The sequence below is a fragment of the Peromyscus eremicus genome, chromosome 2 (assembly GCF_949786415.1).
Source record: "Peromyscus eremicus chromosome 2, PerEre_H2_v1, whole genome shotgun sequence".
NCBI classification, from domain to species: Eukaryota; Metazoa; Chordata; class Mammalia; order Rodentia; family Cricetidae; genus Peromyscus; species Peromyscus eremicus.
In genome coordinates, this window is record NC_081417.1 from 62,289,523 (window position 1) to 62,349,775 (window position 60,253).

The following is a 60,253-nucleotide window of genomic DNA, read 5'->3' on the forward strand; positions in this document are numbered from 1 at the left end:
AACAAAAATAATTTTATGGTTGGGGTCATCCCAACATGAGGAACTGTGTTAAAGGGTCCCGGCATTAGGAAGGTTGAGAACCACTAGTGTAGGGTGTAGGGGGAACTAGAGACATTTCCCTAGAAAAACAAATACCTCTTCACCTTTCTGGAAGTAATTCATATTTGTCAGTTTCCAGATGTGAATCCCAGTGGTGACTCATACAGGGTCAGAACAGATTGAGCAGGATCCCTGTCCTTGCCGGGTCTCTCCACCCCAGTTTACCCACACAGAAGTACACTTTTAGACGTACAGCAGCACTCCAGAGCAAGGGACACCAGCTTATACTTTCCCTATTGTGTCCCTTTACCCATCCTTTCATCCACTAGGCACCTGAAAGGTTTAAAAGGACAGGCCAACCCACTATCTCCATCATCTATCATTTAGCCATCTAGCATTGACTAACTCCTACGCTATGCTTGTCATCAGAACTCTGCAAAGATAATTTCAACGGACTGAAAAGGTGGCTCAGTCGGTAAAATCCTCGATGCAGAAACCTGAGGATCCACAGAACTCACATAAAAGCCATGAAAGTCAAGGAGCTATGACATCTACTGTAATTCCCAGCACTCACTTGGAAAGCAGAGACAAGTGCATCCCTTGGGCAGGTTGGCTCACTAGACTAGCCAGAACCAGTACTAGATTTAATGAGAGATCTTGCCTTAATATATTAAATGGAAAACTTAATATATAAAGTGGAAATCTACCTGCTAAATACACAAATAATTGACAGGTTGCTGTTCTTTGCTCACTTTGACCTTCCTCTCTGGAATGTTGCACCCCGAGTTAGAGCTTCCTCAGCCTCCAAAGTTCAAATATCGTCCTGTCTTCTATTTAATCTGGAGACAAAATGCGGCTGGAAAGCAGACATGGTAATGTACACATGCTTTATGTACCTAGAGGAGTAATTCTTGATCAAAGCACTTGAAGATGGATAAGGATGCTCGAGGCTCTGGTTTGACCATTAAGCACCTGTCACACCATCATCACGCTGAGTTTGACTAGAGTTAATTCTTTATGATCTCATTTCTCCATTGATCATGAAATTTTAGAAAAAAAAATCACTAAATACAAGTCTGAATTCCTCACGTGCCTATTTCCAGCAGATATCTCTAACACATAGAAAGCAGTGAAGGCTTGGGATTGCATTTCTGGTTTGAATGTACTAGATATTAAAACTGAAGAGACATTTAGAGTTACTGTTTAGACAATTTATTTATAAACGTGGGTCCAGGATACATAGGGCCCTGTCTAAAAGAACAAAACCCAAAAATAAATGCAGAAAGTGAGACCTGACGAAGGGACACGGGTCCCGGAGTCTTAGAGGTTTTCTCATTTCCGAAAAGGATTCACGGCTAAGCCTTTGGGTGTGCCCTCGAGATTCAAGTCTCTAAGGTTCTGGCTTTGGCCGCGTCTCTCACTCTGAGTCTTACCCTCTCAGTGACCCCTCCTCTCTTCTTTCCCTTTGGGCCAGCAGGGTTGTCATTTCAGAATTAAAGCTCCAGGTTGCAGGAATCCTTCAGCTCTCCGAGAGGGATTTAGTTACGTCACTGTCGGCTCCTCCCATTGGTCCGGGCGGGTGGGGCGCAGCGCCATGATGTCAGACGCCTAAAGGGGCGGAGCTGCGGCGGGAAGGAGGAGGGAAGTAGGCCTTCAACATGGCGGCCGTGGTACTGGCGGTGGCTACGGTGACGGTCTGGCCCGGGGCGGATAGAGTTGGAAGAGGAGGTGTTCGCTCTCCCTAGGGGCAGCGGGAGCCAGGCAGGGACTGAGCCCGGGAGGCCGGGCGGAGCCAGCACCTTTCAGCTTTCTGGACGGCAGCGGCATTCAGGTGAGGGGGCCTGTCTCTGGGGGAGGGGGGAGAGGGGCGGAGTTGGGGGAAGGGGCCGGTACCCGGCGACTGTGGAGGAGGGAAGCTGGGGACCCGGTGCCTGGGGGTCCCGCGGGATGAAAGGGGCTGGAGTACCCGGGAGGGAAGGAGAAAGAGCCGGACGGCGCCCGACGTCTTGGGGCGGATTCTGGGCGAAGGGTCAGAGTGACGGGACCAGAGTTGAAGGGGCGGAGGGCAGATGGCAGACGGGATGCGGGCAAATGAGTTCGGATTAGGGGACTAATTCTCTCCTAGGAGACAGACTCAGTAGACCTCTCTCCCGCTTAAGTGAAAGCTCAGTGGGAGCTAGAGCAGGTCGAGGAGAGGAACCCGGGTTTAGTAAAGAAGGTAAAGTGCTGGGGAGTTGAGAGCGAGCTTGAAATGTGAGGATTTAGTTATTTGGGCGAGGAGATGAGGGAGAAAAAGAGATCAGAACGGGGTGAATGCTTTTGGGGGATGTCTTTGGCATTGTCTGCTCTTCTCTAGCTATATCTTCTCTAGATTTTCCTTTTTTTTTTTTTTTTTTTTTTTTTTTTGTTTTCTGGGTGGAAATTACCTGGGCTACCCACCTGGGTCTCAACCCCGTCTTCTTTTACTCTACCAGCGATCCCTGACCTTTGTATTGTTGCTTCATGTAATTGTTTTCTGACTTGAGACTTAGAAATATGATTGCTTAAAAAATTTTTGCGATGAACTAGAATAAGATTTTGATACTTTATAGACATCATAGAGTGTTGTAAACCAAAATTAGTCGTGTACTATATATTCTAATTTTCACTGTTAGTGCTTTATCTGTTTCCTCAGTTCTAATTGTTAGTATTTGGGAGTTTGAATAAATATGGTGGATGCTTCTCTGTTGAATTTTTCAGATTTGATGGTAAAACAAGGCATTTCCTTTTCATTCATAAATAGCTCTTAGGGGTTCGATAGATGGCTGAGCAATTAAGAGCACTTATTCTTTTTATTTTTATTTATTTATTTTTCCCTCAAGACAGGGTTTCTCTGTGTATTAGCCCTGGCTGTCCTGGAACTAACTTTGTGGACCAGGCTGATAGAGATCCACCTGCCTCTGCCTCCTGAGGGCTGGGATTAAAGACGGGGACCACCACCGCTCAGCTGAATTTTTACTTTTTAAACTTTTCTTTTTAGTATTTAAAATTCTTTACTTCATCGTGGCTTTCTTTTTTTCTTTTTTTTTTCTTTTTTCTTTTTTTCCCCGAGACAGGGTTTCTCTGTGAAACCGTCCTGGCTGGCCTGGAACTCACAGTCACAGAGATCAACCTGCCTCGAGTGCCGGGATTAAAGGTGTGCACCACTACTGCCCGGCTGGAGCTCATCACAACATTCTATATACTGTTTTTGTTCTCCTTTCCTTTTATTTTTATTGTTTTTTTTTAGCCAATTTTTTATATGTGTATGGGTGCCTTGCCTGTATATATGTCTGTACATAGAAGAGGGTGTCTTGGAACTGGAGTTTCACAGTTAGAAGCTGCTGTGTGGATGCTGGGACTTGAACTTGAGTCCTTGGAAGAGGAGATAGTGCTTTCTCTCCAGCACCCCCTTTTCCCTTTTCATTTTTATTTGAGACTGTTTCAGTATGTAACCCTGGCTGACCTGGAACCATGTAAACCAGACTGACCCCAGATTCAGATCTTCTTGCTTCTGCCGAAGAGAGTTAGAGGATTAAAGGCATTTATCACCACACTTGGCTGGTTTTATTTTTCGTTTTGATTTTGAGAAAACAGTATCTTAATAAGACACATTAGATAGGCATCATCAGTGGTTATCAGTGCACATTTCTTTGACAAATGTCACTTTGTGTGTCTTTAGCCTATTTTTAATTTTTAAAATTAAATGACTTCTGTGTGTAGGTCAGAACGATCTGCTGGAGTTGGTTCTTTCCTTCCTGAATGTGGGTTCCAGGGATCAAACTCAGGTTGTCAGGCTTGGATTCCTCTTTTGTCCTTTTGACTGTGGTATTTAAAATCTGTCCGGAGTGGTCCCATGTGCCTGACATCTCAGCACTTCTGAGGCTGAAGCAGGGGAATTGTAAGCACAGGACCCACTTGGACTACATAGTGACTTTACCTCTGTTACTGCCCCCAAAAGCTTAGGATACCTGAAATTTAATTGATGATAGAAGTTCTTTTGAATATTTTCAGCATTATAAATATATCATTATTTCTGAGTATAGATACTGATATATTTTTTCTGTTGTTGAATGTATTAAGATTTATTTATTTATGTATTTATTTATTTATGAGACAGGGTTTCTCTGTGTAGCCCTAGATGTCCTGGAACTCGCTCTGTAGACCAGGCTGGCCTCAAACTCACAGATACGCCTGTCTCTGCCTCCCGAGTGCTGGGATCAAAGGCACGCGCCACTAGGCAGTATTAAAGTTGTGATTAAGATTAAGCGGATCCTGGGAAGGAGGCTCAGACTGTGAACTGCTTGCCTTTTCGAGGTCCTGAGTTTGGATCTGTATGTTAAAAGGCTGGGTATCGCTGGGTGGTGGTGCACACCTTTTCATCCCAGGACTCAGGAACCAGAGGCAGATGGATCTCTGAGTTCGAGGCCAGCCTGGTCTACAGAGCAAGTTCCAGGACAGCCTAGGCTGTCCTACAGAGAAACTGTCTTGAAAAACAAAACAAAACAAAATGACCGAACAAAAAAGCTGGGTATTGCAGTGGTCTGACTTTATAGTTTTAGTTCTGGGGAGGTGGAGACAGTTTGATATCTGGGGCTCACTGGTCAGATAATGCAGCCAAATCTTTGAGCTCCGGGTTCCATGAGAGACCCTGTCTTAAGTGTAGTTCCCTTTAAATGCAAACTTTTTTCTTCAGTAAACAGAAAAAAAACAACAACAACAAAAAAACCACTTGTTTATCATTAATAAGGTGACTTTTTTTAGATAGCATTTCTTTAATTCTTTTTTTATTCCCCCTGGGTTTTTTTTTTTTTAAAAGATTTATTATTTATTATGTATACAGCATGTATGACTACAGGCCAGAAGAGGGCACCAGATCTCATTACAGATGGTTGTGAGCCACCATGTGGTTGCTGGGAATTGAACTCAGGACCTCTGGAAGAGCAGTCAGTGCTCTTAACCTCTGAGCCATCTCTCCAGCCCTCCCCCTGGGTTTTTGAGACAGGGTTTCTCTGTGTAGCTCTGGCTGTCCTGAAACTTACTCTATAGACTAGAGACCAGGCTAGACTTGAACTCACAGAGATCCGCCTGCCTTTGCCTCCCAGGTGCTGGGATTAAAGGCATGCACTGCCACCCCTCCCCCAGCTCTTGAATTAAAAAAAAATTATTACTAATTCGATTTTTCGAGACAGGGTTTCTCCGTGTAGCTCTGGTTGTCTTGGAACTCAGAGATCTGCTTGCCTCTCCTCCCAAATGCTGTGATTAAAGGTGTATGCCACCACTGCCCAGCTTTAATTCTTTTTTTACGTTTATTTGTTTACTCATTTAGTATGAACTGGGCATGTCTGTGGAGGTCAGGACAGCTTGCAGGAGTTGGCACCTTCCTTCAATGATGTGGTTTTGGGGAATTGTGCCTGGCTTGGCAGCCAGTGCCTTCACCAGCAAGTGCTATTGGTAGCACAGATGATGGTCTTTTTTTTTTCCCCCTAATTTTAATTTTAATTTTTTAATTCTATGTGTATGTGGGTGTGTGAGAGTGTGAATATGTACACATGAATGCAGTACCTGCAGAAGCCAGAGGTGTTGGATCTCTTAGAGCTGGAATCTGATAGTCTTTCTTTTTAAAAATTTATTTTGATTTTATATTTGTGGGTTTTTTGCCTGTGCACCATGGGTGTGCCTGGTACCTGTAAAAGGCTGAAGAGGGCATCAGGTCTTCTGGAGCAGACAGTTGTTAGCCTCCATATGAGTGCTGGGAACTGAGCCTGTGTTCCTATAAAAGCAGCCAGTATTTCAGCTGCCATTAGTTCAGGGCCCTGGTAGTCTTAGGAAATGTGTTTTTCTATTTCTCTGTCAAATGCTTTTTTTTTTTTTGAGGCAGGATTTCTCTTTGTAGTCCTGGCTGTCCTGGAATTTGCTCTGTAGACCAGGCTGGGATTGGAGGCATTGGCCACCACCACCTGGCCAGATTACAGTTTTAAATGGTGAATCTGAATCTGAATTCAAATTGGTTCAGTGTGACTGCTAATTCTGAATGTGAGTCCATTTTGCCCCTCTTAGGTAGTCACAGAGATGTTTCACGTACTATAAAGTTTAAGTACTAGTTTTAAAGTCATGCCATGTAAAACTATTTCTTCACATTGAAATAGGATAATGAGTGAAAATAGTTGTTTAGAATTTTAGTCATTTATGTTATCAGTATGCTAGGAGGAAATCAGTACTTGAATATTTATTATCACACATACAAACATACCTCAAAACAAAATAGGATACATTGGATAAAGACTGAAATTTTTCTTGTTTGTATTGCTTTGTTAAATTATACCTAAGGACCAGAATTTGTATTTGGAAGTAATTTGCACATATTCTTGTAATTGTATTGGTTATTATCAGTTTCTGTGTAACCCAGGCTGGCCTGGACTTCCTCTGTAGACCAGGCTGTCCTCACACCTTCAGCTCTTCTCCTGTCTCAGCTTCCGGGATTGAAGGCTTGTGCCACCATGCTTTGCGCATTATCAGTTTCTTGATGCTTACTAAACACTTCCAGGATCTGAGTCACTGCACTGGCTCATGGTAAAATCTTGTGATGACTGAGTCAAGAAGCTACCAGTGTGTGTTGTGGTTGCTTCATTTTCCTCTTCAGCACTTGATATTGTGCAACTTTAACTTTTTTTCTAATCTGGGGGGTTTAAATGGTCTCTGTTATGTGATTTTTGAGTTGGTATTTCCTAAAGTTGAGCTTGTTTTCATGTTTTGTTGGCAACTTGTGCTTCTGGGAGATTTGTATTTTTTATTTTTTGGCATTATTTTGAATTGTTTCTCATCTTGGTTGAGAAAGATTTCTTTATTTATTCTGGTTAACTTTTGAGACAGGGTCTTGATATAGCCCAGGCTGGCCTTGAACTCCTGATCCTTCTGCCTCCACTTCCCAGGTACTGGGATTACAGGTGTAAACCACCACATACATTCAGCTTAATTATTTTATTTATTTATTTTTTATGTTTTATAAAATCTTTATTGACAAATAATTCACATAGTATACAATTTGCCCGTTTGCACAATTTGATAGACTTTAGTCCAGCATCCTCATAAGCCCATGACACCATCACCACTTTCTATTTTAGAACGTCGCTGTCTTCAACCTCACTCACACATATAATGTATGGTGATTACATTCCACCTTATGTTTTTAAATGAACATAATATTTGCAGTTGTAACCATTTTTAAGTTCACAATTCAGTGGCATGAATTACATTCAAGATATTAATTACACTCATGATATTAATTACATTTGTGGTATTCATTGATTACATTTGCAGTATTCATTCAATAACTGTATTATGGATATGATTTATTACATTCATGATATTATGTTAGAGTTTCTGTTTTGTATGATGGAAAAGCCCCACAAATGACAGTTGTAGCCGCTTAATTATTGTTATTATTATTATTAGTTTTTTCGAATCAGGGTTTCTCTGTGTAGCTTTGGTGCCTGTCCTAGAGCTTACTCTTTAGACCAGGCTGGCCTCAAATTCACAGAGATCTGCCTGGCTCTGCCTTCCAAGTACTGGGTTAAAGGCATGCGCCACTGCCGTCCAGCTCAGGCATGCTATTTTAAATAATTTCTTCTTTTAATGTTGGTACTAGGGCTTGACTTAAGGCTTGTACATGCTAGGCAAGTGCCCTACCACGAAGCTGCATCCCAGCCTGCATGCCATTTCAGTAAATACAATAGCACATCAGTGTAGTTTGCAATTTGACATTTGAGGCCTACCTGCTCTATATGAACCCTTGACTCAAAGAAAAAAGAAAGAAGAACTTATAAGGAATTTTGGCATCACAAGACCTGAGAGTTGTTTTGTTTTTATTTTTATTTGTGGTTGTTGTTTGTTTGGTTTTAGGATTCATTTTCACTATTTTTATTTCTGTGTATGTGTCTATGTCTGTATGCTACATGTATGTAGGTGATATCAGATCCTGTCATGGTTAAATGCGAATGGCCTTCAGAGGCTCACATACTTGATTACTTGGTCCCCAGCTCGTGGAACTGTTTGGGAAGGATTAGAAGGTGTGGCGTTGTTGGAGTAGTCCGGTCACTGGGGGCAGGCTTTGAGATTTCAAAGACTCATGTCACCCTTATGCTTGTAGATCAAGATGTAAGCTCTCAGCCACTCTTTTAGTGCCACGTGCCTGCCTGCCCATTGGTATGCTGTGTGTCATGATGGTTATAGACTCTAATGCTCTGAAACTGTAAGCCCCAATAAACTCTTTAAATATAAGCCCTGTGGTAATGGTGTCTGATTACAGCACTAGGAAAATGACCATGACAGATCATCTGAAGCTGAAGTTACAGGCAGTTGTGAGCCGCCACTTGACATGGGTGCTGAAAACCAAACCCAGGGCCTCTGGAAGAGCAGCAAGTACTCTAAACTTCTGAGCCATCTCTCCAGCTTTTCTGTGTGTGTGTGTGTGTGTGTGTGTGCGTGTATGTGTATGTGTGAGTGCCCATGTATGATATGTGCACCATGTGCATGCCTGGTGCCCTCAGGAGTCCAGTAGACAAGTCAGATTCCCTGGAACTGGAATTAGACAGTTGTGATCTACCATGTGGGTGATGGGAACTGAATATGTGTCCTCTGGAAGAGCAGCAAGTGCTCCTAGTTGTTGAGTCATTTATCTAGTCCTTTCTTTTTGGGGGGGGGGGATTAAAAAATGATTATTTTATTTCATGAGTGTGTTTTGCCTGCAAGTCAGAGTCCCTGAACGGGAGTTACAGAAAGTTGAGAGCTGACATGTGGGTACTGGGACTTGAACCTAGGTCCTCTGGAAAAGCAGCCAGTGCTTTTAACCAATGAGCCATCTCTCCAGCCCCTGTTTGTTTTTTATACAGGATCTCATATATCCCAGGCTGGCCTGGAGCTCTCTGTATAGCAGAGAATGACCTTGATTTCCCATCCTCTTGCCTTCACCTGGGATTACAGGTATGAGCTGCCATGTCTGGTTTTATGAGGAGATGGGGTTAGAGTTGAGGGCTTCATACTTGCTTTGTAAGTACTCTGCAAATTGAGTTACACTCCTAGCCCAAACCAGACAGTTTTAAAAGCAGCTTAATCATGCCTTATCACACATATTCCAAGACTGAGACACCAATAAATTTATGAATGACATGTACATTTAAATGTTAATACGAGTTGACAGAGTTTTCTTTATGGATTACTCAGTATAAACTGTTAGTTCTTTTACTAAAAGAAGTCGGCTTTGCAGAGATCCTCTGCAAGCAGAGTCACAGAAGGTTGTGAGCCATTGTGTGGGTGCTGGGAACTGAACCCAGGTACTCTACAAGATCAACAAGTGCTCTCTCCAGCCGCAAGATTGCTCGTTTGGCAAATACTTGCTGTACAGTCTTGAGGACTTGAGCTTAAATGCCCAGTACTCAGGGAGAAGCTGGGCATAGCGGTTTGTACTCTGAGTGTGTGGTGGCACACACTTTAATCATAGAAGTGTTAAAGCCCTAGAAAGTTGAAGACAGGCGGATACTTAGGACTTGTTGGTTATTCAACCTAATTGGTGAACCCAAAGTCCCAATAAGAGACTTTGGCTCGAAAAACAAGGTGGATGTCTCCTAAGGAGTGATAATGGAAGTTGACCTCTGGTCTCCACAGGCACATGCTCCCTCCCCTGCACACATACAAATGCATATCTCCCACCTCCATCCCCAGATTTTGTTTTCTGTAATGCTAGCACTCAAGAGGCTGAGGCAGGCCTAGACTATAGAATATGTTCATGTCTCAGAAACAAACAAAAACCCCTAAAGTTCCCAAGAAACAAGGACCATTACTTTACTAGTCAGCTTCTCATCACTGACAGACATCTGACATAAAGCAAGAAAGATTTACTTTGGGATGTAGTCTCTCTTGTTGTAGAGCACTTCCAGCACGACAGGAAAAGCAGAGAGGGATTGAATGCCTAACTTGCCTTTTCCCTCCTTCTCCTTATTTATTCAGGCCTCTATCAATGGATGGCGTCATTGGAGTTTAGGGTGGGTCTTTCCTGTTAATCCTCTTTGGAACTGCCTTCACAGGCACACCCCTGGGTGCTCTGAAGATTAATCATCATAAGTACTTTGAAATTAGGAATTGTTCTTCTATTGAGTTGAATGTTTGATCTTGGTAAAGATCATTGTTTTTGTTCCTGCTTTGGGGAAAGGCAAGAACTAATGTCTTTTTCACCTTGTCAGCAACATACTAAAGAAATGATTCTACTCAAGTCTAAGACCCACATCCAGCTTAGTGCACAGGTGAGGGTGTGTGTGTGTGTGTGTGTGTGTGTGCGCGCGCGTGCGTGCATGTTTGCGTACGTGTGTGTTGTTGTTACAAGAGCATGGATGCCTAAAAGGCTAGCCTATCCTAGTTTGGGTGACAGCTCAGAAAGCTGCAACCCTGGTCCTCTGTTCACAATGTGCAGGGAGCCAGAGTCTCTTCTACCTAGCAGTTGCTCTTGGGAGGGGCCTTGGGCCTTGTAATTTCTGAATCTCTTGAAGTTTCGTGAGCTTCTGAGGCTTTTTGGTAGTGCTAGGGATTGAACCCAGGACCATATGGCTGGCCTCATGCTCGCCAGGCAAACACTCTACTAACTGGGCTACATCCTCATCCCAGCCTTTTGAATCTTCTGACTGTACCTTGGTTGGTAGAGTGCTTCTGTGGTACACACAGAGCCCTGGGTTTGATCCTTAGCATGGAGTAAGCTGGTGTGGTGGTGCATACCTGTAATCCCAGCACTTTGGAAGTGGAGGCAGGAGGACCAGAACATCATCTGTGGTTACATAGCTAGTCTGAGGCCAGACTGGACTTGTCTACAAAGATTGGGGCTGGGGAGTGGAGGAAGAAAGGGGCAAAAAAGATACTCAGAGGCAGAGAGGCAGGTGGATCTCTGAGCTCACTCTAATCTATAATATATCACCTTTCAGGCCAGCCAGGGATACATAGTGAGATCTTGTCTCAAAGGAAAAAGAAGAAAAAGAAACCAAGAAGAAAAAAAAATGGAGCCTAGTAGTAGAGACTGGGACATTAGAAGTGTTTTCCTTGGAATGAAATGCTTCCCATGGAATGCCAGTTAGAGCCTGAAAGAGTTTGTGATTATAAAAGAACAAGAAAAAAGGGCTAGGGAGAATGTCATGGACGAGAACTCTTGCTGCTCTTCCAAAGACCTGAGTTTGGTTTTCAGCACTCACATCAGGAGTCTCACAATTGTGTGTAACTGCAGCTCCTGGTGATCTATGTCTCGTCTTTGTGGGCAACTGCACCATGTGCACACACCCATGTGCAGGCACCTACTTACATAGAGTTAAGAAACAAAACAAAACAGCAAAACTGGCCTCCTGCTGCTTTGTTCTGCTGCTTTCCTGTCTTACTGTGCGATGCCCTTTTGTCGGGTGCTGTTATCACAGTGAGGTCCTCAACAAACCTGGGATGCTCTTGGGACTTTTCAGCCTCAAATTGAGCTGATTTTCACCTTTCTTACTTTTTAATAAATTGCTTTATCATGTTGCTTAGACTGGTCTTGAACCCATGGGCTCAAATGATTCTCCTGTCTCAGCATTCCTAGTAGCTGGGACTACAAGTGTTCATTACCATGTGAGCTCTCTTTCCTTTGTCACTCAGCTTCAGATTATAGTAATAAAAAGCAAACTAAGAAAATGGTTAAAGCTGGGTGTACCAATTACTTTCTGTTGCCGTGATAAAACTGACCAAAAGCAACTTTGGGAGGAAAGAGTTTATTTCATCTTACAACCCACAGGTCACAGTGCATTATTGAGGAGAACCAGGGCAGAAGCTCGAGGCAGGAAATGAAGCAGAGACCACGGAGGAATATTGCTTACTGGCTTGCCCTCCTTGTCTAGTTCAGCCTGCTTTCTTATGTCACCCAGGACCCCTGCCCAGGGGTGGTGCTGCCCTGTAGGCTCTACCATATCGAGAAAATGCTCCACAGACATGCCAACAGGCCCGTCTGATGGAGGAGGGTCCCTCCTCCCAAGTGACTCTAGTTTGTATTAAGGTGACAAACACTACCCAGCACCCTGGGTGAAGTGACAGAAGCCTACAGCGTGTGGGAGGCAGAGGGTTAGGAGAATAACTGCAAATTTCAACCTGTTGGATATAGCAAATTCCAAGCCAGTCAGGGTGAGACCCTCACTAAGGAGAGAAAGAACAGGGCCTGGAGAGGTGGCTTAGCAGTTAAGAACAAACACTGCTGTTCCAGAGGATCCAAGTTCAGTTCCCAACACCTACATCAGGTGGTTCGCAAGTGCCTATGACTTCAGCTCCCAGGAACCCAGCATGTACACATAAACACACATACACATAATTAAAACTAGTAAAAGTAAGTTCTGAAGAAGGAAAGCAGAAGGGGTAGGTAAGTAGGGGAGCAACAAAACCGAGCTGGTAATCTGGATGCTAATCTGAGTTTCAGCTACGTTTAACTCCTTACGCTGTTGTTTGTTCTTCTTCTTTGACCTGACCTCAGCCTCTCAACACGATGTTGGGGCACATTCACGATCTAGATGGCTTTACCTGTCTTGTAGGGCAACAGCATCTTTTTTTTTTTTTGAGGATTTCTCTGTGTCGTTTTGATGCCAGTCCTGGATCTCACTCTGTAGACCAGACTGGCCTCGAACTCACAGAGATCCACCTGGCTCTGCCTCTTGAGTGCTGGGATTAAAGGCCAGTGCCACCACCGCCCGGCGGACAGCAGCATCTTAATCACCCTAATCTTAATTTTTTTTTTTTTTGGATCTGATCTTGTTTATGTATATCCTGGCTAGCTTGTTACTTGATGTGTATGTAGCCCAGGCTGGTCTTGAACTCACCAGAGCCCTCCTGCCTCAGTCTTCTAAGTGCTGAGGTAGGAGTCTGCAATCACACCCATTTGTCTGCGGTGGGATAAACAAATAAATATATTTGTTTTTGTTCTTTTTAAGACAGGGTTTCTGGGGCTGGAGAGATGGTTCAGAGGTTAAGAGTACTGACTGCTCTTCCAGAGGTCCTGAGTTTAGTTCCCAGCACCCACGTGGTGGCTCACAACCATCTGTAACGAGATCTGGTGCCCTCTTCTGGCCTGCAGTTATACATGCTGTATACATAATAAATAAATAAATCTTTAAAAAAAAAAAAAGAGTATAAAAAAAAAAAAAAGACAGGGTTTCTCTGTGCAGCATTGGCTATCCTGGAACTTGCTCTGTAGACTTCCTGCCTCTGCTTCCAGGATTAAAGGCATGCTCCACCACTGCCAGCTCTCTGAATATTTTTCTATGATATGTTTTGTTTATTGATTCTTTTGCTTGATGAAGTCTTTGTTGAAGCTGTTTCTTCTTCATATCAGGTATTGGTTCTTTACCTCTAGATTTTTTTTTTAAGATTTACTTTAATTTTTAATTATATGTGCTCTGGGGCACTGACTGGGGGGTTGTGGGGTGGCAGACGATAATTAAAATATCAGTAGATTTATCTGCAGCAGTTAAGCCGACAGAAACATCACATACCTGGTTCTTACTTACTTTTGCTTAATTGTAAGCTTTAAAGGATGTATACTGGGCATAGTTTTGCAGGCCTTTAATCCCAGCACTTGGGAGACAGAGGTGGGCGGATCTCTGTGAGTTTGAGACCAACCAAAGCTTCATAGTGAGACTATGTTTTGGAAAAAAAGATGTTAAACCACCCACATATTATATTTTATTTATTGAGTGTGTGCATGATACACATGTGTGCGTGTGTGAGTATAGGTGTGCATATGCCATGGGGTATGTGTGGAAGTTAGAGAAAAACTTCTGAGAGTCTGTTCCCTTCTTTGACCATGAGTTCTGGAGATGGCACTCAGGTCTTTGAGAGGGGTTTCTATGTCGCTTCTTGTTTTCTTTTGTTCTTTAGCAGCTTGCTGCTGGGATTTGGTGGAACCAAAATGCTGTCTGCTTTGAGATTGAGTAGGGCTTCTGGCTGGGCTCTTGTCAGTGGGTCTCGGCTGGGCCCCATGTTCAGGAGATGCTACTGGATGAATTTGTGGTGGGGAGGACTGTAAACAGGCTCTGCAGTTTTCTTTGGGAAGATTGGGTTATGAGGTCTGTTTCATAACTGAGCAGGCTGTAAACTGGGCTCTGCAATCATGTGAGTTGCATGTTGTGCCCTATGGTTGGGTGGGGTCATTTGGCTGCAGTCTCTCTGGGTAGGGCTATTGGCAAACAGTGTTCCAAAGTTTGGTGGGGTTGTTGGAGTTTTGGTCTAGTGTATCTGAGCTTGGGCTTTGTGATTGGGTGGAATTGCAGAATGTACTGTGCAATCTGATTTTTGGATTGGGGTAATCAATCCCAGCATCCTGGTGGTTGAGGCAGGTGAATCTCCAAGTTCAAGTCTAGCCTGGTTTATAGAGTGAGTTCCCGAGCAGCCATAGCTACAAAGAGAAACCCTGTCTCACAAAATCAATCAATCAATAAATAAAAATAAAAAAAGGAAAAAGAAAAACACTTGAGGGAAAACTGTCAAGTTTTTCAGAGAATGGGCTTCACTTTTGGTGTGTCTATTTTTGGAAAAATATCTAGAGCTGAAGTAGGTGTTAGCTGTTAGGTGACCTCAGTATGTGTCCAAGTGCACTTACTTTACGCTTTAGGTTAAAAATTCTGTACTGCTTTCTGAGACTGTTTCAAATTGGCCATGGGGAATGCCGTTCAGATTATAATAGCCTTAATTAGCCATATCTCCAGATATCAGAGTCAGGACTTTTAAAGTGTTTCTTTATCAGGGCTGATATTGATGACTTTCTATTTTACTGGAACACTCCAGTTCTGGTAACTAGAGGGTGTGTGTGCGAGCTTGTGTATGTTCCTGTGGGAGTGCTATTATGGTTTGGAGATTGTAATTGGATTTGATAGATGTTCAGTTTGGTTTTTGTTGTTGTTGTTATTGTTTTTTAAAGATTTATTTAGTCATTATGTATACAGTGATCTGTCTGCATGTCAGAAGAGGGCATCAGATCTCATTATAGATGGTTGTGAGCCACCATGTTGGGTGCTGGGAATTGAACTCAGATCCTCTGGAAGAACAGCCAGTGCTCTTAACCTCTGAGCCATCTCTCCAGCCCCGATGTTCAGTTTGTTTACCTAATCTAGTACTATGAGTTTTTGACAGAATATGTAGTAGCTAAAAGAGCTAGGTTTGCAGTATACTTTGTATAACACAGGCATTTCATTTCAAGCACTTAAATTAACAGATGACACTTCTTGGACTCTTAGAGCATTAGTGTTCTGTTCATTCACCTTCTTTCCTATTCCATCCCTTTATTTCAGAGTTAACTGTCCTCTTGAAATTTGTCATTTCCTTTTCTTTATGAATTACATACTTAGATGTTTTTCTCTTCCCATTTTGTGTGTGTGTGTGTGTGTGTGTTTGTGAATGTGGTGTATTTGTGTGGGTGTACTCACTCCTGTGGTGTGTATAGGTCAGAGGAGGATGACATTGGATGTCTGTCCTCCATTTCTTTTTCTTTTTTTTTTCTTTTTTTTTTTTTTGACAAGGTCTCAAAAAACAAAAACAACAAAAAACCTCATTGTATTTCTGCTAGCAAGCCCTTGTCAGCAAGCCCTAGGGATCATCCTGTCTCTGTCCCCTGTGGACTTATAGGTGTGAGACACCATCCCTGTGCTTTTATTCCATTAATTTTTAAAAATAACATTATTTATGTGTATGAATATATCCATGTGTGTGTATGGGTGCCCGAAGAGGCTAGAAGAGTGTTTCAGGTATCCTGGAACTGGAGTTACAGGTAGTTATGTGCACTAGGAACCAAATTCTGGTTTTCTGGAAGAGCAGTAAGAGCTGTTAGCCATGTCTTCAGCTCCTCGTGTGGTTTTCTGCATGGGTGCTGGGCATCTGAACTTGGGTCCTCATGCTTGCACAGCATTTTAGCCATGGACCCTCTCACCTCTCTGTTGTGTTTGAGACAGAGTCTCACTATGTAGCCCAGGCTGGCCATTAACTTGGAGGTCTGCCTGTCTCTGCCTCCCTAGTGCTTGGATTAAAGGCATGTGTCTCTGTGCTTGATTCCTTCCTTTTATCCATCCATCTATCCTTCCTTCCTTCCTTCCTTTTTTTTTTTCTGTGTGTAAGATTTACTTGTCTCTGTGTGTATTTGTGCATTAATACAGGTAATGGAGTAAGGAAGACGATTGATTCCCTAGAGAGTTGGGAGTTATAGTATGGTTTTGAGACATTAATTCAGGGGTCCTCTGCAAGAACAGTAAGCTCTTAACCTCTGAGCCATATCTCCAGCCCTCCACTTCTGTTTTCTTAAAAAAAAAAAAATTGTAGACTTTTGTAAAACAATGGGAGAGAGACCTTAGTGGATTGAAGCCAAAGGGCCCTATGGTGGGTGAGAAAGAGACATGCCATGCAGACACAGGGGGGTGCAGTCACGGAAGGTGGGAGCTGTGGAGAAAGCCACACCATGCAGGCGTCACTCATGTGGAAAGTTTTATTAGGGAAGGGAAAGGGAGAGGGAGAAGAGAGAAAGTGGGTGGGGACTGAGGAAAGAAGAAGGACAAGAGAAAGAGAAAGGAAGAGAGGAAATGCAGAGTGACCTCGTGGAAAGAGAGAGGAAAGATGAGAAGGGAGAGGGAAAGAGAGCAAGAGCAAGCCGGGCGGTGGTGGCGCACGCCTTTAATCCCAGCACTCGGGAGGCAGAGCCAGGCGGATCTCTGTGAGTTCGAGGCCAGCCTGGGCTACCAAGTGAGTTCCAGGAAAGGCGCAAAACTACACAGAGAAACCCTGCCTCGAAAAACCGGGGAAAAAAAAAAAAAAAAAAAAAGAGAGAGAGAGAGCAAGAGCAAGATTGTGGGAATAGAGAGAGAAGGAGAGGGGTTTTCTCTTAAAGGGGACTTTATGTAGGATGAGGTTGTCAAGACGCTGGGCAGGTCAAGGTATTGCCCGCTTATTGGCCGGGTCCCTAAAGGGTGGGTCTGAATGTTAACATTCTTCCCTTTTGATTATTATAAAAAGATGAGTTATGGATAGCAAGTGTGTGGGGGGAATTAGGGCGCCAAAATCTTGAGACTGCTTCCTGCTGATTTGGGACAAATTGGGGAGGGGAAAGTTGGGATTCAGAGTTATGGGAGGTGTGAGTGAAGAAGCATTCAGTTAGCTGTCTTCCTGGAGACACCTTGAGGGAGCTGAGAAGGCAGGTTACTAGGGGAAGAAAAAAATAGATTGCTATCATTGGCCCCATGAGCAGGGCTAGCCATAGGAAAAGTGATAACTGCCAGAAAGAATGGAACAGAGAAGTGCCCTGGTAGTACAGAAGAGGCAAAGGTGAATGAGCAAGACACAAGAGCAGATATGCCCTTCCTTGGGACATCTTGGAAAACCAGGTTCAAGTTCCTGGGTAGGTACTCCTTGAGGAGTCTGGAGAGGTGGTACCAGCAGTGAAGTCCCTGGAGCTTGGCGAGATGGCACGCCAAATCGAGGGATGATGCGTTCTTCAGGAGTACCTGAGCCGTCACATCTGCTGTTTCTCTGGAGGTGGGAAATGCCTCTGTCCATCCTGAAAAATTGTCAACAAATTGGGAGATAACCGAGTTTTTTTTTTGGTTTTTCAAGACAGGGTTTCTCTGTGTAGCTTTGGTGCCTTTCCTGGAATTCACTCTGTAGCCCAGGCTGGCCTTGAACTCACAGAGATCCGCCTGACTCTGCCTCCTAAGTGCTGGGACTAAAGACGTGTGCCACCACCACCCAGCTTTTTTTTTTTTTTTTTTAAGATTTATTTATTTATTTATTATGTATACAGCATGTATGATTGCAGGCCAAAAGAGGGTACCAGATCTCATTACAGATGGTTGTGAGCCACCATGTGGTTGCTGGGAATTGAATTCAGGACCTCTGGAAGAGCAGTCAGTGCTCTTAACCTCTGAGCCGTCTCTTCAGCCCCAATAACAGAGTTTTTACAAGTGGGCATGTGGGTGAAGTTAACCTGCCAGTATTTGCCTGGTTGGTCAGTCCTTGGTTGCAGTGGCTGGTAGTGTATCTGGAGGGCCCCTGAGGGTTTGGCCTTGGCATGAGACCTGTGCAGGAACCTGCAAGTGTCTGTGAAACAACTGGAATAGATTTATATCTTGGTGTCATAGCAAAAGGCTGTGGCTTTGAGTTAAAGGGTATGAGCATTTTTCCTAGAGCTTGGTTTCAGCCTGATGAAACACACGTTTAAGTCTATAACCAGAGGAAATAACACTCTGGCTATAGCCTTGAGGAAAGATTTGGTTGTCTGATGCTGCCAAGCTGACCCAAGTTACAGCTAGCCTAGCTGTCAATACTATCAGAGATCTGACAAAGATAAATTATACCTGAGTGCAGACCAAGCAGCTTCCAAATCAATTAAAAATGACAGGGACCAGTTCATACTCAGTCAGTCATACCCAGGTCTCCATAGCATTGGAGGCAGAAGTATCAGAACAGCATCAATCTTCAGCTGGCAGGCATATAAGGTGAGAGTTTTTCCTGTGGAAGAGGAACATGGGGAAGCCTGACTTTATTTTGTCTAGGCAAAAGAGGTGCAATCAATTCTCCAATGTCCTGCTGCTTGCCCTGAGTCTGGGCCGGGTCCTGGTAGCAGGTGTTGCATTGGGGCATCTTGCTTGGTGGTCAGCGTTGCCATAATCCAGGTAGAGACATTGTGGTGCCTCATAATCTTCTTCGGAGACCTTGGATCACTGCTAGGATCTGGAAGTCTCTGTTGATATAATAAACTTTTTGATCAAAGATTTAAATGCCATATTCTGCAGATCTCTGAAGTATTTGAGGGCTGCCTAAGTATATCTGGATAGACAAATTTGTTTCTAGTTACTTGTTTTAAGTTCAACCCTGAAAACATACACAAGGGGACTAAGTAAAGCTTACATTAATTACATTAATTACATCAGCAGCACTTAACCTGTCTTCCCCATCAGTCTTTTTGGTTTTTTGAGACAGGGTTTCTCTGTGTAGCTTTGTGCCTTTCCTGGAACTCACTCTGTAGCCCAGGCTGGCCTCAAACTCACAGAGATCCTCCTGCCTCTTCCTCCCGAGTGCTGGGATTAAAGGTGTGCACCACCGCCACCTGGCCCTAACAGTCTTTAATATTGCTAGCAGCTTTCACAAGACTAGGACATTACAATTACTGTCAGGTTCAGACCTAAAAATAATGATTTTGAATTACAGCTCTTCTAGTATCAAAATAAAACTTTTATATGACTCAGTTTGTCCAAATAGCTTAAGCTTAACAAAGTTAGCAAATACAAGGAGGCTAGACATACATTCTTAAGCCTGAAAAGACATTATGTATGTAAGGAGAGACATTCTCTAAGTCATTGGTTCTCAACTTTCCCAATGCTTTGACCTTTCAATATAGTTCCCCATGTTGTGGTGACCCCTCCATTACAAAATTTTTTTCATTGCTATTTACATTTCATTGCATCTTTGTTATTGTTATGAATCTCAGTACAAACATCTGACATGCAGGTGGTCCTAGGCCCTGTAAAGAGGTTCAATAGAAGTAAGATCATTAAGGGGTTAGCTAAGGCAGGCACCAGGGTGGTTTCCTTGTTGCTGCTGCCTTTCTCTGTCATGGATCTGATTTTTCAGCAGGGTCACGGAGTTTCTAATGACCCCTGAGTGGTTAACATCAAAACAGCATTGCTCTCCTTAGGCCTTGCATAGGCCTCCTTGTTGAAGGAATGGTAGCCAGGGGGACCACTTGAACAAATTTTAGGTTAAGGCCTCTTCTGTCCTGGAGAACTATTTCAACTAGAGAGGAGAGCAATTCCTCTAAATGTGTAACATATTTTTCTAGGGCAGTGATATCTATATCTACTGCCATTTTTAAGGCCCTGTAGTTCTGATCTTTGAGTTCAGCCAGATTATAATCCTGAATGATTTATATAGAAATAATAATTTCTTAAGGTCATATAATACCTCTTTGGTTCTGTATAAAGAAGGTCAAGTGTCTTATCTCATTGCAGAACCATTTTAGTTAATAAATCTATCAATTGACAACTCTGGGACCAGTTTCCTAGTATGTCAGTGGGCATTATAGGAAGCCATTTGGTCCCCTATGCCAGGGAGTTTCCTTTTGACTCAGCTTTTCTACCTATTATGGGCAGGGAGCACAGGATGATGTATTCTCTTCTGTAACTGCTTCTGGCTGACATTGGGGCATTGTTATCAGAGCCCAAAAAGGCTGAAAGGCTAGTCGATGGCTGAAAGGCTAGTCAAAGGCTGGGCAATGGGGCATTTGTCAGAAGCATGTGGTTATCTGACCCAGCTGTAGAGACAGGGAACAGTTATATTGGCTGGGCTAGTCCACATCAGCTTTCAGCAAGTCCAGAGCTCATAGTCATTTGGAGCAGGTTGTAGTCTGCAACTGAAGCTTGGATGTGTCTGCCAGCCAAGTGGAAACCTGTTGAGACAAGTTCAAACTAGGAACAGGAGTTAAAATTTATGAACTTATTTGGAACTTCTAGGCCCATAGTCTTAGTAATTGGGAAGGGGAGGAGTTCCAAGATCAGTAGAGAGAAATACCATCCTCAGGAACAGACAGGTGGGGAAAACTCAAGCTGTACTGCTGTGCTTGTCTGGAGTCCTTTTGACCTCTGTGAAGTGGATCTAAGTTTTATGACTTCTTTTGATCCTCTGACGCTTATATGAATTCTTATTTTACAAAAGGACATAAAAGCTTTAGATATATTGGTATTACCAATCGGTATTGAAATCCATGTGGTAGAAAGGCAGGTAATGGGTATCTGTAAAACAGCAGGAGTAGACTCATACCTTTGAGACCTAGCAAAAACTACAGAGTTGGGTTAAAAGCGTGTACATTTTTCTTTTGTCTAGAGAGTTGGGTATAGATTGGACAGAGATATCTTTGGCCTGACGAGAAGCACCTTTAAGTTTATATTTAGAAGACAACCAAAGAAAATCTAAAATCTTGAGCTTGTGACCCAAACAGTGTCAGAATTCTATTAATGTTAAACTCTGAACATTTGAAATCTTAGTATAACAATATCAGAAAGAGAAAGTAATCTGAAGCATTTATTTAAATCTTCTGTTTATACCTTTGTAATTGGTATTTATATCTTCAATCATTTTCTGAGACCCTCAAAGCTTGCATAGACTTTTATGTCACTGCGCATGTGGCTGGCCATGATCGTATAGTGGTTAGTACTCTGCGTTATGGCCGCAGCAGCCTCGGTTTCAATCTGAGTTATGACACCAATTTTGTAAAATGGCAGGAGAGATAACCTTGGTGGGTTGGAGCTGAGGGGCCCCACAGTGAGTGAGAAAGAGACACGACATGCAGACACGGCAGGCGTGGTCACGGAGGGTGGGAGCCTACGGAGGGTGGGAGCCTACGGAGGGTGGGAGCCGTGGGGAAAGGCACACCATGCAGGTGACACTGGAAAGTTTTATTAGGGGAAAGGGAAGAGAGAGGGCAAGAGAAGAAGCGGGCAGGGGCTGAGGAGAGAAGGAGGAGAAGAGAGAGAGGGGGCAAGAGAGAGGAAAGAAGAGAGGGAGGGAAGAGAGGGAGGGGGGAGATAGGGAGAGAGAGAAGGAGGGAGGGGGAGAGAGAGGGAAAGAGAGGGGGAGGGAGGGAAGGATGGAGGGAGGGGGAGCAGAGGAGCAGATGTGACCTTATGAGACTAGAGAGAGGGAGGGAGGGGGAGGAGTTTTCTCTTAAAAGGGACTTTATGTAGGATGACGTTGTTAGGATGGTTGGCGGGTCAAGGTATTGCCTGTTTATTGGCCAGTTCCCTAAGAGACCAAGTTGGTCTTGAACTTATGGGTAGCCAAGGATGAGCTTGAACTGGTTTTCTTGCCTCTTTTTCTACCTCTTACAGGTGTGCTCCACAGGTATGCTTCTGAAATTCTTTGATACGGGCATCGAAGACGAGGTTTTGTGAATTTTTGGCAGAGGGACATAGTTGCTTGTGGACTGAAGTGAGTTTCTTAAGTGTTTGAAATTGAGGCATGGAACAGGGCTTGTGAGGAGGAGTGTTTCAGTTAAGACAACAATATTCTGGGTGTGATGGCACATGCCTTTAATGTCTGCGGGCACCTTTTCCGTGCTGAGCTGCTGCCTGTTGGCCCTGTGTGTTTAATTTTATGAGATAGTGCCAGATAACTTTCTAGATGCTTATAAATGTGATTTTCTTTTAAACTCCCCAGGTAAGTGAGAAGACTTTTGAACTCAGAAAAAAGATGATTTCTTGTTGTTGTTTTTGCTTTGAGTTTTTCTGTTTGTTTGTTTTTTTAGGTTTTTTGAGACAAGGTTTCTTTGTGTGGCCCCGCCTGTCCTGGAACTAGCTCTGTAGACCAGGCTGGCCTTGAACTCATAGAGATCACCTGCCTCTGCCTCCTGAGTGCTGGGATTAAAGGAGTGTGCCACCATACCCGGCTGTTTTTGCTTTGTTTTCAAGATAACAAGTATCTCGAATATAGCAATATAAGACCTATTTTTAGGGTGCAGAAAATTTGGCTACATAATTTTAAGAATATGATTTAAAGTATCCAGGAAGACAAGACTTTGGTGTATTTACATAATTAAAGTTGGAAAAAACACCTTAGATTGCTTCTGATTAATTTGATAGGGATAGTGTAGCAGAATATCATTGGATAAGTCAGAACTGGTTAGAAAGACTTGATTGGTTTGGAGTTGGAGGCAGAAGTGCAGTGTAGTCACACTCTGGGCTGGGAGTGTTGCTAGGTGGCAGAGTGCTTGCACAGCATGTGGAAAGCAGTTGGAGCCCTGTACTGTGAAAACCAGACCAGACCACATTCCCAGAGAGACGAAACACAAGCTTCCTCTCAAGCTCTGCTTTTGGCCATTTGCTGATCTTGTTTTCCTATTTCTAAGTAGCTCTTTGTTACCAAATGAGCCATTAGTGTGAACTACTGCTGTCTAAGATGAGAATTACAGGATAGTATTCCAGCTGGTCACATATGGGGTTCCTATATTTAAGGTTCTATTAAAAATCAAAGAAATAACGAATCGTAAGGTATTCAGGTTCATTAATTTTTTTTTTTTTTTTTTTTTTTTTTGAGACAAGGGCTTAATGTGGTGCTGGCTGGCTGGTAACTTGCCCGCCACTGCTGGAATTAAAGATGTGTGCCCCCAGGCTCAGCTGTAATTCACTGCGTTAAAAACTGCTGAGCCAGGCGGTGGTGGCGCACACCTTTAATCCCAGCACTCTGGGAGGCAGAGGCAGGCGGATCTCTGTGAGTTCGAGGCCAGCCTGGGCTACCAAGTGAGTTCCAGGAAAGGCGCAAAGCTACACAGAGAAACCGTGTCTGGAAAAACCAAAAAAAAAAAAAAAAAAAAAAGAAAAAAAAAAAGAAAAAGAAAACTGCTGGAAGAACAGAAAAGTTGTGTCTTCTGGGTTAGATTAATAACCTCTAGTGTGATAGCCATCCTCTCTGCCCCTGAGACTGACTGTTGGATGTTATCTTTTAAAACATATTACACATGCTTTGTTAAAAAGAAATAAGAAGCTTACCTTCTTTTCTATCTTGATTTTTAGTTCAGCTTTGTTATAACATTTTCTAGATTGTTTTACCCAAGTTCCCAAGAGTACTTAAAGTGGTATTTTTCATTGCTTTAAAAAACAAACAAAAAAACAAAAGCAAAACACTGTCTCTAGTGTTCTTTTAGTTTTCTATATCTGCTTTGTTTTTGTTTGTTTGTTATTCATTGGTTTGGGCTGTATACTTTTTCTTTTTAAGATAGTGTTAGCCAGGTTGTAGTGGTGCAAACCTCGATGTATATACCCCTGAAAAATCTCTCTTTTTAAGGGAAGTCAGCTTGTTGGTTGGTTGGTTGGTTTTGTTTTTGTCCATGTTTTTGAGAATTACCTCGTATTGCTCACGCTGCACTGGAACTTGAATTCTCCTGCCTCAGTCTCGAGTGTGAGAAGGTTACAGGTGTGCTAAGAGAGATTTGCAACTGTAGTTCACTGAGTTGTCTTCGTCTTTTTTTTTTTTTTTTTTTTTGAGACAAGGTTTTCTGTGTAGCCCTGGCTGTCCTGGAACTCAACTCTGTAGACCAGGTTGGCCTCAAACTCATAGAGAGGTGGTGGTGGCCTTTAATCCCAACATTCAGGAGGCAGAGGCAGGTGGATCTCTGTGAGTTCCCAGACAGCCAGGGCTACACATAGAAACTCTGTCTTGAAAAACAAAACAAAGCGTATATGATTGTTTTGCCTACGTGTATGAATATGTGACTGGTTTGTGTCCATGAGCCCTTCAGATCCTCATGGTCGCGTCATACTTTACGCACTGTGCCTTCTCCCCAGCTCTGACCCTGCAGTTCAAGAGACTGGTTAAAACTTTAGATGTAGGCCGAGGATAGAGTGCTTGCCTAGCATTGCATGGCCTTGGGTTAGATTCCAACACTCGATTCTCCTGAGCCCCTTCCTAAGAAAGGAAAGAAAAGGAAACATTCATGGAGAAGCACGTTTATTTAGTCTTGCTAAGTTGACATGACTGCCCCAGAACTCAATCCTGTTGTCTCTGTCTCCTGAGAGACTCAGATCACAGCCTTATTACATATGCTACGGTCTGTGATAGTCCTGTTTGGGGACATTTATTGTTATTTTGTTTGTTCAGCAGTGTTTACTCAGGTTTTGTAAAGTGTTGTTATGGGTATTTATTTTCAAAGACATCTTGGGACTGGAGAGATGGATGACTCTGTAGTTAAGAACATTTACTGCTCTTCCAGAGGACCCAAGTTCTGTTCCCAGCATCCACTTCAGGTGGCTCTCACATCCCCGGTGATTAAAGCTTCAGGGGATCTGATTGGTGCACTTCATGTGCATCTGTACACAGGTGGCAGATACACACCGAGACATACAGACTTTAAAATAAAAACAAAAATGGTGTTCTGATAGGGTGTGGTGGTATTCACCTCTAATTTCAGCTTGGAGTCAGAGGCGGGAAGATTGAGAGCTTGAGGCTTTCCTGGACTACGTAGTACAGGGCTAGGTCAGAGAGATCTCACCTCAAAAACAAACAAAACTACCCTAACATCAGAGATTGGACATAGATTTCAGTAGTCTAGTGCTTGAATAGTTACTGTGTTTGACAGTTTATGTGTGGTCATTTTTATGTATTGTGGCGATTCATACAGAGCTCTTCATGGGTTATGCCTTGTATAGTTAATAAATAACTGTTAGATTTCTAAAACATCTCCATCCCACCCCCGAGTATTTGGGTACTCTTACTGGACTAGAAGTCACTGGGTTCTTCATTCATTTTTCTTGTTCTGAGGTGAAAATCTTTGATTACTTAGACATCACTGTGTTTCTTTTTAGTTCTCTTGGTGGGTTAAAAATTGATACATGTAAAGATACATACTCAGTATAGAAAACCTAGAAAATGGGGGCTGGAGAGCTGGCTCAGCGGTTAAGAGCACTGGCTGTTCTTCCAGAGGTCCTGAGTTCAATTCCCAGCAACCACATGGTGGCTCACAACCATCTATAATGAGATCTTGTACCCTCTTCTGGCCTGCAAGCATGCATGTAGACAGAACACTGTATACATAATAAATAAATCTTAAAAAAAAAAAGAAAAGAAAACCTAGAAAATAAATAGCATAAAAAGAAAGCCTGAAGCCTACCCATAATTTTAGCACCTAGTACTATAAGAATGTCTTGTCTTTCTTTGTTTCTGTAGCATATTGGACTCTTTTCCAAAATGTCAGAGCTCATCAGATCTTATTCTGCAAATTGATGATTTAAATTTTTCATTTCAGTTCTTCATAAAACAGTGGTGCTTAAGAAAGATCTGAACAGGGGCTGGAGAGATGGCTCAGCCGAATCAGATGCTTATTGTGTATGTGCTAGTGGAAAATGGTTTCCTGCTTTCTGAGTTTCAGGGTTAGTGATATGAAAAATAAGTGAAGAAAGTTAGACTGATATGTGGTTGTCAGCTTTTTATGTTGCTAGTAAAGGTTTCCTGTCTTCCTTCCCCCTCTCCTTCTTTCCCTGCTCTCTCCCGTTCATTCTGTTTCCCGCCCTCCCTGTCATCTGACCTTACCATGTAGTTTAGGTTGGCTTCCAGATCGCAGTCCTCCTGCTTTGGCCCCTGAGTGCTGGGGTTTCAGGCATTTCCCACTCGCCACATCTGGCTCAGGTCAAGACATTACTGTGTGCGACTTGACAGTAGTACACAGTGGCACTTCCTGTGATTATTCAGTTTGGAAATACGAGTGCTTTTCCTGAATCCTCTCATTTTTGGGCTGCAGAAGGTTGTGAGGTGTGCAGTCCCCATTCATTCCAGAAATTTTAGTTAGGGATCTACATTTGCTTAACTAAACAAAGTAAAACACATTTACTTGGTGTTGCACATACGTCTTTTACACAGGAGGATCAACTTAGTAATAGTTTTCTTCTGTGGCCGGAATGTTATTCTTCTAATAATTCCTCAGAATCTGCACATTTAGTAATATTTAAATTTCCTTTTAGAATTTTTTGTTTTTGAGATAGTCTTTTCTCTCCAGACTACCCTGAAACTCAGTACATAGCTCAGGTTGGCCTCATATTCCCTTTGGTCCTCCTGCCTCTGTCTCCCAAGTGCTAGTAATACATGTGTGAGTCATCCTACCTAGCTGATGTTTCTTTTTAAAAACTCATTTCTTTGGGCTGGCAAGATGGCTTGTCAGGTAAAGGTGCTTGTTGCCAAACTTGACAGCCTGGGTTTGATCCCTGGGACCTACATAATGGAAAAGAGAATTAACTCCATAAAATTGTCCTCTGACCTCCAGACAAGCACTGTAGGCAGCACACAGGTATGTAACACACACAATAATAAAATCTTAAAAAATAATGAGGGCCAGGTGGTGGTGGTGCACGCCTTTAATCCCAGCACTCGGGAGGCAGAGACAGGCGGATCTACAGAGTCAGTTCCAGGATAGCCAGGGCTACACAGAAAAACCCTGTCTTAGAAAATGAAAAAAGGAAAAAACAAAACAAAAAGAAAGACAAACAAATGAGTTTCTCCTATATTGGGCTTTCTTTTGGAAGACTTTAGGAGTGAGAAGTGAAGACTGTGTGAGTCCTGAAATATTAGTACTCTGGGTGTTTTGTTTTTTTGTTTTTTGTTTTTTTTTTTATTTGTTTTTGTTTTTGTCTCTATTTTCTTGTTTATAATGTCTCAAGACCTAGTGCCTAAGAAATCTTTCTTTGTTTTTTTTTTTAGGTTCTAAATGGCTTCTAAGAAGTTGGGTACAGATTTTCATGGTAAGTGAAGTGTTAAATATCATGGTTTAAGCTATGATTTGATCAGAAATTTTAAGTTAATTTAGTATTTTGTTGTTATTTCTTTATACTGAAGAGCCTGAGTAAAACAAAGTTGTACAAAACACAGCATGTGCATTCTAGGACCTTCAATAATTTAAAAGTATTTCTTTAAATGGCTAGTTAAACTGTGGTCTCTAGTCTTTTTGGCTTTTTTCCTAGTTACTAAAGCCAAAGAAAGTTGTTTACTGTGAATCAGTCCCATATTACAGAGGTATCAGTAACAATTACAGTGTTACATTTGAACTAATAGTTTTGCTTGATCTTTTCTTTTCCCCTCCCTCTCTCTTTCCCCACTCCTCTTCCTCCCTCCCCCTCCTCCCCCTGTATGTGTGTGTGTGTTTTCCTGGATATTGAACCAAGGGTCTTATGTATCTAGGCAAGTACTATACCACTGAGCTGTAGCTCAGTCCCTTCATCTTTTAAGGTATGACCTTCCAGATGTAGGCCTAGGCAAGAGATTATGACTTTCAGGCTAGTCTTAACATAGTGAGTTCCAGGCTAGACTGGGCTACATTACCAAGAGCCTGTCTCAAAACAAAACAAACAAACAAAAAACAAAACAAAACAAAACAAAAAATCCAAAAATGATCCCCCAATTTTTTTTTTTTTAAAGACAGGATCTATCTCTATACCTTCCTCTTCCTCCTGAGTGGTGGGATTAAAGGCATGTGCCACTATGCCTGTTTCCAAACTAAATTTTATTATATATACCTATAGAGAATTTGATACCTAAATAGTTAAAATTAGACCGTCTTTTTATTCAGTAGGCAATTATATCAAGAAGATCCAAGCAATACAGATTTTTGCACAACCGATTTTCCATTTTAGAAACTGTATTGGAGGTTGGAGAGCTGGCTCAGCAGTTAAGATAGTATATTACTCTTCCTGAGGATCTGAGTTCAATTCCCAGCAGCTACATCTGCCTGTAGTTCCAGCTCCATGGATCCGTTGCCTCTCATCTCCTTTGATTATCCCACCCCCATATGGCATGCACAGATATATACACACATGAGTTTTGAAAATTGTGCATCATTGTAGCTGTTGTACACTAGACTGCTTGGCAGCATGTGCGGATGATGCCCTGTTCTGAACTGCCAGCCAGTCAGCTGTGTCAGAATGGTGCAACAGTTAGTCTAGTTTTAGTTTAATGAAAACATCTTTGAAAGTTGATATGTTGATGAGTTGCCACATATACACATGTAACTTGCAACAGTTAGTCTAGTTTTAGTTTAATGAAGACATCTTTAAAAGTTGGAGTTGCCACACATACACATGTAACGTGCATAATGCTGTGTGTGTTCCTGTGGTGTTACACCACTCAGACTCCGCAGTTAGCAGTCAGCAGCTCAGGTGGCAAGTCTTCAGGCACACTGGAATTTGCTGTGTAGACCAGGCTGGCCTGGAACTCACAGAGATTCAACTATCCCAGCTTCCTGAGTGCTGGGCTAAACATGTGTGCCACTACAGATTATTTATTTACTTAATTTCATTTATTTATTTGTGTGTGTGGAGGCCAGAGGTCAACATCAGGTGTCCTCTCTTGCTGGCCAGTGAGTCCCCAGGATCCTTCAGTCTCTGCCCCACAAGCGTTAGTATGTACTGCTGTGCCTGGTTTTTTAAAGTGGGTACTAGGGATTTGAACTAGGTTCTCAGGCTTGCACAGAAAGTATTTTAATCACTGAGCCATCTCCACAGTTCTTAACAATTTTTTAAAAAATTATTTCTCGTCGGGCGATGGTGGCGTATGCCTTTAATCCCAGCACTTGGGAGGCAGAGCCAGGGGGATCTCTGTGAGTTCAAGGCCAGCCTGGTCTACAAAGCGAGATCCAGGACAGGCACCAAAACTACACAGAGAAACCCTGTCTCGAAAAACCAAAAAAAAAAAAAAAAAAAAAAAAAAACCTCAATATTTTTGTTCTTAAGTTGTTGAACTGATAAATGAGGAGCTCATGGATATTGAGGGCTTTGCTTCTGAGTGTGTGTGTCAAATATATTTATTCTTACAGAATTACATGCAATGTAGGTTGATCATATTGTCCCCTGCTCTTTCCCATAACTCCTCCCAGATCCATCCCCACTCTTGCACCCCCAACTTTGTGTCTTCTTTTGGTAAATAACCAAGTCCAGTTTGTGCTACTCTCATACTCCTGGCTGTGGAATGCACTCGATCTGCGAAGAGAACACTCTTAAAGAAAACTGATTCTTCTCCTTCAGAAGACATCAACTGTCTATAACTCCTGTTAGGGGTGGGGCTTATGAATCCCTCCCCCCTCCATGCTAGAATGTTGACTGGCTTGTCGTTTTTGGTACTAAGAACAGTTAACCAAGCAGCATTCTCCTGAGCCAAGCACGGTGCATTCCTACAGTCCTAGAACTCAGAGGCAGAGGCTGTAGGATCTCAAGTTAGAGGCCAGTCTGTAATAAAGATCCTGTTTAAAAAACAAATAAAAAGCTATTCTATTAGTTATTTTAGTATTCAATATAATATTGTTGGCTCAAGTACTATGTTGATTATATAGTAGATCTAAAGAATTTATCTTGAATAGTCAAAACTTTATACACTTCAACTGTCACCTCCTCTGATACCTCCCTTCTAAGGGCAAGTTAGCTATTTTCTAGAGAGGTTCTTTGCCCTGAAGTGCTATTAAAAGACTTAAATACTTTTCTTGCTGAGTGATAGAAAAGACATTTTGTTTCTGATTTGATTGTGAGCTGTAATTGCCTTATAATCTAATGTGGAAAAGGTAGCTTTGTAATCATTGTAATCATGATTCTAGTATATGTCATTCTTTGTTGGCAAGCCAAGATGCTACTTTTGGTGGTGGTGGGGCACCTGGTATATTTCTGTAACTTTGTCCAGAATCTGTAAAACTTGCATTTATTTTGTATGAATGCTGTGTTTAAAAAACTTTTATAGCTGGACATGAAGGTACACACTTGTGACCCCAGAACTAGTGAAATGGTACAGGAGGATTGTTAATTCATGGGTATCTTGGGTTCTATGGCTATTTCACCCCTACCCTCCTGTGGGAGTACAGCTCCCACCTTTTGAAGGGTTCTTGGGTAGAGGAGAGAGGAATTAGGAAATATTAGTTAGAAAGATAGAAACAGATGATAAGAAAGACAGAAACACAGACTAGCTTTGGGAAGGCCCTGGGTCAATACCCAGCCACCTTAGACATTTATTCAAAAGGGCTTTGTATACAAATGCCAAGGGGAGAGGCAAAAGACCTCCCCCTTGCAAAATCTGGACACTGTACAGCCAAATGTAGACCCTTAAAAACACATGGTAACCATGCCCATGGTCAAATCATCCCATTATGCAGCCCTGCTGGATAAAGCAAGCCCAGATTATCTGATCCTGAGTAAGTTCTCACTAGGAAGCCTCTGTGGGTCTCCACAGTTCCCCTTTCTTAATAATACAAATCTCAAGTGAGGGTGCAGAGCTTAACTCTATGCAGCTCTGAATCAGCTTTCCACTAAGAGCTTGCAAGTAGCTGGAATATAGCAATACTCATTATGGCTGCTATACCTTCTAGCAAAGGAGTAGGGGATGATCAAGATGAAATAGCCTTTTTGAATGGGTCTAAGACAGTTTTAGCTGCACCAAGCTCTTTTTTAAATCAGTAAACTCCTGATGAAATTGCATCAAATCTAAAGACTCCTTAGCATCACCATTAACATTAACAGGTTAATGTAACACAAATTTTAAATGGTCTTATCAATTAAAAAAAAAAAACAAAAACCTGGAGCCAGATATTGGGCAAATTCTGAAAGATCAGAGAGACAGAACAAGCCACAGCTAACCTCACTTTGCCAACTCCTCAGCTGATCTTGTTTCCTCAGACTGAAGGCCTCTGAGTTCTCACTGAATGGATCTCAGCTGAACTGCTCAAAAGCCTCTAGTTCCTGGTCCTCACACCTTAAGAGTGCGAGTTCCTGTTTCCTCATGTCTTATATACCTTTCTGTGTCCTGCCATATTTCTTCCTGGGATTAAAGGTGCGGGTCCTTCCCAAGCAAAGACATGAGATCTCAAGTGCTGGGATTAAAGGTGTGTGCTACCACGCCTGGCTCTGTTCCCAATGTGGCCTTGAACTCACAGAGATCCAGATGGATCTCTGCTTCCCCGAGTGATAAGATTAAAGGCATGTGTGCCACCATTTTCTGGCCTCTATGTCTAATCTAGTGGCTGTTCTGTTCTCTGACCCCAGATAAGTTTTATTAGAGTATACAATATATTGGGGGACACAATATATCACCACAGGTTAACATCATAATTTTAACGTGAATATTACTATACACAATTACAATTCTCACAAACTTACATCCAAAAGCAAACTCTCAATAGAGCTATTTACACTTTACAAACTTGAGCAAACATCCAAAAGCAATCTCTTTATAGAACTCTTTACACTTTTTCCTAACAAAACATAGGGTACATTAACACAAGTTAACATTATTCATACAAAGAACAAGAATTTTTTTTTAAATTAAAGAGACTGAGGAATATTAACTCGCCCTATTCTTTATAATTTTTTAAGCTACATCTTGAGCCTGGGTAGAAAAAACAAACCTCCATTTCTACATCAAACAGTTCCATTTTTATACATACAGTTTGTGAGTCACCACAGTTAATGTATATATGCATACACAAAACAATTTGTAAGTCGTCATAGTTGATAATGTATATAGGTGAAATCAAAATTGTCCTATTGCAATTGAATCACCCCTGTCCATCCCATTTCTTAAGTCTGAAAATTTAAACAAGTCAGTTCTGATACCAGTCTTAAAGTTCCAAATATGAAGAATCCCACAACCAAAAACTTGTTGCAGTTTCCCTGAATGCAACAACTCAGTTCAATCAAGAGTCTCTGAAACTTTGCTCTCAGTTACAGCAGGATTTTATGGCAGTTTAACCCTAGGAACTCTGCCTCAGGGAGAAGGTAACTGAGCCGCTGCAGAGTCCTCTCGAAAAAGTGCTCTGCACAGCCAGCAAATAGAAGCTGTGTGACTTTGACTGCTAGCTCTGTCCAGGCTTTTATAATCCCATTCCTGAGGGGATGCTGCCCTGTCTCCGCAGGGACCCCTGCTCACTGCTGCTCATGGTAGTCAGGCCTACCTTGGTGTCCCCAGAACATATACATGCACTCAGAGGGCCTGCTCCCTGGCCCTCCTGGTGTGTGTCCTGCAGGCATCCCTCTCTGGAGGCTCATCTCTCCTGTAGCCGCCATGGTGTCCTGCACACTCTGACAGACCTGCCCCAGCTGCTGGTGTCTGAAGCCTCTCCCACAGCATCTCTGCTCTGCTCGTCAAGGTCGAAGAGGGTAGCCTTTAGGCAAGTCAGTCTGGCTCTTACAAGCACTCTGGCTGACTGCACTCTCCTCACCACAGCTCTTTCATGGCAGAAAGCATGCAGAATCCTGTTGTTTGCCCTGGCTCTCAGCATCTGCCGCCTGTGCACTTTGATGATGCCCAGTGGGTCTCAGCTGCAGATTCCTGATTGGGGGAAACGCTGCACCTGCTGCTGCTGCTGCTTCTGCTTTCTGAAGCTGACAGTCTCTGAAGTGACTTTTCTTTCTCTGTTAAGTGGCTACTTAGTTCCGGATACAGGTTTCTGTGTCCCAGGTCGGACACTGGGGAAAACCACTTCTACTGTAAATTAAACCTTCTATTAAACCTTCACCATATCCCTATACCTAAAACCTATCTTTCTCAAGCTTCACCAAAACTTTTTTATAACTTTAAACCTAACTTAGTAAAGAGAGAGAGAGACAGAGAAATAGAGAAACAGAAACAGAGAGAGATACTTGCTGCAGCCTAACTGAAACTACTCTCCTTTATATTTACAATTTTACTCGTGAAGAATAGAATTTCACTGCACTCAAATTAATTCCGGGCATGCCCCCTTAACCTGCAGTGTTCCTTCTCTTTTATCCTCTGTACCCAGGCCCCATGTTGGGCACCATATGTGGGAGTCCAGCTCCCACCTATTGAAGGGTTCTCGGGTGGAGGAGAGAGGAATTAGGAAGTATAAGTTAGATAGATAGAAACAGATGATAAGAAAGACAGAGACACAGACTAGCTTTGGGAGGGCCCTGGGTCAATACCCAGCTGCCCTAGGCATTTATTCAAAAGGGCTTTGTATACAAATGCCAAGGGGAGAGGCAAAAGACCTCCCCCTTGCAATATGAAAGCACACCATACAGCCAAGTATAGACCTTTTAAAATACCTGGTAACCATGCTTGTGGTCAAATCATCCCATTATGCAGCCCTGCTGGGGAAAGCAAGCGCAGATTATCTGACCCTGAGTAAGGTCTCATTAGGAAGCCTCTGTGGGTCTCCACATCCTCCAGGGTGTGGTGGTGCATGCCTCTCTCTCTTTCTTTTTAATCAAGATAGAGTTTCTGTGTGTAGCTGTCCTGGAACTCACTCTGTAGACCATGCTGGCCCTGAGCACTCTGCCTCCAAGTGCTGGGATCAAAGATGTGTCCACCACTACCCAGCAAACTGTCTCTTGTTCTTCGTTTATTGAACAAGTCTCACCTGGTGGATGGGAGATACATGTATGAACATTTCCCCATTATTTAGGGATGCTCAAATTCTTGATCAGATTCTATGTGTGTGGGGAATATGGAAACAGAATATTTAACAAAACATAATGACAGTGTTGAACTCAGTGTTTGACTGAAGAGGGAGTTGTCATTTATTCTTTTTGTGTGTGAAAACAGGAGAGTGTGTGTGCGCGTTCGCATGTGTGCTTGGGGTGAACATATATGTATATGTATGTGGAAGCCATAGGACAGCCTTGGGTGTTTGTTCCTTAGAAGCTGTCCACCTTGTTAGTTGAGACAGGGTCTTTCACTGGCCCAGAACTCTCCAAGTACACTAGGGTGGCTGGCCAACAAGCCCCAGGGATCCACCTGTCTGCTTCCCCAGTGCTGTGCTTATAAATGTGCACCATCACTCCTGGCTTTTATATTGGTTCTTAGGATTAAATTCAGGTCCTTAAGGTTGCAGCGCACACACTTCATTCACTGAAAACCTCTGCCCCATTTGTTTATTCTTTTTTTTTTTTTTTTTTTTAATTTTGAGACAGGGAGGGGAGAGAGTGGTGGCACACACCTCTACGCCTCTAATCCCTGCACTCGGGAGGCAGAGACAGGTGGATATCTCAGTTGGAGGATAGCCTGGTCTACAGAACAAGCTCCAGGACAGCTGGGGTTACAAGGGAAACCCTGTCTCAAGACCAAAACAAACAAAAATATTTTTTGAGACAGGGTATTATTAAGTTGCTGAGACTAACCTCTAACTTATAATAGTAGCTGACCTTACAGTTTTCATCATGAGACTTTGATTGTTCTTACTTTTAAAGGCCTATAAATAATTGTGGGCATTGCCAATTGAGAAAACAGTGTATATACAAGTATATGACCACATTTGGAAAATTTCCTAGAATAGTCATACTGCAGAGAGAATACATTGACCACAGTTACGGATTTAGTTTCTACACATCTGAGAAGTAGTTCACATATTTTCATTATGACTAGAAATTAATGGGAAGGAGAAGACTCCATCCTCCAACAGTGGGACAAGGATGATTTTCCTGGTAGAGCAGTTTGTGTGTTCCAGGAGAATGGTGAAATGATAGCAGTTTAAAAATCAAGATTTAGGTGCATGTATGTTTGCCTGCTGCATGAGTTTATGTGTGTGCAAGAGCCATTAGAGGCCAGAAGAGTTATCAGATACCCAAGAACTGGAGTTACAAATAGTTGAGAACCACCATGTAGGTGCTGGGAACTGAACTGGGTCCCCTGCAAGAGCAGCAGTAAGCACTCTTTTTTTTTTTGGACTGGTGTCCCAAAGTAGCCCAGGCTGATCTTGAACCCTGGCCTTGAACTCTTTTTTTTTTTTTTTTTTTGGTTTTTTTTTTTTTGGTTTTTTGAGACAGGGTTTCTCTGTGTAGCTTTGCGCCTTTCCTGGAACTTACTTGGTAGTTCAGGCTGGCCTCGAACTCACAGAGATCCACCTGGCTCTGCCTCCCGAGTGCTGGGATTAAAGGTGTGCGCCACCACCGCCCGGCTCAGTAAGCACTCTTAACTGCTGAGCCACCTCTCCAGCCCCTGATAGCAAAATTTTGTATCTTGGTAAGCCTTCAGATCTACATTTTTTTTTAGAACAAAAAATGTATATATGGAATCTATGTTGCCAAGCACCCAGGAAAATATGGCATTGTGAGGCCCACAAGTAAGCCTTGTTTTACTAGGTATTAATATTGAAAAAGTAAAATTGATCAGTTATGTCTCATTGTCTGACTAGTTCTGCCAGTAAATTAGTTCACTAGAATTGGTCCAGAAAGAAACCCTGACCCAGCTGGAAGTGAGAATGAGAGGGATGTACCAGAGGCACTGTCTTCCTCTCTGACCAGTCAGTTGTGGACTGCGTCCTGGGCCTTCTGTGCTGCTCAGTTACACTAGGCAGAGCACCTTAGGGAGTTAAAGCTGTTGAGCTGTGTATGGCTTATGTTGTTTGATAGTTCTGACCAGATTCCTATGTTCTTGTCTGAGTATCCTTTTCTAAGTGCTGCCCTGCTCAGCTATTTCCCCACTGGTAAGGGGTTGAGAATGTAGCTCAGTGGTCGGATGTAGCAGGCCTTTTCTTTTGAGCCACCAACCAACTCCCAGATCATGATAAGGAAACTTCTTATTAGTTATGAATGCTTGACCTTATCTTATGCTTGTCCCACAAGCTTGTATAACTTAACTTGTTTCTCTTGATGTACCTCGGGGATTTTTACCTTTCTTTCCTCTGTGTATCTTACTTTCACTACTTCTTGTGTCTGTCTGTCTGGTGGCTGCCTGACTTCCGGTCTTGGGCATGTCCCTTTCTTTTTCTCCCTCATTCTCTCCTCCTTTTCTCCTCCTACTTATTTTCTCTGCCTAGCTATTGACTGTTCAGCTTTTTATTAGACCAATCAGGTGCCTTAGGCAGGCAAGGTGAAACAAATGCAATACATCTTTACATAATTAAATACACATCCTTATATCGTTAAACAAATGCAACATAAACAAATGTAACACACCTTTACAAAGATAAAGATATTCCACAACAGTTGAGTGCCTCACTTATCTGAGACATGGCCATGGATTTGAGTCTCTTATACTGGGGGTGTGGTAGAAATCCATATTATTCTAGGAAGTAATAATATTCTTATTTTTTGTGTTAAAAAAATGATTGTTTCACTGGTACCCACTCCCCTCACCCCCTAAAAGGAAAGAAAAAAGAACTCTAAATCAAATACACCTATTGTGAGGCGTCTGAGCAGTTCAGACAGATGTGTGTCAGACAGTAGTGTAGATTCTGAGAATACAAGGTGGGTATAGTGGCACACACTGTAATCCCAGCTACTTGAGGGCTAGGTTGGATTGTGAGCTCAAGACCAGCCAGGGCTGGTAAAGACCTTATCGCCCAGACAAAGCAGAGCAACCCAAACAAAATGATTTTGAGACTACATCTTCAAATAAGACTTAAATTGATTTGGCTGCAAGAAGCTTCTGTTTCCTTAGGCAAGACGCAATAAGTGTAATAAAACTGCTGCGTAGTGTGTTGGAAGATAATAGGTACTGTGAGGCTAAGACTGTGAGTAGTGAGGTAGGTAGCCATTTCCTGTAGGATGCTGAGGTTAACTCTGGCTGAGAAACATTTGAGCAGAGTTGAAGAAGTAAAGGAATGAGTTATATGAATCCAAGGGAAGAACATTGCAGATAAAGACGCAGCCAGTATGGGACATTTTGAGGCAGATTTGAGCTTGACAACATTTCAGACAAAGGTCCCCATGACTTAGGGCAGTAAGCCAAAGGACAGTTGTTAGGAGATGTGGACAGAAAGATCCTAGGAGGCTTTTTTAGGCTGCTGTGAGTACTTTGGATTTTTTTATTGTTTTGTTTTGTTTCTCGAGACAAGGTTTCTCTTTGTAGCCCTAACTGTCCTGGCCTCAAACTCACAGAGATCCACCTGCCTCTGCCTGTGGAGTGCTGGGATTAAAGGCGTGCGCCTCACCGGCAAGTTCTTTGGATTTTACATTGAGTATAATTGAAAACAAACCCTGGTAGTGAAGTAGACTGAGTAGGCTGGTCTCAGGTCAGGTAAGCTGTTGGAGACGGGATTCAAGTCTTAGAAGAGCATAAATGTATGTGTGTTCACAAGTAAGGTTATAGCAAAGTAAGTATTAAGGTTATTTGCTGATATTTTCTGCTTTTTTATTATTATTATAGGGACTTTCAGTTACCTTGATGATGTCCCATTCAAAATAGGAGACAAATTCAAAACACCAGCTAAAGTTGGTCTACCTATTGGCTTCTCCTTGCCCGATTGCTTACAGGTTATCAGAGAGGTGCAGGTAAGTGGCGAATTTCACTTATGTTTAGTGCATTAAAGACTCTTGATAAAAAGCTGTTCCTATATCTCTTTAATTTTATCTTATTGCTCCTGTTAAAGCCCGGTTTACAGTGGTAACCCAGACCTCCATTTATATGTTTAATACATATATATTTTTTCTAGGTTTCTGTGCCTTGCACAAAACAAATTCCAGTTATCCATTTCACGTCCTCCTCTTTCCTTGTTGATGTCCTCACTGTCTTTAGATAATGTTTTCTTCTGCTGTGCCTCACACTTCTTTTCAGGCCTCCCTTAGTTTTCACCCAGGCCATTAGAGAAGCCTCTTCAGTTGGCTCTGCCTGCAGTGTTTTCCATATCAGTTCTAGAATAATGGTTTTAAGGCTTTAAAACTATTTTAAAAGTTTATAATTCAGTAATTATTATTAAAACAAACATAGGGACATCAGATTTTGTCAGAGCACATTCAGCCATCTTTGTGTTCCGGGTGAGCAGGAATTTGCTGAATACACTTTGTGCGTTACTCCCTGTGCCTGGCTTTCCCCATGAGTTGCCTCTGGATGGAATAGTCTTTTTCTGGACTGTACAGAAAGCTGTCAGTCTGTTAGAATTGTGCCTAAATGCTCTCTAGGACTTCTTCCTCAACCCTCTCATCTTTAGAGCTAAGTTATTTATATATGAGTACATGAAATTACTTCTTGTTTTTCTGTTTTTATTTTTGTTTTGTTTTTCAAGACAGGATTTCTCTGTGTAGCATTTTGGTGCCTGTCCTGGAACTCGCTGTGTAGACCAGGCTGTCCTCAAACCCACAGAGATCCACCTGCTTCTGCCTCCCAAGTGCTGGGATTAAAGGCGTGTGCTACCACTGCTGGGCAAAATTACTTCTTGAAAGCACCCAAAAACTAAGTGTTACTTCAGTGGCTTTTGGGAGGTGCTCTTGTGGGAACCAAGGAGAGAGACAGCTTAGTGTCCTCAAGGTGCTTATAGCTTAGAGGTGGTGTGAGAGAACCAGAAGAGAACAGTGAGCTCTACACGTTCCTGTCGCACAGAAGACTCGACTTCACCTTGGTGGAAAGGAAGTTTTGCTTCTGGGCACTCACTAGGGCATCAGTGTGTCACTTTAAAAGTATTTTGCAGCCGGGCGGTGGTGGCGCACGCCTTTAATCCCAGCACTCGGGAGGCAGAGGCAGGTGGATCTTTGTGAGTTCGAGGCCAGCCTGGTCTACAGAGCAAGATCCAGGAAAAGGCGCAAAGCTACACAGAGAAACCCTGTCTCAAAAAACCAAAAAAAAAAAAAAAAAAAGTATTTTGCCTTCTACAGTCTGTGTGCAGGAGAGTTCAGTTGCTTTGTTTTAATAGCTTTATTGAGATAGGATTCACATACTTTGAAATTCACCCTTTCAAGCTATATATATACTTCAGTGGTTGTTTGTTTGTTGTTTGATTGTTTTGCTTTTGTTTGTTTGTTTTGTTTTGTTTTTTCGAGACAGGGTTTCTCTGTGTAGTTTTGGTGCCTGTCCTGGATCTCGCTCTGTAGACCAGGCTGGCCTCGAACTCACAGAGATCCACCTGGCTCTGCCTCCCGAGTGCTGGGATTAAAGGCGTGTGCCACCGCCGCCCAGCCTGGTTTTATTTATTTTTTAATTAATTAATTAATTTTAATTTAATTTATGTGCTTTGGTGTTTTGCCATTGGTGTTAGATCCCCTGGAACTAGAGTTACAGACAGTTGTGAGCTGCCATGTTGGTGCTGAGAATTGAAGTCAGCTTCTCTGGAAGAGCAGCCAGTGCTTTTTTTTTTTTTTTTTAAAGATTTATTTATTTATTATGTATACAGCATGTATGACCAGAAGAGGGAGCCAGATCTCATTAGGTGGCTGTGAGCCACCATGTGGTTGCTGGTAATCGAACTCAGGACCTCTGGAAGAGCAGTCAGTGCTCTCAACCTCTGAGCCATCTCTCCAGCCCCAGCCAGTGCTTTTAACTTCTGAGCCGTCTCTCTAGCCTCCCAGCCAGGGTTTTTAATATATTCACAGTTGTGTAAATTTCTAGAATATTTTATTCCTCCCAACCCAAAAAGAAATCCACTGTGGTCTTTGTGACAGGCATATTTAATTTATGTTTTTGTAATTGGAGTCTTAGGCCAGAGGTCTGAATCTGGAGGCTCCCAGTGAAACAGGTCTGGTCCTTTATCACAAAAGGCCAAATGAAGAGAAGAATGGTGGTGAAGACAGGAGAGTCATATATCCTCAGGGTGGGCACCTACTGGAGTCTAGTTACTAAAGCCTGTTCGTCCCAAGAGGCTGATAACTGTCCTGATTCTGTAGTACAAGCTGGAGGTTTACACAGCTAGACATCTTGGTCTGGTTGAGCATTATTTCAGAATGAGGCCTTGTTCTTGATAAACAAAATTGTTGTTAGACATACAAAGTATGGCTCCTTCTGAGTACCTCTTTTTCTCCTAACTGAATATATATCTTTAGTAAGGTTGCTGCTGCCTGGGAGGGCAGTTTCAGCCTTTGGAACAAGATGTTTTTATCTTATACTTCTTGTTCCTGGAATCCAAGTGAGTATGAGAGAGAATGCTTCAGAAAAGAACCAGTTCACACTTGTCTTGCTTTTAGTTACTCGTCAGACACCTGTAGACACAAGCAAAGAGTCAGTGATTTTAATAAAACCAGCCTCTATGTCCCTGTTACATTAGTATGGGCCAAGTAATATTTCTCTTGTATGGCTATGCCACGTTTGTGTATTCATCAATTGATAGACATTTTGGTAGTTTCTACTTTTGACTGTTAGGACCAATATTGTTAAGAAGACTTATATGCAAGCTTCCCCTTGTTTTTTATTCTTCTGGGTGTGTGTACATATGGGCCTTACCATAACTATTTAAAGGAACTACCAGATATTATTCCAGAGTGGCTAACTGTGTCATTTTGAATTCACAATACCGCTGCAGGTGTATTCCAGTTTCTGGACATCTTGCCAACTTATAGTAACTATCTTTTTCATTATGTACTTTGTGGGTGTGAAGTTGTATTTTGTGGCTTTGATTTGCATTTTACTAATGAAATGATGCTAAATATCTTTTTTTAAAAGATTTATTTATTTATTTATTATGTATATAGTGTTCTGTCTGCATATACACCTGCAGGCCAGAAGAGGGCACCAGATTTCATTATGGATGGTTGTGAGCCACCATGTGGTTGCTGGGAATTGAACTCAGGTAGAGCAGCCAGTGCTCTTAACCTCTGAGCCATCTCTCCAGCCCTGATGCTAAATATCTTAAGTAGTTTTGAATACTGGATAGAAAATCTCTCTCTCTCTCTCTTTTTTTTTTAAAGGCAAGATTTCTCTGTGTAACAGTCCTGGCTGTCCTGGAACTTGCTTTATAGACCAGACTGGCCTCTAACTCACAGAGATCCATCTGCCTCTGCCTCCCAAGTGCTGGTATTAAAGGTGTGTGCCATCACTGCCCAGCTAGATAATCTTTTTTTTTTTTTTTTTGGTTTTTCGAGACAGGGTTTCTCTGTGTAGCTTTGTGCCTTTCCTGGGACTCACTTGGTAGCCCAGGCTGGCCTTGAACTCACAGAGATCCACCTGGCTCTGCCTCCCGAGTGCTGGGATTAAAGGCGTGCGCCACCACCGCCCGGCTAATCTTTTTTTTTTTTTTTAATGGAGATTTCATTGGGCCATTATGTACATTTTACTCAGTATACTTTCCTTGCTCCATTTTTTTTGATAATAAATAATCACTAAATACCTTTCAGTGTATGCAGTCCTTGTAATAATATGATTTAAAAAACCCTAGAGCTAGAGATGTAGCTCAGTAGCATGTGTGCTCTACGTGTATCAAGATCTGGGTTTATCTCTAACACCTTGTGCACATGCATGCGTGCGCGCACACACATACACACATACACACACACAAACATGTACACACAATTGAAAAAATAAGAGAGGTGTGATGAATAAAGCTTTGGGTTTATCTCTAGCACTACATACATACAGACACACATATACACAAACATGCACATACAATTGAAAAAATAAGAACAAGAGGCGTGATGATTTTTGCTAGGAGCAGACACGTGCAGTCCATAGGCTTGGGAAGCTGAGGCAGGAGGTTCACTTTCATACAGCAGTCTGAGGCCAGCATAGCAACACAGAGAGATCCTTGTATCACTTACTTTCCTCTTGCTGACAGAATTCCTCCAGAAAGTTCTTAAGGGGAGGATTTATTTGGGTTATGATTTGGGGAAAATAGTCCATCATGGCAGTGCCGGTGTGCTGTGGGACCGGTTTCTGTGTGCTACCACCTGAGTATGAGGGAACTAGTCACATTGAGAAGTCAGATAAGGGACTGTGCTCAAAGTCAACAGCCCAGCCCCCAGCCCCCAGCCCCCAGCCCCCTATCCCCCAGCCCTTCAACCAAGCCCCACTTCCTAAAAGTTTGACAGCCTCTCAGATCAGCGACCTTAGATGTGGACCAGCTGTTGAAGCACATGAGCCTGCCCAGGACTTCCACATCCAAACCTTTGTACCCTCCTCCTGGGCCCATAGGCTGGTCTGGAATCTGGGCTGGGCTGTCCCTCCAACCTCCCCAGTGACCTCCTCCCCCCCAGCCAGGCCTCCCCAGCTAAAGGTTCCATAACTTCCTCAAGCAGCCCACCTGAGGACACTCAGATCATAGCAGTGTGCATCTAAAAGAAAAAGATGGCCGGGCGGTGGTGGCGCACGCCTTTAATCCCAGCACTCGGGAGGCAGAAGCAGGTGGATCTCTGTGAGTTTGAGGCCAGCCTGGGCTACAGAGTGAGTTCCAGAAAAGGCGCAAAGCTACACAGAGAAACCCTGTCTCTCAAAAAACCAAAAAAAAAAAAAAAAAAAAAAAAAAAGATGAGGGCACCTGGAGACACTAAGGTCATAGCAGTGTGCATCTGAAAGAAAAAGATGAATGCACCTGTACTTTGTTCCTCGTTCCTTTGTGACCTCACTGATGCATTCAGAAAACTTGTTTTGAGTTTCAAATTTTTGCCACTTTAGGTTTTGCTGGCTACCTCTTTTTTGGCCAGTGAGAAGCATTGATAAATACATAGGATTATGCTCAGAGCGCTCACTCACTGCACAGAGGAGGAGAGCTGGGCTCTAATACTCCTGTGTAAGCCACTTATAGGTTGTTGTTGTGCTCTCTCTTTCTCTCTAGCTCTCTCTCAAGTAAACAGAATCTCACTGTGTAGCCCTGGTTGGTCTGGAATTCATTATGTAGAAGAGGCTGGCCTCAAACCCACAGAGATCTGCCTTCTGAGTGCTGTTTTGAATTTTTGAGGCAGGATCTCATGCATCTCATTCTGTTCTCAAATTCAATTGAGTAGGTAAGGATGATCAGGAGATCAGTCTGCCTCAGCTTTACAAGTACTGAGATTACAGGGGTAAGCCATTATGTCCTGTTTTAAATGTTTTGCTTTCAAATTATGAAAACTAACCAGTGTACCTTTAATCTCAGCACTCAAAAGCAGAGGCAGGTGAACCTCTGAATTCAGTACAGCCAGGGCTACAAAATAGAGAGACAAAATTCCATCAACATGAGTCAGTAAACATATATAGCATCTAGGGTCCAGGAAACTTCACTTGGATGCTGTGATCATAGTAGTGTGGGGTAGTCCTTAATGTCTGTGGTTCATAATGGAGTCTACTGTCATTCTTGGTTTTTTTTTTTTTTGGAGACAGGGTTTCTCTGGGTAGCCCTGGCTTTCCTGGAACTCCCTCTGTAGACCAGGCTGGCCTTGAACCCAGAAATACACCTGCCTCTGCCTCCTAAGTGCTGGGATTAAAGGCGTGGGTCACCACCGCCCAGCTTATACTGTCATTCTTTTGTGGGCAGACATTGTACAATAGCTATACAGATGTTTAACTTTCCAAGGCTCCAGTTCTGCATCTGTAAAATGAGATACTGGCTTTTGAGATGGTTACAAAGATCAAATAAAATACTGCCTTAATTTGTGTTTCTTTAATAAAATACATGATAAAGTTGTATGCTTTACACAGAAAGGAAGTGTATTTTGCTTACAGTTTTGGAGGTTGAAAAGCGCAGACTGGGTAGTGCAGTCTGTTCTGAACCTGATACGGTCGGAACACAACATGGGAAATGTAAAGGAAGCTGGCTGCCTGTAGGAACATGCATGTCAGCACAGAGACCACATGCTAAAGCAGGAAACAGCGACTTGTGAATAGGTGCCCTCTTCTCCTCCTCTTTTTCTTTATCTTTTTACTTAAAAGGAATTGTGAGGCCAGTAACATGACTTTGTGTAATCCTGACAACCTGAGTTCAGTTCCTGGGACCCACATGCTGGAAGGAGAGAACTGACTTCTCCAAGTTGTCCTCCGAGCTCCACCCGTGCATCATCATTGCACCCCCACCCCCAGTGTAACTAAAGGAAAAGAAAAGGTTGATCTTAATGGTTACAGTTTTGAGACAGGCTGGCCTAAAACTTACTGTGCAGCCCAGACAAACTTGTCATGCTGCTGCCTCAGCTTGCTGAGTTGCTGGGGTTGTAAGTATGAACCATGGGACCCAGTTCAGATTTTCTTCTCAAGATGTATTTACTTCTGTATTTTATGTATGTGAGTGCTTTTTTTTGCATGTATGCCTGCGTGTCAGAAGAGAGAGTAAGATAGATGACATCAGATCCCATCATGGATGGGTTTTGTGGATACTGCGAATTGAGCTCAGGACCTCTGAAAGAGCAGCCAGTGCTCTTAACTGCTGAGCATCTCTCCAGCCCCCAGATTTTGTTTTCTTAATGCTTCCTCTGGAGTTCTGAAGGATTGAGAAATATCTCCTACAGGAAATGCACTACTTTCTGCCTTCCACTAGGCCTACCTCTTAGCACTCCTTCCCTCAACACTAGGATCCATAATCGTAGGGAGCCGGACTGTATCTAACCCACAGCATCCCCCGTTATCTGTGGGTGTGTTCTGCAGCCGCGGGAGGGTGCCCAAACCTCCGTAGTGCCAACTCCACATAGGAGCATGGCAGCACCGCCGCCACTGTCCAGCTGACTGCTGGTGCCGCACAGTGTGGACACGCCTCGCTGGCGGGACTGAGGGGGAGATGCGGGTTTTATCACCCTGTTCAGTGTCGTTAAAGATTGTTTTGTTTTTTCTTTTAGATTTAGTTTTGATTTTGTGTATATGAGTGATTTACTTGCATGTGTGCACCACATACATGCCTGTTACCCACAGAGGTCAGAAGAGGGTGTCAGATCTCTTGGAACTAGAGTTAAGGAGAGCTGCTAGGCAGTAGGGGCACATGCCTTTAATCCTAGTGCTCAGGAGGCAGAGGCAGAGGCAGGTGGATCTCTGAGTTCAAGGCCAGCCTGGTCTGCAGAGTGAGTTCCAGGACAGCCAGGGCTACATGGAGAAACCCTGTCTCAAACAACAAAACAAAATGAAAGAATAGTTTTTTTTTCCTTGAATTCTTTGAAGAATATTTTTTATAGCATATTTTTATTGATTATTTGGAAATTTCACATCATGCACCCTGATCACATTTTCTTCCCAGTTCTCCCAGGTCCACTCCCCACCCTTGTGACCCCCCCCAAAACAAAAGAGGGGAAAAAAAACCAAAATTACCAAATCTAGTTTGTGTTGCCCATATACTCACTGGAGCATGGTCAAACTCCCAGTGGGCAGCCCCTTACAGAAACCCAGTCCTTCCCCGCCCCCACCAGAATCCATCAACTGTGAAGAGCTACACTTCAGCAGAAAGGATAGTTTTGATCCACCTGTGGGTGCTGGGAACAGAGCTTGGGTCCTCTGCAAGAGCAACAAATGCTCTTACCTGCTGAGCTGTCTTCCAGCCCAAAGTTAAGATGTGTTTGTTTTTCCTGGAATTTTTGTTTACTATTCTTGCATTGTAGTTGAGTATAAACAACCGAAACTATAGTGAAGGGACTGTGGCAACTCTAGTGAGTTGATAGTGCTTGCCTCTACTTTTTTAAAATTTTTATGTGCATTGGTGTTTTATCTGCATATATGTCTGTGTGAGGATATTGGATCCCTTGGAACTGGAGTTACAGTTATGAGCTGCCATGTGGGTGCTGGGAATTGAACCCGGGTTCTTTGGAAGAGCAGCCATTGCTGTGAACCACTGAGCCATCTCTCCAGCCCCTTGCTTGCCTCTTCTACTCTATATTGTAGTTTTGTACAGGGCTCTTCCCCTCTTCTTTTTTTTTTCCCCTTTGAGACAGGGTCTCTACCCCAGATTGTTCTCATATTCCCTGTGTAGCAGAGGTTGACATTGAACTTGGCTGATGTTCCTGCCTCCACCATCCTAGTGCTGGGATTACAGGCATGTACCATGAGTGGTTTATGTAGTGTTGGGGATCAAATCTAGTGTCTTGTTTGTGCAAAAGCAAGTCTCCTACTACCTGAACTCCAACAGCAGCAGCATTTTATTTCAAACCACATGCTTGCTTAAAAAATGTTTTTCTCTATTTCCCATGTATTCTACATTACTTTGATAGTCACAAAAACAAAAACAAACAGGACCAGCTATGTAGCTCGATTGGTAGAATGTGTGCCTAGTATCTGTGAAGCCTTGTGTTTGACCATATGAGCTGGGTGTAATGGCACACACCTGTGATCTCAACAGGGGAGATGAAAGCAGGAGGGTCGTTGGCTGTATTGTGAGGCTGAGGCCAGCCTCGGCTACATACGTGCAACTCTGCCTCCATCACCAGAACAATGACAAAAGAAACAAACCAGAATCTTAGACTGTTCTAGAAAAGAGAAGATATTTCTAATTATTCTTAGAGTGAAAATTTAAGAGACTTGGGCTTATGGGCAAGGGAAGTCTGTTTATTGGAGGCTGGTTTTCCTCCATGAGTATGTACACATCTTCAACCTTAACCCTTAGGGTGAGGCTAAGATTGAGCTACACGTAAGTTTTAGTATAGCCTAAACTGCTCAGTGGGATCTATGGGAGTCCATAATGATTGTCACAGGATCTACAAGCATTGAAGAGACAAGGCTCTAGGAATGCCTATGAGGGATTATCTAGGTTAGGTTAACTGAGGCAGGAAGACTGGCCCTGGATGTGTGGGTGCTTCCGTCCCCTGTGCTGGGTCCTGGACTAAATAAAGAGGTACAGCTAACAGAGTAGAGCACTGCCATTTGTGTGTCTGCCATCTCACCACAGGTACAATGAGACCAGCTCTCTGAAGCTCCTGCCACTGTGCCTGCCCTCACTGTGAGCCAAACAAACTTTCTTCCTTAGGTTTCTCTTGTCGCTCGTTGGCACAGCAGTGAGAAAAGCAGCTAGCATACAATCAAAGGAAAGAAAAGACCGTTGAGTTCCTCCGGTCAGAAGCTCTATAGAGCCTTTGCCCCTCGCTGCTTTCTCGGTTTTGTTCAGGGTAGACAGAAAACACAGTGCCTTCCCCACTCCTACCCCACCTCTCCAGAGCACAGCCGCGGGACCGGGCACGAAGTCTTGGTGGCTCTGTTTGGGCTGAAGGCTCTGCCGTGACCATCATTCTCTGTTAGTTTTTTTCTATTCTAGAGTGATATCTCAGCATTTAAGTGTGGCGATGAGAATTTTATAAGTTGGACTACATTTTAACGTTTTATTAAGGAACTATGAAATTTGTTTATTTTAATAGGATTTCAAAGAGCTCAACTGTCCTTGAACTCCTGATCCTCCTGCTTCCACTTCCCAAATACTGGGATATTCTTTAAAATCTTAGAGATAGCCACCTTCCCAGGGCCTTCATAGCCTCTGCCACTGAGAGGTTACTCCAGACTCATATCTAGGTTTCTCTCTCCTGTCTCCTCCTCTCAATGTCTAGTAGTCCAGTCTGACCTCAAATTGTGATCCTCCTGCCTGTCTTCCCCATGGGCCACCATGTGTGGCTTCTGCTTCCTCCTCCTTTTCTGCTTTGGAAGCAGAGGAAGGAGACTTATTGAGTATAACTCAGAAAGAGGAACAGACAGCAGATAAAAGGGCCCAGTGACCCCACATTCATCTGGAAAGTACAGGCTGCTTCATGGTTTAGTATGTCCTTCTGTGCAGAACCATACTAATCTCGTTCCAATTTTAGCATGTGTACTGCTGAACTGAGCACCAGGTCTCCATGCATTTTGACTGCAGTCTATTCATTACAGTCTGTGGATTAAGAACGTAGAATCTGGCCAGACTACCTGGCTTCAGATCCAGGCTCCAGTATTTCCTGGCTTTATGACTGTGTAGCATAAACTCCTGTAAAGTAGGGATAATAATAATTACTAAGGGGTTTTTAGCTAATTTAGAGAGTCAACCCATGAAAGGTGCACATGGGCTGATGGGAGAGCTCTTACCATGTACAAGGCCCTGGGTTCGGGCCCCCAGTTCTGCTAAAACAAACAAAGCAAAACAGTGAATTCATTCAGTGGTAGGTGCTGTCATTATTGAGCATGGGAATCTATGTAGAACATTGTGCTATATACTAGAGACCCAAAGGTGCTCTGTGGGGTCACTGCCCATAGAAGGAAGTGTTAGGTTTGCACACTCAGTACGTGTGCTTACAGGTGTGCACCAGTAGACGACTGATAGAGGTGTCATACGATTTTAGAAGAACAACTGGGCCGTCCTTGAGTGGGTGGCTAACCCCTTCCTCCAGCCATGTACAGTTAAGAAGGGGATACGCCAAAGGGAAGAGGACAAAGGATGGGACAGACTCAGTTGGTCTGGTGTGTAGGCTTAGTTTATAGAATAATCTGGGAGCATGGTTTGCACAGTGCAACTGTTGGTGTCCTCAGGAGGCTCAGCCATGTGCTGACAGCTGCCTGCTTCACTTAACACAGGACTGAGTTGGGGAGGGGGAGCAGCCCCTGGGCTCACACCTCCTCTCTCTGCTGTATCTCTGCAGTATGACTTCTCCTTGGAAAAGAAAACCATTGAGTGGGCTGAAGATATTAAGCTAATCCAAGAAGCTCAGCGAGATGCGGAGCGGAAGGCTGAGGATGCGGAAGCTAAAGTGAATTCTAAGAGTGGCCCAGAGGGTGACAGCAAAATGAGCTTCTCCAAGACTCACAGTGCAGCCACAATGCCGCCTCCGATTAACCCCATCCTCGCCAGCTTACAGCACAACAACATCCTCACTCCAACTCGGGTCAGCGGTAGTACCACAAAGCAGAAAGTTCTCAGCCCACCCCACACAAAGGCAGATTTCAACCCTGCTGACTTTGAGTGTGAAGAGGACCCGTTTGATAATCTGGAGTTAAAAACCATCGATGAGAAGGAAGAGCTGAGAAACATTCTGGTAGGAACCACTGGACCCATAATGGCTCAGTTGCTGGACAGTAACTCACCCAGAGGAAGCTCAGGGTCTGTGTTACAGGACGAGGAGGTCTTGGCGTCCTTGGAGCAGGCAACCTTAGATTTCAAGCCTCTTCATAAACCCAATGGCTTTATAACCTTACCACAGTTGGGCAACTGTGAAAAGATGTCGCTGTCTTCCAAAGTGTCCCTCCCCCCTATCCCTACAGTAAGCAATATCAAGTCTCTGTCCTTCCCCAAACTTGACTCTGATGACGGCAGTCAGAAGGCAGTCCAGCTTGCGAGCACTTTCCATAGCACATCCTGCCTCCGAAGTGGCACAGCCCGGAGTTTCCTAAAGCCTGCCACCCAAAGCAGTGCCAGTGAGCTCAATGGGGACCATGCTCTTGGGCTTTCAGCTTTGAACTTGAACAGTGGCGCCGAGGTGCCAACCCTGACATCTTCCCAGATGCCTTCCCTCTCTGTCTTGTCTGTGTGTGCAGAAGAATCATCACCTCCAAATCCATGTCCCACGGTAAGTTTTCAGTCCTAATTTACAGTCCTAATTATTTAGCAAAGGTCTCCCACAGGGCTTAGTGTTTGGTGGGGCACTGTAGCGTGGCTTTGTTATCTGATAGGGAGAATTCGGGTTATTTTCCTGAGGGCTGGTCTTTTGAACAATTCTTACTTCCGAACTCAGCTTGGATATTTATTTATTTTTGGTGGTTCTTCAGTGCCAGGGATCAAACGCAGGGCATTGCCATGGTAGACAAGCACTCTGCCACTGTCCTACACCCCCACCTAAACTGTGGTTAATGGTCACCTCCCCACATCTTTAAGACCTTTTCCTTTGCAAATATAGGAGATAACACAGCCCTTGGGAATGTAGTTCTCTGTCTAATCCTGGTTCTTTTTTATACTGATATGTCTTAATAGGTTTTTGTTTTGGTTGTGTTGGTGGTTTTAGTTGAGACAGGGTCTTAGTGTGTAGCCTGGGTCTCCTACCTCCACCTGGTGGTGTGGGGTCACAGGTGTGCGCCCTGTGCCTGGCTGGCTGGTGGTTGTCTCTGACCTGTCTCTCTTGCAGATGTTCCTTTCCTCTCCTAGCTTCTCCAGTCTCATTGTTCCTGTTTTTGTTTTTTTAATCATAACATGACTCTTTAGGATTTACATTTCTTCAGACCAAATGGTCACTAGTAACTGGGAGAAATCTGTCTTTTAAAATCTGTGGATTATAATTGTGTGCAGGCTTGGAAGGAAGGGTTGAAGGATGTATTAGGATGGATTGATAAAAAGAGGACAACTTTTCTCATCCTGGAGAAAATCTAAATTGTTTGTTTTTTTTGTTTTTCGAGACAGTGTTTCTCTGTGTACCCTTGGCTGTCCTAGAACTCACTTTGTGGACCAGGCTGGCCTTGAATTTACAGAGACCTGTAAGTTCTGTCTCTGCCTCCTGAGTGGTAGGATTAAAGTCATGTTGCACCACCTTTGGCAGAAAAATCTGATTTTGCTACACAAAATCAGGGCAGTTTCTTTGTCAGGTAGTATAAGCTCAGCTGTCGATGTGTGTTTCTGCCCCAGAACAACATTTCTGTATCCTGGGCTGTATAAATGTTAGAAGTCCCAAAGTTGCTCACTATCCTAGCTCATAGATGTTTTTAAATGAAGAAACTGTTTAGAGCCAGGAAGGAGCCTGGTTGCATTGGTAGGAGACCACAGTAAGCATTGTTAGCCAGTAGAAGGACAAAAGCTGGCTAGCCTTCCTAGTGCACCTTCCCAGCAGCAGCAGCAGCAGCAGCAGCACTTCTGTGAATGATGGTGTGAGCACCTCCACTGTCAGAGAGCTCCCGGCTTAGAAACGTGCAAGGCCCAGGGCAACTTGACAGACTGCTGAGCATCCTTGTTTCTCCTTGGAGTGGGCTGGATCCTAATTCCTCCTGGTCAGTTGCTGGTCTCTGGTCAGCACTGTATTCCTTTTCATGACATACTAGATGCAGTAGGTAAATGAAAAGCACCCTGGAAAGAAGGGAGTTGCCCTACCAGTACCCAGCCTCATTTAGATGAACCCCTCAGAGACCAAAACCAGAAAACCAACAGCATAGCCTTTTCTCAACCAGAACGCTGGTCATGTTTGCCCAGCCTGACTGTGGTGTCATCTCAGGGTCAGGAGAGGTCTGTCTTGGTGAACTCACTGCTTTCAGTTCATAGGTATGAACAGCTGGGGTTCTGCTGTTTCTTTAAGGAGGTTATGATCATTTCCCTTGGGAACAAAGCCTGGTTCCCATCTAGGCCTTTGTAGTGTGAGGTTTGGGAGCTCTCAATGAGAGAATTTCTCTCCAGGATCATAGTGCACCCCCTCAAATGGGAACTTTAGGAGAACTGACCTGGAGTCAGGCTCTTGCTATCTTAGATGGCCTCCCCCCTCCCTCTTGGTTTTTTGAGACAGGGTTTCTCTGTGTAGCTCTGGCTGTCCTGGAACTCGCTCTGTAGACCAGGCTGACCTCAAAGTCACAGAGATCCACCTGCCTCTGCCTCCCGAGTGCTGGATCAGAGGTGTGCACCACCACCAGGCTAGGTGGCTGTTCATTCTCATTGTTCAGGTTTTGATTCCATGGTTTACTGTTCATATAAACAAAATAACATTAGAAGTTAAGGAACTCATGGGTCCTCTTGAGTCACGAAATGGGCCCTTATTCTTAGGCTGGTGTAGAACTGCCTCTGAGTCCTTGTTCTGCTTTTGAATGAGGCTCATTATGCCCTGGGCCTTTGATCTGGTTTACACACTCACACTCAAGCGCCTTCCACCCGAAGTTTCTTCAGGAGATCACTTTCCACTTCACCTTCTCTGACTTCTGAATTTATTAATTGCAGCAAATAAAAAAAGAATAGCACCAGTTGTCTTTACAGTTTTTTTGCTGCCCCCTGGTTTTTGGATCAGCCCTGGCTGCCTGGAACTTGAGGGCACTTCTCCTTATACCTCCTGAGTGCTGAGGTTATATATGTTTGTCTTGTAAATTGCTGCTACTGCTGCTGCTGCTGCTGCTGCTGCTGCTGGTGGTGGTGCTGGTGGCGGTGCACGCCTTTAATCCTGGCACTTGGGAGGCAGAGGCAGGTGGATCTCTGAAGGTCTAGGCCAGCCTGGTCTACAGAGTTTCAAGCTAGCCAGTGCTATCTGCACATCCCTGCCTAAAAAAAAAAAAAAAAAAAAAAGGAAGAAGACATGAAACAACAAACAAAAAGAGTGAATGGAGGAGATAACAAAAACTCATGGACTCAGGTGTGCCTCTTCCTTCTGGTTAGTGGGACTATACGCACACTCCACCATGCCTAGCAAAAGGCACTTCCCATACAAGCCTGACAGCCTAAGCCAGAGTCACAGAAGCCAAGGTGGAAAGAGACCAGGCTCCAGAGCTGTTCTCTGACCTCCACAAGAGGACTTTGCCTCCCAAGAGCTAAGATTAAAAGTGTGCACCACTACTACTGGAGCATGCGTGTGTGTGTGTGTGTGTGTGTGTGTGTGTGTGTGTGTGTGTGTGTGTGTGCCTGCCTCCTGATTCCTGGGATTGCAGATGTGCGCCACCAAGATGGGGCTTTCTCCTCTGACTTTGTTTCCTTGTTTCTCCTAACCTGTTGTGGAAATTTTTGTAGTGTTTTGCTTTTGTTTTGGCAAGGTTTCTTGGTCCTGGGTTGGCCTCAAACTGGCTTTGTGGCTGAGTTTGGCCTTGAACTTCTGATCCTTGTTCTGTGCCTCAGTGCTGGGATCACAGATCTGCTAGGGTCCAGCCCAGGGTTCTCAGCATGCTAAGTGCTCTGCAGTTTAGTTACAGTCACAACCTTGTATAATTTCTTGCATTTTTAAACATTTTTGTAATTTTTTTTTGTTTTTTTGAGACAGGTTTTCTCTGTGTATCTCTGGCTGGGATACACAGAGATCCACCTGCCTCTGCCTCCCAAGTGCTGGGATTAAAGGCATGCGCCACTACTGCCTGGCTGTTTTTGTAAATTTTTATCACGTTAATTTTGTGTGTGTGTGGTTGTAGAGGTCAGAAGACAGCTTGTGGGAGCTGGTTCTATCCTTCTACAATATGATTTCTGGGGGTCAAATTCAGGTAGTCAGGCTTGGTGGCAAGTGCCATCTCCAGACCCTTTTTCTTTCCTCCCCCCACCCCCTCTCTCTCTGTGTCTCAAGATTGCTGTATTTTTTTATGATCGTTTGCCTGCATGTATATATGTGCACCATGTGTGTGCCTGAGGAAGTCAGAGTATGCTGGATTCCTGGGAACTGGAGTTAGACAGTGTGAGCGGCCATGTGGGCACTGGGACACAAACCCAAATCCTCTTCAAGAGCACAGGTGCTGAGCTGTGGCCAGCCTCCGAAATCCCACAGGTTCTGTCATTGCAGTAATTCTGAGGCTGGTGTCGGGCAACTCCACTTCCACCTGTAGAGGCTTTTGAGCCCTCCTTCAATCTCTGGAGAGTTTGAAATTTACTGTTACCTATCTTATCAGTTAGTGGGTTGGGCAGCCCTTCTCGGTCTCCACAAGCTGAGGGGAGCCCAGTTTTTAGTCACTGAATATGAAAAATTAAAATCATGGGCTGGAGAGATGGCTCAGAGGTTAGGTGCACTGACTGCTCTCCCAGAGGTCCTGAGTTCAATTCCCAGCAACCACATGGTGGCTCACAACCATCTGTGATGAGATCTGGTGCCCTCTTCTGGCCTGCAGTCATTCATGCTGTATACATAATAAATAAATCTTAAAAAAAAAAAAAAAAAAAATTAAAATCACATTTTATGCTTGCCAGTAAGTACATTTTATCTTTTTATAGAAAGAATTCCTAATGAGAAAGGACTGCCTAAATGCAGTAATGATCTTGTATCTGAGTTAGTATTGCACCACACATACACAGAATTGTACCCATAGTAATCATAATCATGCAGTAGAACCTTGATGAATGATTTGAAACACTCTGTTAGTAATTTTGACAAGGGATCCTTTTTTACATTTTGGAGATAGTCTTGCTTTGTAGTCCAGGCTGTCCCTGACTTCAGGATCCTCCTCCTTCCTAAGCCCCAGTAATAATGGATCCTTTTAAACATTATCCATATAGTGTATCCTTAGTTAGTATGGTGCCTGTTTGATTAATAAAACATTATGCGAAGGAGACATTCATGTATCTCTGTTCAGGAAGTATTCTCAGTCCTAATACTTAAAACAGAAAGGATACTTCCCTCCGTCCTAGCTTTTAAGAGCCTATGCATTGAGCTGGAGAGCTGGCTCAGTGGTTAAGAGTTCTTGCTGCCATTACAGAGGACCCAGGTTTGGTTCTCAGGACCTACAATGATGGCTAATAACCATGTCTCATAACATCTTCTGGGCTTTGCAGTCACCAGGCATGCACATGGTATACATACATAGATGCAGGCAAGCATATACATACATAAAAATCGAAAAACCTTTTGGTCTGGGCATGGCAGGGTGGTATATGCCTTTAATCGGAACACAGCGGAAGCAGAGGCAGACAGATCTCGTGAGTTCGAGGCCAAATTGATTTACACAGAGAATTCTAGGCCTACATAATGAGATCCCATCTTTAAAACAAAAACTGGGGCTGGAGAGATGGCTCAGTGGTGAAGAGCACTGGCTGCTCTTCCAAAGGACCTAAGTTTAATTCCCAGCAACACAAGGTAGCTCACAGCCATCTATAATGGGATCTGATGCTCTCTTTTGACATAAAGTTGATAGAGCACTTATATACATAAAATAAATCTTTAGTAAAACAAAAACAACCAAAACTACCTAATAGTCATATGACTATTATAATACCCTGTTGGCTATTTACATTGTTCCTAATGTTTATTACAAATGATGTTGAAATGACTGTTATATAAATACAAGCTTACATTTTTTATAGATTTATTTTATGTGTATGAGTGTTTTGCTTACATATGTTTGTATGCTATATGCATGCCTGGTATCCGCGGAGTTCAGAAGGATCTGAAGTTATGGACAGTTGTGAGCCACCATGTGGGTGCTGGGAACCAAACTCAGATCTGCAAGAGCAACAGGTGCTCTTAACCACTGAGCCATCTCTCCAGCCCCTAGGTTAGCATTAGTATTCCCAAAGACGAGGTTCCCTAGAAGTATACTAGATCAAAGAATTTTATCAGGCTTTCCACGTAGCCACATTTACCTGAAGGGGACAGATAACATTTCCAACAGCACAGTGTATTAGAGGACTGCACATATTCCAAAAGAACTTTCTGAAAATGTTTTTATTATTTTTGTTTTGTTTTGAGACAGGGTTTCTCTGTGTAGCTTTGGCTGTACCTGAACTCACTCTGTAGACCAGGCTGATGTTGAACCCAGACATCTGCCTGGCTTTTAGGGGGCTTTGTAAAGGGAGAGGCACGTATGTTGGAATAGTCCTGGTTCCTTGCTGGGCTCATGTGAGAGCTGCCTTCACGTCTTCAGAAGCTGGTGCTCTGGAGTCCACACAGAGCCAGCTCCTGAGAAGGCTCATATAATCTTGAGTTTGCAAAGGGGTTGGATTGGTTTATGTGGAGCTCCTACTCTTCCATGGCTCCTGTAACTTGCTGAAGCCCCTGGAAATGGGCTGCTTAGAGTATGCTTGAGGTGATATTTCAATGGAAGCTGCTAGTCTACAGGCCTGTGGTCTTCCTGGCTTTCCTCGGGAGAGTTTGAGAACATCTGGTTATAGCAGAATTTGCTTTAGGACAGAGGACTACTCATTACCTTTTCTGCCCAATAGAAAAAGAAAATAAGGAAAAATACGGTGTATTTTCTTTGGTTCTTGGGAGCTGAGCCACCATGAACAATCTTTGATCTTGTTCCCATGGTGAATGGGTCCTTTGGTCTGAGTGAGCTGAGCTGCCCTTGTGCCTTAGGCTTCACTATCAGAGATGTAACCAGTCAGATGAGAACTAGGGCGGTCCAGTGGCAAGCAGCAAGCTGCTTGTAGCCAGGGAAAGTACACTGTGGCCAGGAGTCCAGCCTAGTGTGGTAGATACTCCTATCTTGGCTCCAGGGGACAGCAGCGTTAGCAGGGAATGAAGCGGAGTATGTTGTGTGGGGCAAAGGTAAGTGCCCTCAAAATCCTGAGTTCCTGTGCTTACTGGGCATGGGAAGCCCAGACCAGTGATAAGGGAGTGAAACCAGGACAGTCAGTTCTAGAGAGGGAAAGTTTGAAGTGAATGACCCGTAAGGACTTTGAGATACAGGACTGATGGAATGCTAGAGAGAAATCTGCAAAGCCTGCTGCTCCACCATTAATCCTGTAGGTAGGTTCAAACTCTGAACTGCTTTTTAAGTCACGGGGATGAGGGCATGGAGCATGTGCCGTCTGCTTTCTCACATGCAGGGCTGTGGGGGAGGCTCCAGTGGCTGTGGGCACTTCCCAGCTTTCCTCTTGTCTGGTACTTGGTACTCTGGTCAGCAACCTGGGCCTCGGCTCATCTTGTTTTCAATCTTGTTTTCCTATTGCCAGGTCACCCCTCTAAACTTCTCAGTGTCCCAAGTGCCCAACATGCCCAGCTGTCCCCAGGCCTATTTCGAACTGCAGGCACTGTCTCCGAGTGAGCGGCAGTGTGTGGAGACAGTAGTCAACATGGGCTACTCATATGACTGTGTCCTGAGAGCCATGAAGAAGAAAGGAGAGAATATCGAGCAGGTGAGGTGTTGGTCTGCAAGGTGTGGGTGGCAGAGCATGGTGGCCTCAGTCAGGCTTGTGATCTGCCTGTCCTGGAGTGCCTGCAGCTCCAGCCTTCTCCTTTCTGGGTTTGTGGGGACCTGGACTATTATCAGGGAATCCACAAGTTCAGCAGTAGCACTTCTGGGGACTGCTTGGAGAAAGCCTGGGGGTGGGTACTGGAGCTGTCATCACCACCCCTTTTTTCTCTATCTCCAGAGAGGACAGAACTGAGCATATGGTTAGATGTCTCATCTAGACTTTTTTTTTCTTTTGAGATAAAGTTGTGTAGCCCAGGCTGCTTGGACCTGAGCTAGCCGAGGCTGGCACTGGACTCATGGTCCTTTGTTTTCACCTTCCGAGTGCTGGCATGTAGGTGTAGTCTACTACTCCTGGCTTACCTCCAGACACTTTTGTCACGACTGTACAGGAAGTTCTGAATAGTGTAGTATCGCCTTCAACCTTGGGGTCTTTTCTGACATGCACTGTATATTTTTATTGGACTGTCATCTTGTCCTGAGTGTTGAGTTGATGTTCTGGGAGTTGAGTCAGCTGTGACAGCACCTCCTTTGGGAAGTAGCTGTTCATTTCTAGAAAGGTGTGCCAGTCTGTTTACCAAGTCATGACTGTCCAGCATCTGATTACTGGGAAGGGACAGGGAGCTGACTTCACACAGATGGTCTAAAACTCTTAGCACAGAGGAGTGGCGGCAGCTCAAACTGTTTCTTTTCTCAGATTCTCGACTATCTCTTTGCACATGGACAGCTTTGTGAGAAGGGCTTTGACCCTCTTTTAGTGGAAGAGGCTCTGGAAATGCACCAGTGTTCAGAAGAAAAGGTAGGAACCTTTAGCATTCACGGGAGTTGTCTGTCTGGTGTTCTCCCTGGGCCCTCCATCCTTTCCTTTCCAGTGACTGCAGGAGAAACTGTCAAACACAGAACCCCTGTGTCCAGACAAGACGAGTTCCACCTTAGTATAGATGAAGCATGGAGTCAAATCCCAGTGATAGGAAGGGAAAATTGAGTTGGGCTATAAGCCAGGCTTTGAGTGGCGTGGGCCTTTGTTAGAATTTTTTGCCTTCCCTTCTACGTAGAGAGCAACCTTTAGGGGTTCAGTACTTTGCCTTGGTGGGAATATTCATGTGGGCAGTACGACTCTTACAGAGGTCAGCAAGTGAGTTCACAGCCCACCTCTGCTTGTTAGGGAACTATAGAAAGACCCATGAGATTCTAGTTGAAGGATACAGATCCTCCACCTGCAGTATACCTCTACATTCAGCTGGTCTGTGTGTCTGGACCCTTTTTATAATGTGTTCTCCTTTATCCCATAGATGATGGAGTTTCTTCAGTTGATGAGCAAATTTAAAGAAATGGGCTTTGAACTGAAAGACATTAAGGAAGTTTTGCTATTACACAACAATGACCAGGACAATGCTTTGGAAGACCTCATGGCCAGGGCTGGAGCCAGCTGAGACCAGGCCCTGCCACAGCCCTGCCACAGCACCACCATCCCCCAGGAGAACCTGCACAGCTCACTTGTGGGGAAGAAGGGACATGCTTCCAGATTTTCTTTGGGGGTTAGGTCAGGTGTGGAGATGACATTTGCTAGTCTCTGTGAGCCCAGGCCCGAGCTAGGGGGAAAAGTAGGAAGACTTGGGTACAAATGCCCTGCTGGCTCCTTCAATATTAAACATATCTGTATTTTGAGAAGTGTCCTTCCCACATTGGCCTTTCAGAAAGAATACTTGGATCTTTCTGGGGTCTCTTATTTCTTCAGCCAAAATCTGGCCTGGCTCCCCAGAGGCGTGGGAAGAAGAGGAGGGGCAGACTGCTGCTGTTTGGGGGCTAGATGCTTTCCTCTCAGCCACACCATAGGCAGACTGAACTCTAACCCAAGTTGAATACAAGAGAGGTTCTTCCAGGGGCCCACCTCCCCCAGCAGTCCTTAGTGTTACACTGGTTCTGGAATGTCTCTGCGGTACAAAAGATGCACTTTTCCTCATGGGCAGAGTCTTCTGCTAGGCGGTTCCCACGTGTCCCTGTCCAGACTGTTTCTTTTGGCTTAGACCATGACCCTCTACTGCCCAGGGCACTGGAGCCCCTGTGCTAGGAAGCTGTTGTCAGGTTGAGTGATGACTGGCCCCTTCTCAGCACACTGAGCTGGAGAGAAAACAGGCCATGACTGGTCACTCAGCACTAACCCCCAGTTCCTGACCAGCCTCCTCCAGCCCTGCTTTAGGACAACACGAGTAACATCTAGGCATAGAAACCACTCTGGTTTGTTTCTATTATGTTCGACACCATTAAAGATATAACACAGTCTTGAATCTAAAATAATTTGCTAACTATTTTGATTCTTCAGAGAACTACTAATAAAAACCTAAAAGGTATGTTGTGCTGCTTAAACTTCTTTATTTCAAAAAAACGGCTTGACTCAGGATGGCAGCAGGTGGCAGAATTCATTTCAGTACACTTTCCCACACTGGTGGCCTGTGGGACCCGGAAGCTGGCCCTACTGCCTTCTCTGGATTTTTGGTTTACAAATACAGACCCAAACAAGATCTCTTTGAAACTGATCTAGTGCAGTCTCTGGACCAAGGGCATATGCCTTCTTGCCAAGTGGAGGAGGGGCAGACTAGGCTTCAAGGTATTCTTTTAAAAATGAAAAGTCCCTTTGCCTGTGAATGCTACCATTCCTACAGCCACAGCAAGGCTAAAGTGCTTCCCCAGCTCTCAGTGGCACCGTGTAGCTGACAGAAATAATCCCTAAAGTTTCTAGTTCTGGAGTAGAATCCCACGTCCTTTTGGGGCTATTGGCTGGGAATGGTCTCTGGTTTTTAGTGGCCATGTGAGGAGGCTCTGTACAGCCATAATCTAGGAACAGGTTGCCCTCTAGTGGCTAGTTCAAGCAAGCACTGCCTGGCCTGTTCTAGAGCCTTTCAAGATCTTTTGAATTAGCCCTTGGCCTTTTTTTTTTTTTTTTTTTTTTGGTTTTTCGAGACAGGGTTTCTCTGTGTTGCTTTGCGCTTGGTAGCCCAGGCTGGCCTCGAACTCACAGAGATCCGCCTGGCTCTGCCTCCCGAGTGCTGGGATTAAAGGCGTGCGCCACCACCGCCCGGCGCCCTTGGCCTTTTAAATAGAGCCAGATCTCACTATAGCCCAGGTTGGTTTCAAGGTCCTCATTCTGCCTCAGCCGCAACGCCATACCTGGCTTATCTTGGCCTTCTAGACATAACTCCTAAAACCTTAGAAAGTCCTTAAGTTCATGTGGTAGTGACTTCTGGGCCCAGGCTGTGACACATGAATCTCAGGTTAACTCAGGGAGACCTCCAAAACTAGTGGACTCTGGGAGTCTCTGTTTTCCCTGCAAAGGTGACACAGGAGACGGGAGATGGATCAGTCAATGAAGTGCGGTGGTGCTGAGCGCTGGGGTTGGATCTCT

The 60,253-nt window shown here is 43.7% G+C and overlaps 1 protein-coding gene across 1 annotated transcript; it reads left to right on the top strand.

Annotated features, from left to right (window-relative positions):
• The first annotated feature begins 1,622 nt into the window (after window positions 1-1,622).
• Ubap1 (ubiquitin associated protein 1) lies at window positions 1,623-59,201 on the top strand. The gene is made up of 7 exons (XM_059254140.1): window positions 1,623-1,870; window positions 27,316-27,356; window positions 37,690-37,814; window positions 48,717-49,640; window positions 56,612-56,794; window positions 57,548-57,649; window positions 58,143-59,201. Exons 2-7 carry the CDS (start codon window positions 27,323-27,325, stop codon window positions 58,281-58,283), a joined length of 1,509 nt encoding a protein of 502 aa, XP_059110123.1. The 5' UTR covers window positions 1,623-1,870; window positions 27,316-27,322; the 3' UTR covers window positions 58,284-59,201.
• Window positions 59,202-60,253: the final 1,052 nt, after the last annotated feature.

Coding starts and splice junctions, on each gene's coding strand:
- Ubap1 (XM_059254140.1), top strand. CDS start 27,323: ATGGCTTCTAAGAAGTTGGGTACAGATTTTCATG. Junction 27,357..37,689: donor GTTGGGTACAGATTTTCATG/GTAAGTGAAGTG, acceptor TTATTATTATAG/GGACTTTCAGTTACCTTGAT. Junction 56,795..57,547: donor AAGGAGAGAATATCGAGCAG/GTGAGGTGTTGG, acceptor TTCTTTTCTCAG/ATTCTCGACTATCTCTTTGC.